We start from the raw sequence: 72,089 nt of genomic DNA, 5'->3' as shown, positions 1-72,089 counted from the left end.
AAAGGCGTTTTCTGCGTTATATATATATATATATATATATATATATATATATATATATATATATATATATATATATATATATATATATATAAGGACAGACCCCTGCACGGTATGTACCACCGGCAGGGCAGATAGAGGAGGTGGCTGATATCCAGAAATCCTACCAGTGGCTGGACAAAGCTGGACTGAAATACAGCACAGAGGCACTAATCATGGCAGCACAAGAACAAGCTCTGAGCACAAGATCCATAGAGGCTGGGGTCTGTCACACCAGGCAAGACCCCAGGTGCAGGCTGTGTAAAGATGCCCCAGAGACAATCCAGCACATAACAGCAGGGTGCAAGATGCTAGCAGGCAAAGCATACATGGAACGCCATAACCAAATGGCCGGCATAGTGTACAGGAACATCTGTGCCGAGTATAACCTGGAAGTCCCAAGGTCAAAATGGGAGATGCCCCCAAGGGTGGTGGAGAATGACCGAGCTAAGATCCTGTGGGACTTCCAGATACAGACGGACAAAATGGTGGTGGCTAACCAACCGGACATAGTGGTGGTAGACAAACAGAAGAAGACGGCCGTAGTGATCGATGTAGCGGTTCCGAATGACAGCAATATCAGGAAGAAGGAACACGAGAAGCTGGAGAAATACCAAGGGCTCAGAGAAGAGCTCGAGAGGATGTGGAGGGTGAAGGTAACGGTGGTCCCCGTGGTAATCGGAGCACTAGGTGCGGTGACTCCCAAGCTAGGCGAGTGGCTCCAGCAGATCCCGGGAACAACATCGGAGATCTCTGTCCAGAAGAGCGCAGTCCTGGGAACAGCTAAGATACTGCGCAGGACCCTCAAGCTCCCAGGCCTCTGGTAGAGGACCCGAGCTTGAAGGATAAACCGCCCGCAGGGGCGTGCTGGGTGTGTGTTTTTTTTATATATATATATATATATATATATATATATATATATGAGAGGGCATAACATAAACAGTGAGGCTGGAGGAATCAACGCTAACACTTTTCACTCGATAAAAGTTAGCATGAAGGTATGGAAGCCCGTTTCCGCCACTAAAAAAAAAAAAAAAGATCCATAACTCGAAATTTCGAGTTATTAACTCAAAAGTTTGAGAAAATAACTCGAAATTTCGAGTTAGCGCTGCCAATAAAAAATCTACGTGGCTGATGTCATTTACTTGTTACCCAGAAGGATATGGAGCAAAGGGGTGCGCACTCAAAACTGGATCGTGTAGTGAGCTACTGTATAACAACAAATGGCGCCAGGTTCTTCAGTTTTGAATGCCTTCCTACAAATGATAACTGGATAAACAACACTGGGATAAAAGGTATACAAAAACAGTGTGACAGCGATTGTTACATACAAAGTTGAATAGAATGCAACGTGAGGGTTAACCAAAGGTACCTATAAGGTCTCTGTTACACGCTAATGACACCTGTTATGTCTGATGAAACAGACGTTTTGCTGAAAGCATGCGTAATAAGTGTACAACACTGTATAAAACAAAATCACAAATCACCCAAAGCAGGGAATATGACTGACAACTATATAAATAAGGAACAAAACCAATAAAACTGTAACCAGATAACAGAAAATGTGGGATTGACTGTATTGTGATGCTGATTGTAGTTACAGTGCAAATGGACACTTAAAAATGCAGTTCCCACTTCTCCACCATAGTCAGAGCTCATAATGTAGGTAGGCACAGATACTTTGATGATAATATGGTGGCTTTATAATAGGTAATTTTAATTTACATCCTTCCTTACAGCATGGGAGACTTGACTGAGTTCTTGAAACAAAGAGAAGTCTCTGAGGAAATTATACAGACCTTGGAGAATGAGAAGGTACTTAATTCCAACAAGATACTGGTTGAAATGCAACTTTTCCTCATTGTTCTTAAGTTAAAAATAGGATTGTATTTTCAAGGCTGGTTGTTTTAATAAATTAAATTATTTTTCCATCTTTAGATTGATGCCAGTGTCATAAGTCTAATGACAGATGAGGAGCTGAAGACTTATTTGCCATCATACGGTGATCGTCTAGCAGTACAGGGAGTGCAGAATTATTAGGCAAATGAGTATTTTGTTCACATCATCCTTTTCATGCATGTTGTCTTACTCCAAGCTGTATAGGCTCGAAAGCCTACTACCAATTAAGCATATTAGGTGATGTGCAACTCTGTAATGAGAAGGGGTGTGGTCTAATGACATCAACACCCTATATCAGGTGTGCATATTTATTAGGCAACTTCCTTTCCTTTGGCAAAATGGGTCAAAAGAAGGACTTGACAGACACAGGAAAGTCAAAAACCCTCTAGCAGATCATTACATGAAGGAACCTTTAAAAAAAAAAAAAAAAAAAACAAGCGCGTCCATGCTCACAGGTGTACACACAGGTGATCACACCCACAAACTACACCCTTTTTGGCTCCTACCTCAAAGCACACTGTGTTCTGTTGATCTTATGTGCTGCACAATAATGTTTAATATTTAGTATTTACTGTCATATTCCCATATATCATTGTGATGTTGTTTATTCTATTACTCTTGTTCTCTTCTGCTTGTTTTCTTTTTTCTTTCTCAGCAGGTGATCCAGGTGATCGATATATGCATTTTTTTTTCTGCTCATTCTGTTGGTTTTTGTTTTTTGCCCTTCTCCCCTGTCCCTCTTCTCAGCTGTTTCTCTTTCCCTCTTTCTTTCTCCCCTTCTTTCCCCCAGTCAAGTCTGTCCCGTATTCAGTAAGTGAAAATAAAACAATAAAAGGGGAATCAAATGGACCATTACGGCAAGGCTGGGATGGTCAATTTGGTAAAGTAAATCCGTTGGGCATCTTTCTTTGCCTTTAGACAACAATTCTGATGGCAAAAGAGCCAAACGGGACAGGTAAGAGAAGAAAAAAAAAATAGTGAGATATCTTGCAGAGGGATGCAGCAGTCTCAAAATTGCAAAACTTCTGAAGCGTGATCATCGAACAATCAAGCGTTTCATTCAAAATAGTCAACAGGGTCGTAAGAAGCGTGTGGAAAAACCAAGGCGCAAAATAACTGCCCATGAACTGAGAAAAGTCAAGCGTGCAGCTGCCAAGATGCCACTTGCCACCAGTTTGGCCATATTTCAGAGCTGCAACATCACTGGAATGCCCAAAAGCACAAGGTGTGCAATACTCAGAGACATGGCCAAGGTAAGAAAGGCTGAAAGACGACCACCACTGAACAAGACACACAAGCTGAAACGTCAAGACTGGGCCAAGAAATATCTCAAGACTGATTTTTCTAAGGTTTTATGGACTGATGAAATGAGAGTGAGTCTTGATGGGCCAGATGGATGGGCCCGTGGCTGGATTGGTAAAGGGCAGAGAGCTCCAGTCCGACTCAGACGCCAGCAAGGTGGAGGTGGAGTACTGGTTTGGGCTGGTATCATCAAAGATGAGCTTGTGGGGCCTTTTCGGGTTGAGGATGGAGTCAAGCTCAACTCCCAGCCCTATTGCCAGTTTCTGGAAGACACCTTCTTCAAGCAGTGGTACAGGAAGAAGTCTGCATCCTTCATGAAAAACATGATTTTCATGCAGGACAATGCTCCATCACACGCGTCCAAGTACTCCACAGCATGGCTGGCAAGAAAGGGTATAAAAGAAGAAAAACTAATGACATGGCCACCTTGTTCACCTGATCTGAACCCCATTGAGAACCTGTGGTCCATCATCAAATGTGAGATTTACAATGAGGGAAAACAGTACACCTCTCTGAACAGTGTCTGGGAGGCTGTGGTTGCTGCTGCACGCAATGTTGATGGTGAACAGATCAAAACACTGACAGAATCCATGGATGGCAGGCTTTTGAGTGTCCTTGCAAAGAAAGGTGGCTATATTGGTCGCTGATTTGTTTTTGTTTTGTTTTTGAATGTCAGAAATGTATATTTGTGAATGTGGAGATGTTATATTGGTTTCACTGGTAAAAATAAATAACTGAAATGGGTATATATTTGTTTTTTGTTAAGTTTCCTAATAATTATGCACAGTAATAGTCACCTGCACACACAGATATCCCCCTAAAATAGCTAAAACTAAAAACAAACTAAAAACTAGGGATGGGTATCGTTTAGGTTTTATCCGATACCGGTGCCAAATCGGTACTTTTGAAACGGTGCCGGTGCTCAAACGGTGCTCAAACGGTGCTTAAAGAATGGAGAACACAAAATTGGTCCAAAAACCTCTCATGTTCAGCTGTTTTTTGTAAAAATATAACAATGTTAGCCTTTTCTGCAGCTATGGGGCATATATGGTATCACTCTTGGCTGGAAGCAGTGCTTAAACAATGGAAAAAAAACACAAACTTTGTCCTAAACCTCTCATGTTGAACTGTTTTCCACTTTTTCTTTGGTCATTTTAGCCTTTTTAGCCAGGGTGAAGGGAGTATCTGCCATCAAACAAGAGGACAGCCGCTAGGGCTGGGCGATATGACCCAAAATTCATATCTCGATATTTTTTTGCTGGATGGCGATATAAGATATATATCTCGATTTTTGTTTTTTAAAGCCATAAGTTAAGAACAAAAAGAGAGTTCCTAGTCACACTGTGTCCCAGATGTCACACGGGCACTTTTATTTACATACAGCGTAGATGTACATGAAGAAATTACTCAAAAATAAATTATCAGCATTTATTAAATAATCATGGTCCATAAATAAAAGAAAACAATGATGTTTTTGTGCATAACAAAAAGCTCACAATTGTGCAGTCAAAATGTAAACTAATAGACGCTGAGCATAATAACTAAGAGACAGATTTCACAGCTGCACCACGTCTCTGAACAGGTGCCGTTTGTGGTCCTTATACACACACAGTACGTATCACTCCGCGAGGCTCCTCCTCGGTAGCCGTAATCCTCCGACAATCCATCAAGCCGTGCAGCTCTGTAGCTTAGCAAAGTCATATTAAAACATTTTTTTGACAGATTGCTGAGCGCTGTGTACCACATAAAATCGGTTCGCGGTCAGTAAGCACAACCAGAATTCATACATAAGGCGCACTGTCGATTTTTGAGAAAATGAAAGGATTTTAGGCCGTGCAGCCCCTCCGGGATGCATGTCTTTAGCGCGGTTAGCTCGCTAGCGCGGTTAGCTCGCTAACACGTTGACGCCGTCCAGCCCCACGCACGGTAACTCGCTAACGGAGATTTTCCGCTTTCGTCTTGTCATTGCCTGCAGGTGAAGCTATGGGGGAGGGGGAGTTGTGTTCAGTGAAGGAGAGGCGAGGCAGAGTAACGTTGCGTAGAGACAAAAGTGGACGAAAGAGAGGCAAACCTGCGGCTCCACAAGTATAATTATAACGTAACATAGACTATATCGATATAAACGATATTGTCACATCTTATATATCGATATTTTAAAAAAACTCGATATATCGCCCAGCCCTAACAGCCGCATGTAGCTATGATGATGTTTGCTAGTTCACCTTACATGCATTAATGTAATAACGTGGTTAGCCTACTCAACGTAAATTAGCTACTCACGCAGAGAAGAACGGCTGCTGCTGTAGCAATGGGAATTGCATTTACCTGTGTGTTCCACCCGGGGTCTTGAGAGTGTAACACCGGAAGGTGAGAACCGGAGACTCATGACTGTTTATTAAGAGTTTAATAAAAGTTTACCTCGGAGGAGGGAAAGTTCAACCGAGCATCTTGTGAAGTTTATAGAGAGAACAAGATGAAACATGGTGGCAGCGGGGTCTAGAGTGATCCACACCGCGCTTTGAAGACAACAGATTGAGCGGACGGTATCGACGCGTCCAGCTAGGCTAGTTAGCCTCGGAGGTGCTAACGGCTCAGGACAGCAAGTGAGACGCTGACGAGAAGAGCGCAGCGGCGTCTACGATGGATGGATTGAAGCCACCCGCACAGTGGAGTATGGATTCAGTGAACCTGTCTAAAGCGTGGAAAACATGGAAAGAAGAGTTTACACTCTACACGGAACTAGCTCTGCCGGATGCTGAGGAAAAGGCGAGAGTGAAGCTGTTTTACTATCTGATCGGGGAACGGGGCAGGGAGCTCTGTGGAACGCTGATCGGAGCTGAGGCAAGAGTAACAGTAAGTGAGCTGATGAGAAAAATCGATGAACACTGTAATCCCAAAGTTAATGAGACTGTCGAGAGATACAGATTTTTTGCACGCAATCAGGCTCCTGGAGAAAATATTGATAAATATGTTACGGACCTGAGAATGCTGGCGAGCACCTGCAACTTTGGACAATTAAAAGACTCACTGATCAGAGACAGGATCGTCTGTGGCACGAACAGCTCCGGTTGGAGGGAAAGGTTGCTCAGAGAAGAGAACCTCACATTAGACAGATGTCTAGATATTTGTAGAGCAATGGAGATTTCAAGAGAATACAACAAAACAATAGCGGGACAGGCTATAGAGGAACTGCATGCAGTAAAACAAAAAGAGAGAAAAAGACTGGATAAAGAGATATCATGCAGATTTTGTGGAAGAGCACATGAAAGACTCAAATCAAAATGCCCAGCATATGGAAAAAAATGCAAAAAATGTGGCAAAGAAAATCATTTTGCTATAGCATGCAGGAGTAAAAGCGGACAGAGTGAAAATGGAAAAAAGATCCACACAGTGACGGAGCAGGACTCGGATTCCTGTGAGGACATAATGACTGTCACAGCTATGACACAGACTGCAGTAGAAGTGAACCAGATCAAAGAATCAGACATGAAAAAACGAGAACAGCTGTTTGCAGGCATGATGATTGGCAACAGCCTGGTCAAGTTTCAAGTTGACTGTGGTGCAACCTGCAACGTTATTCCCATCAACTTGTTGAACCCGAACATCAAAATGGAGCACACAGACAAGGTTCTTGTGATGTACAATAAGTCAAAGCTGTGTCCATTAGGAAAGTGTAAGGTCAAGCTGACAAACCCAAGAAACAACAAAAAGTACAGAGTCGAGTTCCAAGTGGTAGAGGAGGATTGTAAAACACCTCTACTTGGGAGAACAGCTAGTGAAGCGATGAAGCTAATACAAGTTAAATATGATAACATCTGTGCTTTGGACAGCTCAGTGACAACAGCTCCATCAGAGAACAACGCATGGTTGTTGGAAGAGATAAAGACTGAGTTTCAGGATGTGTTTACAGGAGATGGATGTTTGCAAGGTGAATATGAGCTGGAAATCGACACAACAGTGCAGCCCGTCAAACTGCCAAAACGCAGAGTCCCAGTGTCGATGATGAAACCACTGAAAGAGGAACTGATGAGCCTTGCAGACAGACAAATAATAGCACCAGTGGAAGGTAGTACTGATTGGATCAGTGGGATGGTGACAGTGCAGAAGCCAAATGGCAAACCCAGGATATGTATTGACCCAAGACCGCTTAACAAAGCTTTGAAGCGTAGTCACTTCCCGTTACCGACAATAGATGACATATTGCCAGATGTGTCAAAAGCGAAAGTTTTCACAGTTTGTGATGTGAAACATGGCTTTTGGCATGTGAAGCTTACAGAAGAGTCAAGCCATCTCACGACATTCGCAACACCATTTGGTCGCTTTCGTTGGCTGAGAATGCCGATGGGGATCAGCCCAGCGCCAGAGGTCTTTCAGCGCAAACTGATGCAAGCGTTAGAGAACCTGCCAGGCACATACATCATTGCTGATGACATCCTGATCACTGGAAAAGGAGAGACGACTGAGTTGGCAGAAATGGATCATGACAGAAACCTGAGACTTTTCCTGGAACGCTGCAGAGAGAGAAACATCAAATTAAATGTGGAAAAACTCAAGCTTAGAAGACAGGAAGTACCATACATCGGACATCTACTCACAGCAGAGGGGCTGAGCGCTGACCCAGAGAAGGTACGGGCCATCACAGAGATGCCAGCACCAACTGACATAAAAGGGGTGCAGAGACTAGTTGGAATGGTCAACTATTTATCAAAGTTTTACAAGCATCTGTCAGACGACTGTGAGCCTCTCAGACAACTGACGCACAGAGATAGCCTATGGGAGTGGACAGACGTGCAGGAAGATGCATTTAAAAGACTGAAAGAAAAACTAACACAAGTCCCAGTTTTGAAATATTACAGCCCTGAAGAAGAGCTGACGCTGCAGTGTGATGCCAGCGAGACAGGACTGGGAGCAGCTCTGACTCAACATGGAAAACCAGTGGCATTTGCAAGTCGTGCATTGACGCTCACTGAACGAGGTTATGCACAAATTGAAAAGGAATGCTTAGCTATTGTGTTTGGGATGGAGAAATTCCACCAATATACATATGGTCGTCTTGTGAGAGTGCAATCAGACCACAAGCCACTCGAGAACATTATTAAAAAGCCACTGTTACATGCACCTAAGAGACTGCAAAGGATGCTATTAAGGCTGCAAAAATATGATATAACCATAACATATGTTCCAGGCCGGGACATGCTACTTGCTGATACGCTGAGTAGGGCCTACCTGCAGGATAGCATCAAAAGCCAGACAGAGTTGGAGACAGAATGTGTCAACATGGTGGACTATGTACCTGTTTCAACAGAAAGCATGGACAGAATACGGGCAGGGACGAGAACCGACCACACACTACAAACGCTGATAAAAGCAATACAAAAGGGGTGGCCAGCCTGTAAGAAAGATGTACCTGTTGAAATAACCCAGTTCCAATCTTTGCAGGATGAACTGAGCACACAGGATGGATTGGTCTTCAAGGGAGAGAGAGTGGTGATTCCAGAAGCACTGCAGGCAGATATAACCCAGCGAATTCACTCAACACACATCGGCACAGAAGGGTGCCTCAGGAGAGCTAGAGACTGCGTCTACTGGCACAGTATGAACGACCACATCAAAAAGTACATCGATCGCTACATGTGACATATGTCGGTCTGTGGATGCAAAACAACAGAAAGAGACACTAAAACCACACGAGCCGACCACTAGACCATGGACCAAAGTGGGGACAGATTTATTCAACTTTGAGGGTAGGGACTACCTAATAACTGTTGACTATTACTCCAACTTTTGGGAGATAGATTATCTACCTGATACCAAGTCGAGTACTGTGATTAGGAAACTAAAGGCTCATTTCGCACGTCAGGGAATCCCAAATATTGTTTTTTCTGACAACGGGCCCCAGTACAGCTCAACAGAGTTTGCCAACTTCAGCCGGAAATGGGAATTTCGACACCATACCTCATCACCTGGCTATCCGCAGAGCAACGGCAAAGCTGAGTCTGCCGTTAAAACTGCCAAACGACTCGTGAAAAAGGCGAAATTGGCTGGACAGGATCCATATTTGGCCTTATTGGACCACAGAAACACCCCAACACAAGGTTTAACTACCAGCCCTGCACAGAGACTGTTAAGCAGGAGGACGAGGACACTTCTCCCAATAGGAGACAGATTGTTGCAACCCACAGTGACTGACAACAAGTTAGCACTGATGAAAAACAGAGAGAGACAAACAAAGTACTACAACAAGACAGCGAAGGACATGGACACATTAAACCCAGGGGACTTGGTGCGAGTCCAACCTTTTGAACCACACAACTTATGGACCAAGGCTAGAGTGTGTAACACTCTGGGAAACAGATCCTATGATGTGGAGTTGGACAACGGCAGAGTCCTCAGAAGGAATCGTCGCCATCTGAGGCGAGCTACGGAGGTCAAAAAAGACATGTCAGCACATCTCCAGCTTGAGGGACAGAACATTACTGTGCCAACACAGAGCAAAGAGAACACACAAAACAGCACTACCAGGTCAGGACGGGTAGTACAACAACCTGGATATTTGAAGGACTATGTATGCAATTAAGGGGTAATCTGTGAGTTATACGCTGTGATTTGTTTACTTGTCAGAGGAAAGACAAAAGAAAAAAAAAAAAAAAATCTGTGACGACATTTGAGTTATATGTTGTGATTTGTTTACTGGTTAGAGAACAGAGCAGAACATCTGTGATACTATTTTGAGTTATGGCTTTGTGATCTGTTTACTTGTTTGGAAGAAAAAAAAATAAAAGAAAAAAAATAAGGAAATGAGAAACAAAACAGAAAAAATGAATAAAAGTAATACTAAAGGAAAATAGAAAGAAAGCTAAAAAAGTAAGTGGAAGAAAGAATTTTTATTTTTGAAGAAAATTGTGTCCAACAAAGAAATGTCATGTCTAAGTTTTGTTCCAGTTGTAAACTGAGTTCTCAATTTATGAATAGTTCATTGTCTTTGTAAAAGAAAAGGGATGTAGCAATGGGAATTGCATTTACCTGTGTGTTCCACCCGGGGTCTTGAGAGTGTAACACCGGAAGGTGAGAACCGGAGACTCATGACTGTTTATTAAGAGTTTAATAAAAGTTTACCTCGGAGGAGGGAAAGTTCAACCGAGCATCTTGTGAAGTTTATAGAGAGAACAAGATGAAACAGCTGCCACCATCATCCATCATCATTTCTGCTACACTGGCAGGGCTAGGGGCCAGGACTCTCCTCTTCGTGTTTTTGGGGGATGTTGCATAACAGGCAACCCACCCGCAGTAGATGTGCTCGGTGTGAGGTCTCGCAGCAAGCTATCAAATACAGCGCATTTCTAGGCTTTTAAAAAAACCGCTATGCGTCGCCAGGTGTTTCATCGGATTTGAGGTGTTACCTCCTTTGACAGTATCACAGTATCAGCTTAAAACACTTGTTGCAGGCTGCTGAGTTTGCATATTTTGCTGTGAAGTACAGCCACACTTTTGACCGCTTCGCCTTGGACATTTTTAATCTGTAGCTCTGCTCTAACAGAACGTACGTACCTGGCCCCGCCTACTATCCTCGGAAACGTAAAATGATTGGCTAGAATCTAAAGTGTATCACAGCTCAGGAAAAAAAAGCACCGAAATAAAGCACCGAAATGTGCGCTGCTTTTCGGTCTGGTTACTACCGTTTATGTCAGAACCGGTGCCATCATGGCACCGGACACCGGTACCCATCCCTACTAAAAACTACTTCCAAAAACATTCAGCTTTGATATTAATGAGTTTTTTGGGTTCATTGAGAACATGGTTGTTGTTCAATAATACAATTATCCCTCAAAAATACAACTTGCCTAATAATTCTGCACTCCCTGTATTTGGATTTTGCAGGAGCAGCAGCCGCAAGTCAGCGCTTTTTGAACGGCTGAAATCCAAACTGTCCAAAAGAAAATTATCTGAAGAGGATGGCAGTAGCACAAGGCAAGAAGAACATTCCCAAACAACCCAAAAAAGAAATGCTCTGAAGAGAAATAGAAAAATAGAAATAGGATGGATGCATCATGATGAAGACACTGAGGTTTTCAAGCAGGTTAGAGCTAGACAAGGAGGAGGAACAAGAAAAATAGACATTTGCAAGGATGCCAAGAAAAGGGACATATTACAGGTTGCAACAGGCCTGTTCTTTCCAGATGGAGGAAACATTCGGGGGCCCTTAACCGATTTCTACTGTGATCTGAAAGATTATCAAGAGATGATAGTCGATGATGCATTGACAGTAGGAGAACTTTATCATGTCACAAAACTTAATATCCTCAGGTTCTACCTCACCACAAAGAAAAAACAAAATGACAGCCTTCAGAGCTTCAACCCAGGTTTGCATCCATCTTCAGAAATTGAAGCGAGTCCTCAAAACCAAACCTCTTCTTTTACTGTCACTACAGTCCAAACATCTGCTCCATTTGAAACAATCAGCCATGATGTGACATACAAGCGCTAACACTTCTCACAGCAGTGACATTATTTTTGTTGGCCCCTTTTCTGACAGTGAGCCAATAAATTCGGATGACACCCTGATTTTTTCTCCACAACCTGGTCCATCCAGTGAGAGAGTGAGGAGAGTAGTGGTGGTCCACAGAGGGCAGGTAATGTCAGAGCTCATTTCACATTTTAGTGATAAGGACCTTGAAGATCTCAACATCAAAATCCAGGTCTTACTGCCTGATGGAACACCTGAAATGGCCCAGGACGATGGGGGAGTTGTGAGAGATTGTCTTTCAGAATTCTGGAAATAATTCTATGACCAGTGCACCACTGGAAATGTTTACAAAGTGCCTTTCTTAAGGCATGATTTTGGGCAACCGGAGTGGGAGAGTGTGGGCAGAATCATTGCATTTGGATGGGTTAGAGAGACATATCTGCCTGTGAAAATTGCACCTGCCATTCTGGAACAAGCTGCCTTTGGATATGTAAAGAGTGATATTGTGGAGAATTTCCTTAAGTTCATTTCATTTCATTTCATTTATTTGTTCATTTTCAGGCACAACAAATACCTATATTGAACATAAAATGCACAAAACAAAAAACAAAAATTGCCTGAAAAAGGAGTGAGACGAAGAAAACTTATTAAATCCCACCCCTATACTCACTCATCAACAAAAAAAACAAACTTCCCGCAGCTACGCCCATCATTGCATACAGACCCATCAACAGCCCCGGGCACATACAAGCATCTAAACGGCAGCTCGCAAACAACAATTAGAGCCTTCATAACTGAATACAGAATATATAAATTATAAATTGCATTACCCTAGGTAACAGGCAGTAATAACTACAAGTAACAAACACACATACATATACATACATATATATCTGCACACACATGTACATATATGTACATACATACGCACACTTTTTTTTTTTTGAATCCATACCAGCAATGGTAAGAGAACAGACATTACAGAGCACACTAAAAGCATCATTGAGTATACTGTGACCAGACCAACTGTTTGTAGAGAAATTTAAATCTATGAATATTTTTGCATTGTTTCAATTGTAAACTCAGACTGTTCCAGATTTTCACACCACATACAGACACACAAAAACCTTTACGGGTTGTTCGAATTCTGGGTAATTTGAATTCTCCAAAGCCTCTCACATTATAAACCTTTTCTCGAATTTCAAATCTAGTTTGTAAATTTGCCGGTAAAAGTTTAGTAAAAGCTTTATACAAAATTATGGATGTATTGTAATTAACCAGATCCTGGAATTTAAGTAACTTTGCCTGAAGAAAGAATTTGTGAGTATGATCTAGATAACCAGCCTTGTGAATAATACGCAGTGCTCGTTTCTGTACTGTGACTAATGGATTAGTTGTATTTTTATATGTGTTTCCCCACACTTCCACACAATATGTAAGATATGGAAGAACCAGAGTACAGTACAGAGTACGAAGTGCATCTTTATCAAGGTATGGTTTCACTTTGTTCAAAACTGCGAGGCTTCTGGAAATTTTGGTTTTTATGTGTCTGACGTGGGGTTTCCATGAAATTTTGTTATCAATTACGACTCCCAAAAATTTGTTTTCACTCACATTATCAATTGGTACACCTTCAATGATAATTGGTAATTCTACATTATATTTTAAATTACCAAAAAACATTGCTTTAGTTTTATTTATATTTAATGATAATTTATTTATGTCCATCCATTTTTTTTTAATTAATTTTAGCTCCCTGTTTACGGTCATTACAAGATCAGCATAATCATCGCTACTGAAAAATATGTTGGTGTCATCTGCGAACAGTATGAGTTTAAGTACTTGAGAAACATCAAAAATATCATTTATGTATACATTGAAAAGTTTTGGTCCCAACACTGACCCTTGGGGAACACCACATGTAATACCAAGTTTCTCTGAATGGTAATGCCCTATGCTAACATATTGTTCCCGACCCGTTAGGTAACTTTTTAACCAGTTACCAGCTTTCCCTCGAATACCATATCTTTCCAATTTATCCAATAATATTGAGTGATTGATTGTGTCGAAGGCCTTTTTGAGATCAACAAAAATACCAACTGCATATTTATTTTTATCCAGTGTATCAGTAATTTCTTCTACTGCCTCAATTATCGCCATTGAAGTGGTTCTTTGCGTTCTGAAACCATACTGACCAACATTTATTATTTGATGTTTTTCAAGGAATTTTTCTAATCTTGAATTAAAAAGTTTTTCTAGAATTTTTGAGAATTGAGGCAGTAGAGAAATAGGCCTATAATTGGTAAAACTGTGTTTGTCATTACTTTTATATAGTGGTATTACTTTCGCAATTTTCATTTTTTTTGGAAAACAACCGGACTGAAATGATAAATTACAGATATATGTTAAGGGACTAGCAATATTCAGAATAACCTGTTTAACTACAGACATATTTATGTCATGATAATCCATTGAAGACTTACTTTTACATTTTAATGTGATATTTATTACTTCTTGCTCATTTGTAGCTGAGAGGAACAGTGAAAAGGGATTTGATTTTATATTACTGATATATAAATATTACTTCTTGCTCATTTGTAGCTGAGAGGAACAGTGAAAAGGGATTTGATTTTATATTACTGATATTTTCATTTTTATGACACGGGATGTCTGCTGCTAGTTCAGGGCCAACATTTATGAAGAATTTATTGAACCCATCGACAATATTACTCATGTTGTGATTTTCACCATTTGCATCAGTAAAATATTCAGGATATGATGTTCCAGAAGATCCTTGTTTAATTAAGTTGTTTAACACATCCCAAGTTCCTTTTATATTGTTTTTATTTTCATATAATCTTCTTCTATAATAAAGTTGTTTGCTCGTTCTTATAATATCAGTCAATTTATTTCTATATGCTTTATATCTTTGTTCCACTTCTTTTGTTTTTACTTTGATGAACTGTTTATACAGATTGTTTTTCTTTTTGCAAGCATTAATAATTCCTTTTGTGAGCCAAGGACTTTTTATCTTTTTTTTCTTTGTCATGTGTTCGTTTACAGGACAATGTTTATTGTACCACATAGTAAAAATATCTAGGAAATTATCATAAGCCTTGTCCACATCTGACTCTTCATACACCGAACTCCAATCTTGTTGTGCTAAATCGAAATTGAAGGCATGAATTGCTTTTTCATTTATTGTTCGCTTTGCTATCATGATCTTGGTATCTATTTTTTTTAAATCACAGTCACACAAAGTAAAAACTGGTAAGTGGTCAGTTATATCACAGACAAGCAGGCCACTATTAATTTGGAAATCCATGACATTAGTAAAAATGTTGTCAATAATAGTGGCGCTATGTGAAGTTATTCTGCTTGGCTTTGTTATTGTTGGATATAGTGATAAGCTGTACATCGTGTCAGTAAAGTCATCAATGGCTTTTAACCTTGTTGGATTTAGCAAATCAATATTAAAATCACCACAGATAAATAGTAATTTTTGGTTCACCGAAGCAAACGTTTTTTCTATCCATTCATTAAAAGTGTCAATACTTGAACTGGGTGTCCGATATATGCAACTTATTATAACATTTCTCTTTTTGTCATTCATAATCTCAATAGTCAAACATTCCAAAATTCCATCAATAGCCATAGACATAGTTGTTACAACATTATAGTTTATAGAGTTATGAACATATATAGCAACCCCGCCACCCGCCTTATTTAATCTATTCATGTATTTTAAATCATATCCATTCAAACAAAAATCTATTCCTTTATCGACATTGAACCAAGTTTCAGTGATGGCTATAACACTAAAGGGGCGAGAAAATTGTTGTAAATAGTCCTTAATGAAATCAAAATTAGAGTACATACTTCTGTTGTTAAAGTGAATTAATGAGAGCTTCCCGTCTAGGTTAATTTCTTTTTCATATTGTTCCTGAGTGAAATAATTACAATTTTTAACAAAAGTAGAGAGAAAGTTACTTTCAGAATCTATTTCTGGATCTATTATATTATGCTCCTTATATTCACAATCTAGATCAATTACTTTCTGTTGAAGAATTGATTTCAACGTGTCCATGTCATTTCCTGGTGTAATTGATACATTGGTGTCAGTTATACTTGTCCAGATCCTCCATGTTCCTCACTATCAGTACTTTTGCCTCTTCTGGTGTCCCGTTTAGCTTAATGAAAATCTTACAATTTGTTACCCATGTATATTGTATTTTACCGTTCTTCTTCAGTTGCCTTGCCTTCCTCGCGATGTCTGCGTTTTTTCGTGTCAGATGCTCATTAATGAAAACGTCCGTGCCTTTCAGTTTGCGTCCTTGTTTCAGCAGTGCGACCTTGTTCTTCCGATTGACAAATCTCATAATGACGGCCGGCGGTCTGTCACTCCTCCTGGGCAGTGAGTGACATGCTTCTATGTGCTCCAGGTCCATCTCTATCCCCTTGCTTTGGAGGAAGGACGCCACCTGTTGCTCCACCGAGCGGGTCTCCTCGTTGCTGGGCTCCCCGACGTTCCCGGCCACCGCTGATGACCACGTCGTTCGTACGGGTGTACTGCTCCAGCTCATCCACCCGCCGCTCGAGATCCATGATCCGTCTGTCCTTCTCGGCATTTTGGAGGCGTAGCTGTTTTACCTCCTCCAGAAGCCCCAGAAGCAGCTCCTGCTGCGCCCTGACTGCGGCCACGTCTCCGCACAGCGCTCCGAGGGAGGTTTTAATGTCCTCAACCTCCTCTGGTGTTGGGCCTTTCTTGGGTGGCATACTGAAGCGAGAGCACGAGGCGGCCACCACGAGGGACCCGGAAGCGGAATTTCTGATGATGGCGCCTGGCTAGGCCTGCTGGCTGATGGTGGAGCCTGGCTGGGCCTGCTGGCTGATGGTGGAGCCTGGCTGTGGCCTGCTGGCTGATGGTGGAGCCTGGCTGTGGCCTGCTGGCTGATGGTGGAGCCTGGCTGTGGCCTGCTGGCTGATGGTGGATCCTGGCTGTGGCCTGCTGGCTGATGGAGGAGCCTGGCTGTGGCCTGCTGACTGATGGAGGAGCCTGGCTGGGCCTGCTGGCTGATGGAGGAGCCTGGCTGTGGCCTGCTGGCTGATGGTGGAGCCTGGCTGTGGCCTGCTGGCTGATGGTGGAGCCTGGCTGTGGCCTGCTGGCTGGGCCTGCTGGCTGATGGTGGAGCCTGGCTGTGGCCTGCTGGCTGGGCCTGCTGGCTGGGCCTGCTGGCTGATGGTGGAGCCTGGCTGTGGCCTGCTGGCTGGGCCTGCTGGCTGATGGTGGATCTTGGCTGTGGCCTGCTGGCTGATGGTGGAGCCTGGCTGTGGCCTGCAGAGCTATGGAGATGGTGGTGTCGATGGCACAAACAAAAGGCAGATGTCGCTGGATCAAATTTCCCCGGACAAGACACCATGAGTTCATGCCTGACTCTGAGCGTACAGTGTTAGAGGCATGGCGATCAGACTTTAGCACCGTGGACCAAGAAGAACTTATAGACATACTTGATAACCACAGCTGCAGAAAGATACCAACAGCCTGCAATGCCACTGAAGTCCTATTGGAGCTTGCACACAAAACACTTGTCCAAGAGCCTGCCTACAGTGGGGCAAAAAAGTATTTAGTCAGCCACCGATTGTGCAAGTTCCCCCACTTAAAATTATGACAGAGGTCAGTAATTTGCACCAGAGGTACACTTCAACTGTGAGAGACAGAATGTGAAAAAAAAAATCCATGAATCCACATGGTAGGATTTGTAAAGAATTTATTCATAAATCAGGGTGGAAAATAAGTATTTGGTCACCTCAAACAAGGAAAATCTCTGGCTCTCACAGACCTGTAACCTGACCTGTAAGTATTTGGCCAATAACAAAAATACAACTCAATACTTTGTAACATAACCTTTGTTGGCAATAACAGAGGTCAAACATTTACTATAGGTCTTTACCAGGTTTGCACACACAGTAGCTGGTATTTTGGCCCATTCCTCCATGCAGATCTTCTCGAGAGCAGTGATGTTTTGGGGCTGTCGCCGAGCAACACGGACTTTCAACTCCCGCCACAGATTTTCTATGGGGTTGAGGTCTGGAGACTGGCTAGGCCACTCCAGGACTTTCAAATGCTTCTTACGGAGCCACTCCTTTGTTGCCCGGGCGGTGTGTTTTGGATCATTGTCATGCTGGAAGACCCAGCCTCGTTTCATCTTCAAAGTTCTCACTGATGGAAGGAGGTTTTGGCTCACAATACATGGCCCCATTCATTCTGTCCTTAACACGGATCAGTCATCTTGTCCCCTTGGCAGAAAAACAGCCCCATAGCATGATGTTTCCACCCCCATGCTTCAGAGTAGGTATGGTGTTCTTGGGATGCAACTCAGTATTCTTCTTCCTCCAAACACGACGAGTTGAGTTTATACCAAAAAGTTCTACTTTGGTTTCATCTGACCACATGACATTCTCCCAATCCTCTGCTGTATCATCCATGTGCTCTCTGGCAAACTTCAGACGGGCCTGGACATGCACTGGCTTCAGCAGCGGAACACGTCTGGCACTGCGGGATTTGATTCCCTGCCGTTGTAGTGTGTTACTGATGGTGACCTTTGTTACTTTGGTCCCAGCTCTCTGCAGGTCATTCACCAGGTCCCCCCGTGTGGTTCTGGGATCTTTGCTCACCGTTCTCATGATCATTTTGACCCCACGGGATGAGATCTTGCGTGGAGCCCCCAGATCGAAGGAGATTATCAGTGGTCTTGTATGTCTTCCATTTTCTGATGATTGCTCCCACAGTTGATTTTTTCACACCAAGCTGCTTGCCTATTGTAGATTCACTCGTCCCACTCTGGTGCAGGTCTACAATACTTTTCCTGGTGTCCTTCGTAAGCTCTTTGGTCTTGGCCATGGCGGCGTTTGGAGTCTGACTGTTTGCGGCTGTGGACAGGTGTCTTTTATACAGATAATGAGTTCAAACAGGTGCCATTCATACAGGTAACGAGTGGGGGACAGAAAAGCTTCTTACAGAAGACTTACAGGTCTGTGAGAGCCAGAGATTTTCCTTGTTTGAGGTGACCAAATACTTATTTTCCACCCTAATTTATGAATAAATTCTTTACAAATCCTACCATGTGAATTCATGGATTTTTTTTTCACATTCTGTCTCTCACAGTTGAAGTGTACCTCTGGTGCAAATTACTGACCTCTGTCATCATTTTAGGTGGGGGAACTTGCACAATCGGTGGCTGACTAAATACTTTTTTGCCCCACTGTATGTCTTTGTGCTCCCCTTTTCCCTGTTAATGCCCTATCGGCCCCCCTGGCTAAACTTTGCTAGATCCGCCCCTGCACAGTTACCAGCGTCAGCTACGTAAAAACAGATCCTGGTGTAGAACGTAATATTAAATAAATTCTAACAACAGCTTATCAAGCTTAAACGTGCTGCTGTTGTTTATCCACTGGTTTCCTCTTTTTGGTGCAAAGTGGGACAAAAACAAACAAGAGAGACGGACTCGCGACAGAAAAGCCGATCAGCTGATCATTAAGCAGTTTCCTGATTGAAGTAGCAGCAAGAAGAGGCAGTCGCCCCATATATCGTTTGTTAAGCTTAACGCAGGAATGCTTTACAAACATTCAGAGATGGACTTACACACTTGCTTTACTTCTCTCGGGATAACTTTGTCGGAGATGAATTGCTGCGTTGCTAGCGAAGCTCCAAATGCTATCCAGACCACCGACAGGTCCCGCATGCCACAGCCGCTCTATCACGTGATGCATACTGCTCCGACGTGCTAACGTTGTGAGGCGAGTTACGGCGTGTTGCAAGTTTTGTGAGGTGCTTTCGTGATATTTAATGGATCGGATTACATTTTTTATTTTTCTCCGATATCCGATCCAGTAATTTCGGTCAGTATCCCACCGATACCGATACGTAATATGATAAATATGATAAATGACCAGAATTGTAATATTTCTGACTGAGGCAAAACTTTCCAGATTCCAATCAAATTGAATCGGATCCTGTATCGAATCAAAAATGATTCTACAAATCAGTGACGATGCAGCCGTACTCAGCCCCCTAAACATTTTCCCTTTCCAGTTCACAATCAATCCTACCCCTAGGTCAAAAATATGTATAGGACAATTGGCCTAATCTAATATTTTGTATGAACCTGTCCAGCTGTCCAGTGATTGAATGACAAGTAGATGGAGGCAGGACTTCACAGCAGGGGCATACTCCATAATGTGGTGTGCATTATCATATGTATAATATATATATTTCTCACTTATTGTATTTACCAACATCAAGGAGTTATGAGCAAAGGAAGGCCACACCATAGTGCATGTTTAAATAGGGAAAGTTTATTGATCAAAATGTATTACGCAAATACACATTACATTTTTTTTCAGCCCCCCAATCGAGAAAACAAAACCAATTACATGTTCAAAGCAACGGAACGGTGGCCCAATATCAGAGAGAACTCCACTCTTGAGTGAGCAGTGATAATTGAGCAGTCCGTTTTATTTTGCAGATTCAAGCTGCTCTTCAAAATTTTCGCCACCGGATGTCACCGGAGAGGACTGTGTTGAAAAGCTTCGAGTAATGAACCGTTTTTCAATACAAGCTTCAGTGTTTCAGAAAGCTTCATTTGGCCATCACTAATAATAATTAACAAAACTTCAAACAAACATATGACAAACTGACCTGCTGAAATGACACACGGGGGAACTTAAATACTGGTTTAGCTAAACCAAATGACACACATGGGGGAAAACAAAATGGCTATAAGTAACTAATACAAAACAATTAAACAAACATGAAACACCCCCCAGGCAATGAAGCATGTGGTGCAATCCAATTAGGCTGTCAGTGGTACTTCAGGTCTCCCAGCCCTTTGCCACACCTTTTGCCAGACAGGAGGAGAAGCCAACCCCCAGGTAACTCAAACAAAGAAAGATGTATTAATATAACATAAAACAGAACTTTGACCTTGCAAGGTTCATATGTGTGCACGCCATATAAACATTGGAAGGTGTGATGGAAAAATAAATACATTTAATAAAGAAACAATATTGAACAATAAGTAGAATATTTTAAAGTAGTGACTGTAAATTAAATTAAGTGAATCAACGGGTGGTGAGGTGTGGAGCTTACCATGTGTGGCATGCCATCACACCTGATAAAGTGTGTTTCTGCCAAATGATGATGTTTGTGGTGAAAGTCAGTATTGTTTTTTACTAACTGTTCTGAAGACGTAGCAGGACGTGTCATTTGCAGGCCTGGCCACAAGAGGGTGGTCACAAACTTGGCTTAGTGCAGACAAACCAGTTATAACCAGTTCAGCCATATACTTCTTCTGGGTTAGGTTGATCAGGTTTAATGCTTATGTCCATGTGTGTTCACCGAGGGAGCTGTAAGGTACAATGTAGCATTGTACCTTACCAGAATATGTTAGTGTGCCTCAGTGAATTACACTTTTCCCACTCAAGTCCTGTGGAGTCATCTGAATAGGAAGAACATGATCCAGGCAGTCAACACCTATGCCGCACCATGACATTTACTACTGTCAGATAATGGAAGTGGCTGATATTGAAAAATACTACAAATTGCTGGATAAAGCTGGACTGAAAGACAACACAGAGGTACTAAGCTGGAAGCACAGAAACAAGCTCTAAGCACAAGATCCATAGAAGCTGGGCTCTTTCATACCAGGCAAGACCCCAGGTGCAGACTGTGCAAATATAGCTCTGAGACGATCCAGCACATAACAGCAGGGTGCAAGATGCTAGCACGCAGGGCATGCATGGAACGCCATAACCTTGTGGCCAGCATAGTATACAGAAACAATTAGGGCATGCATGGAACGCATAGAGGCTGAGTATGGCCTGGAAGTCAAAGGGTCAAAGGATACACTGAGAATGACCGAGCTAAGATCCAGTGGGGCTTCCAGACAAACTAGCGATGGCCAAACTACTGGAATAGTAGTGTTGGGCAAGCAGAGGAAGTCAGCTAGATGTAACATTAGCAAGTGATAGCAACATCAGGAAGAAGAAACATCAGAAACTCAAGAAAATTCAAGAGCTGAGAGAGGAGCTAGAGAAGATATGGAGGGTGAAGGTAACAGAGCCCCCCGCCCAGGAGAAATAAAGATACTGCACAGGCCCCTCAAGCTCCAAGGCCTCTGGTAGAGGACAAATGCATGAAGGATAAGAGACCATCTGAAGGGGTGAGTGGGGAATTATACATACATACACACACACACACACACACACACACACACTTATTTCTCACTAATTCCCTAGATCTAGATTACTAAACTAGTAATCTGGCATACTGGGTGCCCGATGCCTGATGGACTGACACACGTGTGGGCTGATGGGTATATATATAATGTTTTAAATATAATTTGATATAGGGGCAGCATGGTGGCACGGTAATTAGCACTGTTGCCTCACAGCCTGAGTTCAATTCCCCCATCAGGCCAGGGTCTTTCTGTGTGGAGTTTGGATGTTCTCACGGTGTTTGTGTGGCTTCTCCCAGGTACTCCCACACTCCAAAGACATGCAGTTAGTGTAGATGGGTTAATTGGAAACACTAAATTGCCCACAGGTGTGAATGTGGTAGTGAATGTGAGTGCGACTGGTTGTCTCCTGTTTATATGTTAGCTCTGTGACAGACTGGCAACCTGTCCAGGGTGTACCCTGCCTCTTGCCCTAAGACAGCTGGGATAGGCTCCAGCGCCCCCCACGGCCCTAAAAAGGATAAGTGGAAATGAATGGATGGATAATTTTATATAATTATATAGGCTATGTGCCAGCTTGAAGGGCTGTTGTGCACCAGCACTGACAGCAACCCGTTCTTTACTTTTCATTAGTAATGCTGAATTGCCCAACCAAATCACTTAAAGCAACCAGCCCCATCCCTACCGTTCTTTTCAGAGAGAAAAAAATAAAGTAAAAATAGATACAGCAAAGTCCTCACTGTTGGTAGCATCAACTATAGAGAAGTGCATGATAAGGGACAGCAGAAAACAACCCACAAGCACAGGTGCATATTAGATTTATCAAAGTAGTAGTAGTAAAAAGAACTTCGCACCACCTTAAGGTAAGGGTAAATTTAGTTTTATTTCCAAAATATATATAAGTTCAGTGGTTCTTCCTATTACAAAAATATAAATGACAATAAAATCAGTTTTGCAAGGCTGCTTTTCTAATAACTGAAAGAAAACACAACATAACGTACCTATACCTACCTAACTGTTAATGAAAAGTATTTATTTTTTCCGAGCAAACATTTGGAATTTCTTTATTAGTACTGCTAACTTAACAGGTCAGGCTTAGTAGATTACAGATAGATTAAAAACATTAAGAATAATGTACAAACCTTCATTTTTATTTTAAGGTTTTGATTAAAAGCATTTGCTAAAAGCAAAACAGTAAATAAGCACAAAAGGGTATTAGCGCAAGTATACTGACACACATGGCCTACATATTACACAAGGGAATACTTACTTCTGAATAGTTTTGTAAGATCTATGAAATAATGTAGCATTAGAATAAAACCTACATGTAGTATGCAGAGGCTGGGTAGAGCAAATAGGGACTGAGTTTACGATCTTCTGATGGAAAGGTGCTGTTCTCATGAGCCTGACGACGGTAGTACCTGCGGAGAGCAGGGCTGCCAGGGTGGCATTGTCTCACATGGAGGAAGTACTCATCAGGCCGGCTTGATGTATAACCACAATCCTCACATACAAAGATCTTGGAGCGTCTCTGGCGGTAAGCATACTGCTGATGTACGCCATGAATCTTTCTCATATGCGACTCCAGAGAGCAACGCTGTGTGAAAGCTTTCTCACACAGCTCACACTTGTAGGGACGGATACCTGTAGCAGTGAGAGACAAAAGACAGTTTCTCCTTTAAGCTTTCCACCAAGGCTGACATTGTCAGAGAGCTCATGTAATGACTGAACGCAGATTTTCCATTTATTTAAATTTTTTGTTGTTGATTTCCGTTAATGCCAGTCACTTTAAAGTTACTGTAAATCCCACAAAGGAATTCTTGGAGATTTCAACCAATTGTAAAAAGCTTGGAAAGAAAGTGACTGGACTTCTTAAAGTTTTTTTTAAGACGTTTCATCTGTCATCCACAAAGCTTCTTTAGGTTTAAAACCAAATGATGGAGACTCCCAGGTATTTAAACCCTAGCGCAGGGGTGGGGAACTCCAGGCCTCAAGGGCCGGTGTCCTGCAGGTTTTAGATGTGTCCTTGAACCAACACAGCTAATTTAAATGGATGAGAGGTGAACGGTCTTTAAAAATCTTGAAGATGTCCAGTCACTTTTCTTTCCAAGCTTCTTAGATTACCATGAACTGGATGACTAAGAACCTACATTTCAATCAAGTGCAACTAATGATACACAGCAAACCCATTAATCCCTTAATTATATTATCAATAACATATATAATAAAATGTACTCCCTTGTAATAAAATTGATTGTGATTCTTTTAACCCTTCTTTGGCCCTGGGACCATTTTTGGTCCCTTTAGTTTTTCAGTTACAAGCCATTTGCACTGTGTTGAATGGAATATAGCCAAATTCTCTAAAAAAAAGTTTGGCATAATTTCATTTCAAAATTCAAGTCTGACTTCCTTAAATTAGCTTCAGTGGCTAAGCTAACAATACACATCCTCTTAGAGCCCTAGGGACCATTTTTGGCCCATTGACTTCCATTATAAATGCTATTTTTCACTGCAGAATTATTACCGTTAATGTCTTGGTGATTACTTATGTCTCCGTCTCGTTTTGGTCTATGAGCCTTAGAGTTGTAATTTTTTTATTTGTCCACCGGGTGGCGCCCTTGCTCCACATTTGATCCCTGCTGGAAAACAGCGGGCTGCTTGGACAGACCTGCGGGAAACGAAGCCTCATTTCCGGCGTGCAGCAGCGGCTTCGCCTGCTGATCGGGCGGGACCATTTTTCGGTCCCTAGGACCGTTAGAGGGTGCTTTTTTTTTTTTTTAGTCAACAGGAAATGACGTATTTGTTGTCACGTGGTATCGGACGTGTGGGCTGGAAAAAGCAGTCCCCGGTGATCGTGCCCCGGTGATCGTCGCGACTTATTTCGGCCTAGAGGAGGAGCATTTGCCGCCTGGAGACCATTTTCTGGTCCTGAAAAAAATAAATAAAAGGCGATCGAAATGACTGTTGGTGCCAATCTTTAGTCCATCTAAAGGCCTAATTATAATAACAATTGAATATTACCTCAAATGTTTTTTTTGGAAAATATTCAAGTTTTATGTTTTTTGGGGCAAAAAAGCAGTGCGCTCATGTGACGAAACCGGGATATAAAGGGTTAAAATCCGCGAAATGTAATTAAAACTTGACATGAATATTTCAAGGAGAAGTAGGTCTAAAAGATTGGCTAATTTAAAGTGGAATAAAATATTAATATATAAATTTTTTATAGCACTTTTTTGGGCGTGGTCGATTAGGACCGATAGTGTGCATTTTATGAAATGCGCTCCTGCAAAAAAAATAAAAGGCGATCGAAATGACTGTTGGTGCCAATCTTTGGTCCATCTAAAGGCCTAATTATAATAACAAACAAATATTACTTCAAATGTTTTTTTTGGAAAATATTTAGTTTTTTGTTTTTTGGGGCTAAAAAAACAGGGCGCTCATATAATAAAACTGGGATTTAAAGGGTTAAAACAATGAAAATATAATTAAAACTTTATATGAATATTTCAGGGAGAAGTAGTTTTAAAAGACTGACCAATTTAAAGTGGAAAAAAATATGAATATATAATCTTTTTATTGCACTTTTGGGGCGGGACCATTTTTGGTCCCCAGGGCTCTAAAGGGATGCATTTTTAAGGGTCAGCGAAGGGTTTTAATTTGATAAAGATTAGTGGATTCAACAAAATACATTTAGAACATTCCTAACCTGTGTGTGTTCGCATATGTCTCTTTAGGTCGAAGGTATCATTGAATCCTTTGCCACAGAACCGACAAGGATGCCTCTTCACCAAGCTGTGGCACTTCAAGTGGCGGGTTAACATGCGTTGTAGAGGGAAGATCTTGTGGCACACTGAGCAAACAAAGTCACCTGAGACAGGGGAAGTACGGGGACGTGGCTGATGGGAAGAGAACTACTGAATAAATATGACAAAACTTCACTGTAACAATCATCTTTGCTCTGTTTAGCTTACAAGTAACAAACAGGATTACAAATTGCTAATACATGGTACAGTGTACCAAGACACCAGTACACCTTCCATGCAAATAGTTCCTTTATAAGCCATTAAATCATAACGAGTGGGTACGGAGTTCTTGAATTGATCCTATATATACACATTTTATCTGTGCAGATAAAATATTGCAGCCCCAATAATTAGTCTAGTGCATCACCCCTAGCTTTTTCCATCTTTCAGCAAGCATGGCATAAAAAAGCAGTTTTTTTAAAAATAGATATATTTTCTTAAATAGAGCTAAATTAATCTCACTGTATAATATTAGCCTTAAAAGTTTAATAATATTATCAAGAATGCATCAAGAATTTTATTTTTATCCTTTCCACAGCAGTTCAAAAGCAGATATGTACAATGCAATCAACAGACCTATATGAATAATGAATTTCTTGGCCACTAAAGGGAGTACAAATGTCGGTCTACTGAACTCAAACTTGATTGCACAGAAGACCAGTGAATAAGAAATGGATAGTTTTACAATTTGATTTGCATAATATGGCACCTTTTTCTTGATAGATTATGTTCACAGTATGAGCATCTATGAAAGCAGATGAAATTGCCAGCCATGTGTCCGTGTTCAGTAGTTAGGGTGTACTGAGAATAGCTCTAGTAAAAATCACAAAGTCAGCTATTCTATTAATTGTCACAAATGCTTAACAGATTTTCTGTTAACAAAATAAATGGGAAGTTCAAAAGGGTCCTGTGTTTGAGTTTCTTTTCCCCTTTTTTAGTGGTTATGACCTCATAGGGCAGTATTTTTCTCACATGTAAAGTAGTTCTGTCCCTCTCCAACATATCTGGCTATGTGTATATTTCTGGACTTACCTACTGCCTTAGAGTTGTATGAAAAATATGATTTTTAATCTTAATAACTAATTTAAAGAACTTGAAATAAATGGTTGTTTTTTAGTTAAATGGAAAATGTATCAGACGTGTTACATAAACTTGGAGCATTCCACATTATAGGTCAAATAATGAGCACATCTAAAATGACCTGAAAGTCCTCTACCAGAGGCCTGAGAGCTTCAGGATACTGCACAGTATCTTATCTATTTGCATGATTGGACAGGGAACTCAAATGTCATTCCTTGAATCTGCTGGAGCCACTTGCCCAGTTTGAGGGTCACCACTCCGATTACCACTGTTGCCTATATATATGGAAAAATGAATTCTGCTGTCTACCAAAACATCCTGACGGAGAATGTCTGGTCATCTGTTCATGACCTCAAGCTGAAGCCCCCTTAGGTTCCTGACCTGAGATTCTGTGGCATGACCTTAATAAGGTGGTTCATGCTCAAAAACCCTCTAATACAGTGGTTTCCAAACTTTTTTTGCTAGGCCCCCTTTGTTTTACAAGAAAAATGTTCGCGCCCCCCACCATGTGCCTTTTTTCACGTCACGCTGTGTGACACATTATTGTTTACATGAGATGAATTGCAGAATGGCGGATAGAGACAAAATACTGTTAATCTTACCATCTTCAGGTTTTACACGCTTGCATATACACACGTAGTTACTGTCCCTCCATTTAGAAAGGCAGAGGCGTCACAGTGTAATTATTTTACGTGTAGTTGTTTTTTTCCTGTGTAATATTCAACATTGCTATTAATACATTTTTCAAAAAATGCCTCTCTGTGCAAAATGGGTTCAAAAACATAAACAACTGTGGGATCCTGTTTGTCTGTGGTTTGGACAAGGGGAACAAATTGTGGCAGGATCAGCCTGATGTTATTTGTATCTCACTGTAACTTTAATGTATAAAGAACTAACATCTCCAAAATGTCAGGAATAGTTAGTCATTACAAGAAGTGTTTGTGAACTAAAAATCAAGAATGTGGGATTCTGTTTGTCCGTGATTTGGAGAGCCCAGCGCGTGCTCTCAACGCAGGGAAAACCAAGGCAGGGTAGACCTACCTTGGCACTTGTGTAGGTGAAACCAAAAGGAAGATATGCTTCACCATATTTTCTAGTCTTTGACTTGGAAGGATATTGGTTTGGAAACATATTTGGTGTTTTGGAGGAAGGAAGGTTCAGAGTTTAAGTAGTCATCATCATGGGCTCATCCGATTAGAATGAGAATAAGCAGTCAATCATTTACAGGTTTTGTCATTTTATTGAATTATGGTTAAAGGAAGGAAAGACACACATGGACGGCTATCTCTCAGCTGCCGCCCCATGTGGGAGTGAAGAAAGAGTGAGGGGTAGGTGAGTGCAGTCCTTATATAACGAGTGACAGGTGAGCGCAATTAAGGCCAAGCACCACACCCAATCAAAGGTGAGGAAAAGAAACAAGGTGCATCTGGTGAAGTGAATGTGCTAAAAGGTGAGCCTTTACAACATTTGGCGATGCTTCATATCCTGCTTTGCGTTTGTGTGTGTATATTATGAACTCAATCAATCAAAAAAAAAAATGTAGTTATGGTTGTATTGAACTGAACTGATTTCCCAAGCACAGTGCATCTACCCCCCCCCCCCCCCCCCCAAACATACAAAGTTGTGATGAAAGCCACATATATATATCAAGTGGAAGAGAAAAAAATTACCCAGAGAATGTAATATAGGATATTACCCTTTCACTGATTACTGATTGAATTCACTACCATCTCATGCTTTTGAACTGTAAGCTCCAACAAACACCTCTGTTAACTCTATGTCTTACATCACAAAAAATGTGAGTCTGATGATGCATATATTCCAAAGGCAGTCGTCTGTGGTCCTGCCTAAGGTCATGTCCTAAGAATCCTTGCCCAAATTTCTAACCTCCTACTAGTCCACCACTAGTCCAACAGTCACATGATGCTAATAACTATGCACTAAACACTGGGTTAGTTGTTCACATTAAAGGAGTGATATTGTATTTTGGCAAGAAAACCTTTCTCACCTTTGCTCTGCTGACCAGTGCCATTGTACTGGGATGGTAGGAGCCCCGGAGCATCACAGTAGACCAGTCCGGCCTGGTATCAGCTCTTGGTCCTCCCAGTCCTGCTAAAGGTACTGGCACTATAATTCCTCTTGTTGCATCACGTCCTGAGGGGATTACTGGCTGAGGCATGGCGGCAGGCTCTTGGGTGCCAGGACTGCAGGATATCTGTTTTTCAATATTTTCACTCACTATGTAGTTAGATAGATAGACAGATAGGTAGATTACATGACTAAATTACGACATTGAAGTAAATTACTGTGATACAGACTAATTGTTACGGCTTTAACATTTTGACAGCAGAAATTAAACTTGAAGCCACTTGAAATTCATACCTTGTGGATTTTCTTCTTTCCACTCATGTTGTTCTGATTCTTTCCACTGCCATGCTCCACATGGCCCACGTTTCTTTTTCACAAGGAAAGACCTTGGCATCCTTTAAATCTGTCACTTCTTGGTTTTCTTCTATTTCCTGACCTCTCTCTTATTTAAACGTTGCCCCCTGATCCTGTCACAGTGCTAAGAGATTTAATTTGCTAATGTCCAGTGTTCTGCTCTTACAAGTGCAACCATCTCCTTTGACAGTCAGCAAGTAGAGTGTCCTAGTAAAATCACAGCACTCATTTTCATAACACTCTCTGGAAAGGATGGTGAATGTTTTAGCTCTGGTAAAGGATGGGCGGTTGGAGCGTCACTCTTAGCAGGAGTACACCTGTGCTGATTGTGCGTGTGTGCCATTTTAACTGGTCCTCCACCAGTTTTGCATGTCAGGTAGTGAGAATCCGGGGAGCTTCACATTCAAGTGGCCCTTGGCATGCAAATTTTTGGATCTGGACCAAGCCCTGGCCCCAGACAAAGGGCATGGCCTAAGTAACAGGAGCAAGCACAGTGGAGCCACAGCCTTAACTGCTAGGTAAATCAGCCCTTTCTCTTTTTTATGGCTTTTCTGTTGCAGTTGTTTGAAGGAATTATAGAGCTTCTTTGAACGCATACAAAGGACATTCATACTCAATAAAAAAGATGGCAAGCACTTGCAGTCTATTGACTGAATTGTTTACATAATTGCATATATGATGGCACCTTTTGTGTTGTCCCCTGGTACTTGCACAGTGAATATAGGAATAATTTACACCCTCTGTAGCACTGAACAGAAAAGCATTATATGGAAATATATGACAGTGAAAAAAGTATCCAGTATCCAGAAGTCTGTTAGATACTGATTAGGCAACATGAACATATAGAAAAGATTTTCCCTCAGTCTTGTGAGAACTGTAACAACAATTAATTTTGCTGATTTACAATCCCCCTTTGCTGCAGATAAACAAATGGACCCAAATTATGCCAGAACCACTAGAAGGTAAAGAAGCAAACTGCCCACTCTTGTCCAATTGTCTGCAGTTGGTGTATGTTTAACAGGAAAATGAACTGCATGTATCTTATTTCACTGGGCGTGCATAACAAATTCAAACAGTCTGAGTGTAAGTCAGAGTCTAAACCTCATCATGCAAATCTCAGTAGAGGTCACTCCAAGACCATCAGGAGGATCATGTAGTATAAACTGTACAGTAGTACAAACACAGATCTGCTCTACCTATCTGCTACATTTATGTGCTGTAAGTCCCATATTTTAACTGCTTACTAAGCATTTATATTGTAGATATTGGTCATTGAATATGAGGGTTCAGAAAGTGATGAATGTAATGCAAATCTGGAAAACACAACTGCAAAGTCTGTATTTATTTCACTTTATAAAGGAGGATAAGCATATATTGTCCTACTTTACTCAAGATATTAATTTGTGTAAGTAAAATATCTTCAGACAGACTAATTGAATTCAGATTTTGATAATAAATCTTTTGCTGTGTAATGTTAGTGTTTGTATTGTTAGTGTATTGTTGTATTGTTAGTGTTTCCTAAATGTGCTTTAAGGCTATTGACTATACTGTGAGGTTCCCTTCTGAAGCTGCACTCTAACTGTATGCAAAGCACATGCCTGTGTGCAGCAGCATGAAAATTAAATGGTAACAAGGCAGCTCCACATTATTTTGCAGTAAACAAAAAACTGTCCGTTTGAATAATATCTAATACCTATCACTCTGTCTACTCACTGACGTGTCAGTATAGTACAGAGTGAAAGAAAAAGCCACAGATTAAGATATTCAAACACAGCCTTCCTCAGAGGATAGTCACTGTTGCAAGTTTTGACAAATGCATATTAAACTTGAAAACATTTGAAGATTAAAAAAGGTAACCTTCATGTCAGTAACAAGAGGAGACTTGATAGCTTTCTTTCTTTCTTTACATTTAGGTGAACGGCTTGTCTGAACTTGAACATGAATGTAAAAGAGACTGAGTTTAGCTGTTCATGTGTGTCATGGTTAGCCACGCCCTTGTTTTCTTTTTCAGTTGGATGTAAAAGTGTGCTTGTGCATTTGTCTGTTGATTGATAGCAACTAATCTTTAGTAACTGAAACCACAATTTAGAGTTAGGAACATTTTATCAGCTGACATTAATGCATTGTATGAGGTACAAGGCTGCATAATTACTTCCCCAGGCTTTATATTACCTTTCACTGTATATGTATTGTGTCATAAGAGCTTTTTTAGTTTAGCCATTCAGTTAGTTTTGGACAGTTTCTCATATAGTGCTGCATATTGTATATACTCTCTCTCTCTCTCTCGATCGCTCCAACAAACATATCGATTCAAACTGACAATAACTGAGCTACAGTTCATTTGTCATTTGTTTGTCACTGTGAAATTTATATTTTACAACAATTTCATTCATTTGCAAATTTTTTAAATGTAAAAAAAAAAAAGCTGTAACAATGTTTAAAAATCATACATTGTCTTTTCTGGTTATGTTATGACATCTTACCTTAAGAAAATGAAACATCTTGCATTCCTCTTTAATCAAAATTTGAGTCAAATCACAAATATCGATCCATATGATTATGTCAAGGCCTAGCGCTGTCTAGTCTTCCTGCTTGAGACTCTTTCATGGATGTCTGCCACTATGATGGTCCCTGGATCTTGTTCAGGGAGGTTATTGTGGTCTGCTCTTAGATCCACTAACCACTGAGCAATGTTTCATCCTTTTCCCATATTCTCTTCCAGTATTGCTCTTTCTCCAGCCTTGGCAGGGCTGTTCTAATTTCTAAGGCCACAGATACGGACTGCTTATTGTACTTCTTAAGCATCCCTTTCTTCATCACATCTTTTAACAGCTCTGGCAGTTAGTTGGCTGTCCTTTGTTCTGCCTTTATCTTGGCCTCTAGTTTCCTTCACCATAGAGGGTACTGCTTCTTGTGGCTGTTATCTTTTCAGTTGGTTGGTTTCAGTAACAGTAGCCGTAAGGATTGGACATAAATACTGCATTCACATCTTCTAGTTACTGCTGAAATCTCAATTTACAAAGAACCCAGAGTGGCGAACAAGTAAGATCAAATTTAATTGCTGACTATATTATGATTTTTAAAAGACAAATTAGTTGATTTAAGAAATTTTAAATGACTGTGTTTGGTAAGAGGGTCTGCAAATCAGGGATTATTTCTGTAAACACACTTGGTTTTGGCCTTGGTGTTGATCACCTAGTGCAGTGGTGTCCAAACCCAGTCCTCGAGAGCCGGTGTCCTGCAGGTTTTAGATGTGTCCTTGACAGTGTTGGGTAAGTTACTTTAAATGAGTAACTTAGTTACATTACTACTTACTTCTATCAAAAGTAACTCAGTTACTTCAAGTTACTCATTACTTTCAAAGTAACTAGTTACTAGGAAAAGTAACTTTGGTTTTACTCTGAATTCTCTTGTTAATGTGTTGCTTCTGTAACTGGATACCCAGCAAGACTGCCAGTCTTCTAGCTTGCTTACTTGCCACAAGTGCACTGTGCCACCTACTAATAGAAAGGAAAAAATAATGTGCATATTTCCACGAGAGAAATTCCACACCTGGACTGTCGTTGACCGCTGCCATGATTCGAGCCTACATCACAGCGTCATGTGCGCTTTTTACATCCAACACAAAAACTGCAGTCGTGGTGCTTTCGATTGTACTCAGAACTCGGAAATTCTGCCTTCCGAATAGGAAGATGTAGGTAACACCAGACTGCAGATGAGCTGCATACAGGGCTGGACTGGGACAAAAAAATCGGCCCAGGCAGTTTGACTAGAGAGCAGCCCGCCATTATAGGAAAAAGCCTTTGAATGAAAACAATCGCTGTTGTGACAGTGATGTACACTGTTCTGATGGTATATATGCATCAATCTATCAATCGTTTGTTGTAAGACTCAGATAATTATTTTTTAAAAGCTAGATATTTTAAATGAGAATAAGAAAGAAAAGTACTTCTTTGTGCCCCCCTCTCCCTGTTAATGCCCTACCTGGCCCCCTGGCAAAACTTTGCTAGGTCCGACCCTGCACAGTTACCAGCTGTCAGCTACGTAAAAAAATTATTATGGTGTTATTTGTCTCTCAGAAACGGTTTATAACTTCCCTTCAACTCATTCAAGTCACCTAAAAAGTAAACCTGTTTCTCCATCACCTGTTGAGCTCTGATGACTCAGTAAGAACATCTCCTGGTTTCATCTTCATGTTTCCCTCTCACCAGATAACCAAACCGATATCATGACCAGCAGCTTTTACGGCTGTGGCTCCAGCAAACATCAGCTGATACTGGAAGGTAATATTAAATAAATTCTAACAGCTGATCAAGCTTAAACGTGCTGCTGTTGTTTAACGCGACCTCCGCTGGTTTCTTGTTTCTGGCACAAAGTGGGCGATAAACAAACAAGAGAGACGGGAGTTGCGACAGAAAAGCCGATCAGCTGGTCATTGATCAGTTTCATGATTGAAGTAGAAACAGTTAGTTTCTCTTTGTGTTTTTCTACCCCTGTATTTAAGTTCCCTCACCCTTTGTGTTCCATGCTGCGTGTCTTATGTTATCAAGTTTGTATTATCGTGTCTGTCACATTAACCTAACCCAGGTTTTATGGACTGCCTGCCTGCAGACTTAAAGAACTTTGCTACAGCCACTATCTCCTCTGCCTCACCATCATCGTCAGAGCAGCAGCTGCCCAGTGTGCAGGCTGAATCACCCCAGCCTGTCATGGTCCTGGGCCATGTTGGCCCAGTATTCTTAGTTTTTGTGTGTTTTGTATTTTGTTCCCTATTTATGCCTTGGTTCCTAGGTTATTCAGTTAAGATGTTCCTTATTTGGTTACCTCCTGTGTGCCCTTGTGTATCTGTGAGCCCTCGCCTTTCCTTGTGTTTTATTCCATGTTTTCCCCAGCCCATTATGCCTGTGTTCTCCCCGTGCTCTCTCTCCTCCTGTCTGAACCTCTGTGTACTTCCTGTTTTACTTTACAGTCTCTCGTCAGTATGCGTCATGCTGTGTTCACTCCTGCCCTGTCTCGTTATGATTATCTGTGTCAGCTGTGTTCCCTGTGTGCTCCCACTTCCCTCGTTAGCCCTCTGTGTATTTATGTGTATGTCTCCATCAGTTCAGTGTCGCGTGGTCAATGTCTCCTCCCCGAACCTCTGTGTCTTTCTGTGTTCCCTCGGTCTTCTGTTAGTATTCCCAGTTTAGTTCTGTTTCGTTTTAAGGCCTGCAATAAAGCAGTGATTTTGAGTTCAGTTCCTGTCTCCGTGAGTTTTGCGTTTGGGTCCTCATCTGCCTCCACACAGCCAGTTCATGACACAGCCCTGCGGTGATGCAGCTCTTTCTTCGCCGGCTACGGGAGTACGAGTCGGCTTATCCAGTCTCTCACCTGTGTCCATGCCTGTGTCACCACTGCAGCAGACAAGTGCTGCATTTTCTTCACCTCAACCGGTGGCTGCTTCCAGCACTACATTCATCTCAGCCGTAGCGGCACCGGCCTCCACAACCACGGCTTCCAGGAGGAGGCGGCGTCCAAGTCGTCACCACGGCTCACAGCAGCATGAGTTGGGAGATTATATTCTGAATCCACGTGTGTTTTTTAAGGAGAACAAACACTGCCTTAAAGGTTCATGGGCATGTTTATGAAATGACTGAAAAATCACCAGCCAAGTCTTCCACGGAACATCTTATCCCTCTGCACAATTACCTAGCATCCTTGTGTATTGATCATGCTACGCCCCCCGAACTAATAAACTGTGGACTTTTGTGCAGTCACCCTCCAGGTCGACCCCCTGATCCGCCTGACTGCGGACTCCTATGCCCTTGTGTTTGGACTGAGTGCTTCGGATTCCTTGTTTTTTGTGGTTTTGTTTCAGTTCTGAAACATGAATCAGTTCTGATGGACACGCATGGCCAGCTGTGCAGAAACCTCTGGAAGAGACTGAGCAGGGCCAGCAGGTGTGGAAACCTCTTGCTGTTGTTGAAGCTCAGGTTGAGGACTGGGCTTTGTGTCCCTTGGAACTGGAACAGGTGGTGGAATTGGCCGAACCCTAGTCGTCCCCACCCGAGGAACAGATACAGGTGCGGGGACTGGTTGGGTCCTGGCTACCTACCCTCAGCCGTGGTGCAGGGACAGGTGCAGGAGGAAACGTACACCACGCATTTTAGTCACATGATGCAGTCATGTGACCAATTCAACTAAGATGGCAGACGGCACTGTATAGCTATTGTTTTGTTTGCTCTCAATTTTGACTGCCCTATTAAAGATTAATATCAGCTTTTACATGCTCTAGATAGCTCGCTTGCTTTTGCAACTTTCACTCTTGTGTTACTTGCAGCAACAACTCCACCTCATTGTCAGTCCATTTAAAAAACTCTGTGCTTTTCCTCGACAAAGTTTCAAATAGCTGGAAAGTAAATAAACAGCAGACAGAAATGACGCAGGTTCACCCGAGGAACAGGAACAGGTGAAGAGGGAGGCAGGGTCCGAGCCACCCTGTGAGCAGGAACTGGCTGACAGAGAGGTGTTGTTATAGTGACAGCAATGTCACAGGTGTGAATGTCCTAAATAGGAGCCTGAGATGGCAGAACAGTTTTTTGGGATTCAGGCTGATAAAAAACAGTCTTAAGTTTTGACAGGCTATCGGTGTGTTGAAGAGTCACTGGATTATTAGCAGAAGAAACAGGAGTCTTTTTGTGATGAGCAGGATTAAAAAAACTCAGTTTCACTCAACACCGGTGAGTGCTCCGACTGCTCCAAATGATAAAAGCGGCAGTGGTGTAAGACTCGTCTCCTGTTGGCTTTGATGTATCTTCATGGCACAGGTCTTATTCTGTCATGGTCCTATTGAGGGGATGGAGAAGAGAAGACCCAAACAGGTTAATTGAGGATGTGGACAGTGTTTTTTGTGAAGACAGAACAAACGCAGCATGGGACTGACTGAATGACTGGCTGGGACACAGCGGGATTGACATTGAGGGTTTAAATACAGCCCCCAACAGGGAACTAAGATCAACAGTCCACAGCCTATGCAGGTGGCCTTGAGGAATAGGGCAGAGAGTCAGTTCGTTCTCGTTATCATATCTCCTGGAAGAATGTTGTTGTTTTCCTCGGCGTCAACCTTCACGCAGCTGGCGCCATCGGGGGTGGGGGTATAGCCGCATTAGAGATGGAGGTAACTGGTTTAGGTCGAACGAACTGCATCCATTTTACACTCGTTCTAATGTCCATCACTGGTCTCCAGGTGTATCTCTCCTTTAAGAGCCATGAGCACCTCCAAGATCTTTCCCATATTTCGTTCTGTAAGAACAGTCTGAGCACTCACTGCTCGTCCCACAGTTTCGATCAGAGTGGCTAGCCTTGTGGGGTTTTGAATAGCAGTCACTGCTTTATTCAATTTCCGATAAGCCAGGGCCAAGCCAGCTCCAAACAGCAAGAACCCTGTTATCATGGTTCCGAATAAGTAGATGTCTTCAATGTCCTCGATGACGCTACCACCCTTCCATCGTGTATCCAGCAGGGAACGTCCTTCCGGGACACTCGGGCTCTCCCGAACCCAGGCTTCTGGTCGAGAATAGCGTGTCATTTGCATTAAGGGACCAGTTTATCAAATCCATAGTTCTTCTTTAGTTTTAGAGAACAAGAGCCAGAATGAGAGGCTCTCTCAGGGTTAGAGTCAGACAAGACAACGACATAGAAGCAGCAGCAGGGAAGCTAAGGGAAGGAGAGGGTGAAAGATGCGTCTGCCTACTCCAAGAGCCAGAAGAGAAGGGGGAGTTCAACTCCAGTGTGTGTGGGATGTGATGCTCCTCAGCCTCACCAGCTGTTGCCTATACGTCAGGAAGCTGGTGACCCACTGACAGGTGTTGGCAAGGATAGTGAACTGAAGAAGGTAATTGACGAAAGAGGTAAGTGACGGAAGTGACGGACAAGGTAAGCGACGCTGTCGTCAAAAAGACTTCGCCCGGCAGATTCCCCCGGCACAACATCGCCAGCCGGCAAAGATATTGTCGACATACTGGAGTCAATCGACCAACGATTGTCCAGTTTCAATGCAAGGCTGTCCTTGGTGGAGATTCTTCACCGCGAATTTAAATCCTTGCGAGAATCCCTGGAGTTCAGCCGGCAGCAGGTGGAAATGCTCGCTGCTGAAAATGCCATGCTAAGGGAGTCGGTGAAATGTCTCACAGACAATGTTACCCAGCTAAATAGAGAAAATAAAAAAATAAAAGAAACAGTTATTGATCTACAAGCTTGTGGCATGCGTGATAATTTCGTATTTTCTGGTATTCCAGAAGCTGCTGGAGAAGACGCGGAGACTATGGTAAAAAGCTTAATCAAAACCCACTTGAAGCTGCCGGAGAACACGGTGAAGAACATCGCCTTTGATAGGGTGCATCGCATCGGCCCCATGCAGGGCTGCGACCGGGAGACCACGTCCTATTGTGGCCAAATTCGGCCACTTCAAACAAAAGGAACAGGTGAAAAGCAGGGAATTAAAAGGAACGGACTTCAGCGTGAATGACCAGTTCCCCAAAGAGATCCTGGAACGATGCAGGGTCCTCTTCCCAATCCAACGCGGCTTCACCCAGAAGGGCTCCTGCGCTGTCATTGCTGTGGACCGGCTGTACGTGGACGGACAGCTTCATCGCGACCCCAATATCACTCCGTGGCTGTATTAATTTCACACCAGATAAGAATCCGCTACACCTTTTTCATATCCACTCACACTAACTTGCATTAAGTTAAACATCTGTTTAACTTAATGCCAAGGTGTGAGCCAAGGTGTGAAACTGGGCGTGGGTCCCAATCACGCCCAGTTTCACACCTTGGCTCAGGCGATTAGAGGATCATCAGGGGGTCCTTTTGTCCCTCTGTGGGGGGTTACTCCCACTAGGTTTATATCTGGGACTCTCCACCATTTGACCTTAGAACTGAAGAAGCTTCTCGGATGAGAGGTGAAACGTCTTCAAGCAACTTAAAGAAGTCCAGACGCTTTTCTTTGCAAGCTCCTTTGACTGCGATGACCTGGATGACTGAGAACCTTCACAGACACATTGTTGGAAATCAAAGAAAAGGGCAGACTTCCATCAAATATGAATTCTGCAAACATTAATCTCCTGCTAAAACCAGGCAAAGACCCTGTATATCCCTCAAGCTGTCGTCCAATATCCCTTATAAATGTAGACCTTAATATAATCTGCAAAGCTCTCTCAAAGAGACTAGAGAAAATAACCCCCCTCTTAATTCATCCTGACCAAACTGGTTTCATAAAAGGTAGGCACTCATCAACAAATACACGTAGATTACTTAATTTGATAGACTACTCACACAGTAAAAACCTTGAAACTACAATATTTTCTTTAGATGCAGAAAAAGTATTTGACAGAGTTAACTGGAAATTTCTATTTGCAACTTTACACAAATTTGGTTTTGGATCCTCTTTCATTAACTGGTTAAAAATATTATATAATTCCCCAACAGCTTGTGTCAAAACAAATGACCAAACATTCTCCAGCTTATGTCTCCTGAGGGGCACCAGGCAGGGATGCCCACTCCCCCCTTCACTGTTTGCAATTTTTATTGAACCACTAGCAGCAGCAATTAGACAGAATTCAGTAATTAAGGGCATAAAATGCAAGAACGTGGAACATAAAATCAGCCTTTATGCGGATGATGTGTTACTTTTTCTCCAAAACTCACAAACCAATATCTCTGGGGTGATTGAATTGATAAACTCTTTTGCAAGAATATCAGATTACTCAATTAACTGGTCAAAATCTACAGTCCTTCCGATTAATTGCTCCTTCCATAATTTTTCTTCTACACCACTGCAATTGGGAAATATAAAATATTTAGGTATTAATGTTTCTCCCAAGCTTGCAGATCTAACAAAATTAAACCATATCCCACTTTTAAAGAAGGTAGAAGGCGATCTGGCTAGATGGAAATGTTTACTCATATCACTCATGGGAAGGGTTGTTGCTATAAAAATGATGGTCTTACCAAAAATAAATTATTTATTCTCAATGATCCCAACTAAACCGCCACAAGATTGGTTCAGATCTCTAGATTCATACATGTCCAAATTCCTTTGGAAAGATAAACCCCCACGTATAAGCTTAAAAACACTACAAAAGACCAAGGATAAAGGAGGATTAGAACTACCTAACTTTCAGCAGTCAAAGGAGCTTGCAAAGAAAAGCGTCTGGACTTCTTTAAGTTGCTTGAAGACGTTTCACCTCTCATCCGAGAAGCTTCTTCAGTTCTAAGGTCAAATGGTGGGGAGTCCCAGATTTAAACCTAGTGGGAGTATCCTCCCAAACAGGGACAAAAGGACCCCCTGGTGATCCTCTAATCGTCTGAGCCAAGGTGTGAAACTGGGTGTGCACAGAAAAGAAGATCAGACACCAGCGAGGGAGGATAAGAAGGACAGACGCAACAACATTGTCATCCCCTATGTAGCCAGTGTATCAAAAAAACTCAGTTGAGTTTTCTCCAAGCATGACATCCCAGTGCATTTCAGACCCAGCAACACGCTCAGACAAAAACTGGTTCACCCGAAAGACAAAACTCCAAAACACAGACTTAACAATGTGGTGTATGCTGTACAGTGCAGCAAGGAATGCTCAGACCTCTACATTGGAGAGACCAAACAGCCACTTCACAAGCGCATGGCACAACATAGAAGAGCCACCTCCACAGGACAAGACTCACCAGTCCATCTGCATCTTAAGGATAAAGGACACTCTTTCGAGGATGCCAATGTTCACATTTTGGACAGAGAGGACAGATGGTTTGAAAGAGGAGTGAAAGAAGCCATCTATGTCCACTGTGAGCGACCATCTTTGAACAGAGGCGGTGGATTACGACACCAACTGTCTGCCATCTATAATCCAGTTTTGAGTTCCCTCCCCAGACGCCTTAATGCCCACTCACATCCTGGGCCATCTGACCTCAGGAATTCGCATGATAAGGTGGGGCCAGGTCTCACAATGAGCTCACCTGAAACCCTGGCTGATTGGGACCCACACCCAGTTTCACACCCTGGCTCAGGCAATTAGAGGATCATCAGGGGGTCTTTTTGTCCCTCTTTGGGGTCATACTCCCACTAGGTTTAAATCTGGGATTCCCCACCATTTGACCTTAGAACTGAAGAAGCTTCTCGGATGAGAGGTGAAACATCTTCAAGCAACTTAAAGAAGTCCAGACGCTTTTCTTTGCAAGCTCCTTTGACTACAATGACCTGGATGACTGAGAACCTTCACAGACCTAACCTTCAGCACTACTTCTTAGCCAACAGGCTTCAGTTTATCTCAGGATGGCTAAAACATATCTTCTTAGATGAACCTTGGCTAGATGTAGAACAAGCACTTTGCAATAATCTAGAGATTTCAGATCTACCATTTATCAGCTCAAGTCTTCATTAATCCCATGCAAACGTACACCTATCTGGAACAACCCTGACATATTACAAAACAATATGATAAACTTTTCAGATTGGAGTGGTAAAGGAATCAAATATTTAGAACATATATTAGAAGGAACAGAATGTATTTCATTTGACAGACTAGTTACACAATATGGGATCAACAAGAAAAGATTTTTAGAATATCAACAAATTAAATCCATAGTAAAGAATTTTTTTAAACCAGGTTAAAGTTGAACTACAAACACCACCAAGTGTGGTTCAATTTCTTAGTCTTAAAACCCCCAAATTACTTTCCAAAATATACAGAATGCTTTCTAAAACAGATGAATCAATATCACTTCCTATTGCAAAATGGGAAGCGGATTTATCAGTTAACTGAGACCAAAACTTCTGGTCTCATATCTGCTTAAAGACCTTTGATCTAATTAGAAATCCCAGTCTTCAATTAATTCAATACAAAATACTACATAGAGTGCACTATACAGGTCATCGGATGTCAAGATGGGTTTTACGTCTACCAACAACTACTCACACTGCCAAACCAATTCACTGGACAATTATATCCACGCTTTCTGGTTCTGTCCACCAGTTCAGAATTTTTGGCGCAAGATATGTGAAGACTTATCAAAGTGTCTGAAATGTAACATTCCAACTTCCTCTTTAGTGTGTTTGTTGGGCAGCTTAGATAATGTCACTACAGAAAAGAATATACAGTATCCCATATGGTTTTCACTGCCCTATGCATAGCCAAGAAAACAGTCCTCATGAACTGGAAAAATAAAAATAATCTGTGGGGAGGGTCTGTGCTGACGGACGTGGGTTACTGACCTGGTAGTCTGGCTGCCCCTGGGTGGGTTCGGGACTGGCGAGATGTTCTGGGGGCGCTTCGTCTCTGGGCTGGGGCTCTGGCTGGGCCTCGGGGGCTTGGGTCCTGGTTGGTGTGTTGCCGGGGTTGTGGGCGGGTGGGTGTATGGGGGCCCAGTCCTGGTGCAGGGTGCCACCGGTGCATCGAGCCACCTGGGGGGCTCTTCAACTGGTGGGGGAGGTTGTTACATCTTGCAGGAGCTCTCCTCTCTTCAGGAACTCACTCTGCAGGAGGGGGAGATACAGGAGAGGTGGAGGAAGATCTGGGCGTCTATTGTCTTGTGTAGTCTGGATGATGAGTGGCTGACGGGGTGGGTGCAGTTTTCTCTGAGGTGGGGTCGGGCGGGCTGTCCCGGGCTCTGTGGGGCCGGGCGGCGCTGCTGTACTGGGCCCCGGTCTAGATGGGCCTGGGCCCCCTTTCCCTGGCGGGTTGCAGAGTATGGGGGTGCCTACTGGGGTCAGCGGGGGAGCTGGCCCCAGGGAGGGGTCACTTGCCCCTCCCTTCCTTCCCTCCCCATCTCCAGCTGCCTCCCTCTTCCCGCTCCACCACAATCACCCAGACATGCAATTCAATTCAATTCAATTCAATTCAATTTTATTTATATAGCGCCAAATCACAACAAAAGTCGCCTCAAGGCGCTTCATAGATACAGAGAAAAACCCAACAATCATATGACCCCCTATGAGCAAGCACTTTGGCGACAGTGGGAAGGAAAAACTCCCTTTTAACAGGAAGAAACCTCCGGCAGAACCAGGCTCAGGGAGGGGCGGCCATCTGCTGCGACCGGTTGGGGTGAGAGAAGGAAGACAGGATAAAGACATGCTGTGGAAGAGAGACAGAGGTTAATAACAGATATGATTCAATGCAGAGAGGTCTATTAATACATAGTGAGTGAGAAAGGTGACTGGAAAGGAAAAACTCAATGCATCATGGGAATCCCCCGGCAGCCTACATCTATTGCAGCATAACAAAGGGAGGATTCAGGGTCACCTGGTCCAGCCCTAACTATATGCTTTAGAAAAAAGGAAAGTTTTAAGCCTAATCTTAAAAGTAGAGATAGTGTCTGTCTCCCGAATCCAAACTGGAAGCTGGTTCCACAGAAGAGGGGCCTGAAAACTGAAGGCTCTCCCTCCCATTCTACTTTTAAATACTCTAGGAACAACAAGTAGGCCTGCAGAGCGAGAGCGGAGCGCTCTAATAGGGTGATATGGTACTACAAGGTCATTAAGATAAGATGGGGCCTGATTATTTAAGACCTTGTATGTGAGGAGCAGGATTTTGAATTCAATTCTGGATTTAACAGGAAGCCAATGAAGGGAAGCCAAAACAGGAGAAATATGCTCTCTCTTTCTAGTCCCTGTCAGGACTCTTGCTGCAGCATTTTGGATTAGCTGAAGGCTTTTCAGTGAGTTTTTTGGACATCCTGATAATAATGAATTACAGTAGTCCAGCCTGGAAGTAATAAATGCATGAACTAGTTTTTCAGCGTCACTCTGAGACAGGATATTTCTAATTTTAGAGATGTTGCGCAAATGGAAGAAAGCAGTCTTACATATTTGTTTAATATGTGCGTTGAAGGACATGTCCTGGTCAAAAATGACTCCAAGGTTCCTCACAGCGTTACTGGAGGCCAAGGTAATGCCATCCAGAGTAAGAATCTGATTAGATACCATATTTCTAAGATTTTCAGGGCCGAGTACAATAACCTCAGTTTTATCTGAATTAAGAAGCAGAAAGTTAGCGGCCATCCAGGTCTTTATGTCTTTAAGACATTCCTGCAGTTTAACTAATTGGTGTGTGTTATCTGGCTTCATGGACAGATAGAGCTGGGTGTCATCTGCATAGCAGTGAAAATGTATGCTATGTCTTCTAATGATGCTGCCTAAGGGAAGCATGTATAATGTAAACAGAATTGGTCCTAGCACTGAACCCTGTGGAACTCCATAATTAACCTCAGCGTGTGAAGAGGACTCTCCATTTACATGCACGAATTGGAGTCTATTAGATAGATATGATACAAACCACTGCAGTGCAGTACCTGTAATACCTACAGCATGTTCTAATCGCTCTAATAGGATTTTATGATCAACAGTATCGAACGCTGCACTGAGGTCTAGCAGGACAAGCACAGAGATGAGTCCACTGTCAGAGGCCATAAGAAGATCATTTGTAACCTTCACTAAAGCTGTTTCTGTGCTGTGCTGAGCTCTGAAACCTGACTGAAACTCTTCAAATAAACCATTCCTCTGCAGATGATCTGTTAGCTGTTTGACAACTACTCTTTCAAGGATTTTTGATATGAAAGGAAGGTTGGAGATTGGCCTATAATTAGCTAAGACTGCTGGGTCTAGAGATGGCTTTTTGAGTAAAGGTTTAACTACAGCCAGCTTGAAGGCCTGTGGTACATAGCCGATTATTAGAGATAGGTTGATCATATTTAAGATCGAAGAATTAATTAATGGCAGGACTTCTTTGAGCAGTTTTGTAGGAATGGGGTCTAAAAGACACGTTGATGGTTTGGAGGAAGTAATTATTGAAGTTAACTCAGAAAGATCAATTGGAGAAAAAGAGTCTAACTTAATATCAATGGTACTAAGAGTAGCTGTAGATAATATTACATCTGTGGGATGATTATTGGTAATTTTTTCTCTAATGATAAAAATTTTATTTGTGAAGAAGTTCATGAAGTCATTACTAGTTAACGTTAAAGGGATTGTTGGCTCAACAGAGCTCTGACTTTTTGTCAGCCTGGCTACAGTGCTGAAGAGAAACCTAGGGTTGTTCTTATTTTCTTCAATCAGTGATGAATAGTAAGATGTTCTGGCTTTGCGGAGGGCTTTCTTATAAAGCAGCAAACTATTTCTCCAGGCTAAATGATGATCCTCTAGATTTGTGACACGCCATTTCCTCTCCAGATTACGAGTCATCTGCTTTAGGGTACGTGTTTCAGAATTATACCACGGAGTCAGGTACTTCTGATTAGAGACCTTAGTTTTCACAGGAGCTACAGTATCCAGAGTCGTACGTAGTGAGGAGGTGAAATTATTAACAAGATAATCGACCTCTGTTGGGGTAGCGTTCAGATAGCTACTCTGCTCTGTGTTGGTACAGGGCATTGAAGATGATAACAGTGGGTGGATTATATTCTTAAACTTAGTTACAGTGCTTTCAGAAAGACATCTACTTTGATAAAGTCTACTCTTCACCGCTGTGTAATCAATTATTGTAAAAGTAAATGTTATCAGGAAATGATCAGACAGGAGAGGGTTTTCAGGAAACACTGTTAAATGTTCAGGTTCGATGCCATATGTTAGAACAAGATCTAGAGTGTGATTAAAGTGGTGGGTGGGTTCTTTTACATTTTGAGAGAAACCAATTGAGTCTAATAACAGATTAAATGCCATGTTGAGGCTGTCATTTTTAGCATCTACATGGATGTTAAAATCACCCACAATAATTATTTTATCTGAGCTCAGAACTAAATTAGATATAAAGTCTGAGAAATCAGACAGAAACTCTGTGTAAGGCCCAGGTGGACGATAGATGATAACAAGTAAGACTGGTTTCTGAGTTTCACAGCTGGGGTGGACAATGTTAAGCATCAGGCTTTCAAATGAATTAAAAGTCTGTCTTGGTCTTTCATTAATTAATAGGCTGGTGTGAAAAATTGCTGCCACACCGCCCCCTCGGCCTGTGCTTCGAGATTTCTGGTAGTTAGAATGGCTCGGGGGTGTTGATTCATTTAAACTAACATAATCATCCTGCTGCAACCAGGTTTCTGTAAGGCAGAGTAAATCAATTTGTTGATCAATTATTAAGTCATGTACTAACAGAGACTTGGAGGAGAGAGACCTAATATTTAATAATCCACATTTCACTGTTTTACTCTTTGGTTCAGATGTGGATACTGTATTGTTCTTTCTTTGTGATTGTTTATGTTTAAGTTGTTTGTTGCTGGTTTTTAGTTTGTTTTTTGTCTTTTTGGAAGCTGACACAGTCTCTATGGAGATGGGTTTTTGGGGGGTAGCAGGAGGAGAGAAGCTGCAGAGAAGCGTGTAAGACTGCAACTCTGCTTCCTGGTCCCAACTCTGGATAGTCATATTTTGGGGGGTTTAATAAATTTGTCCATATTTCTAGAAATGAGAGCTGCTCCATCCAAAGTGGGATGGATGCCATCTCTCCTAACAAGACCAGGTTTCCTCCAGAAGGTTTGCCAATTATCTATGAAGCCCACATCGTTTCTGGGACCCACATCGTTTCTGGGACGTTGCAGGGCCTTGCGGTAAAGATGTGTCACCAGGGTGCAGGGGAGGCATCCCCCTCTGTCCCCTACTGGCTGCCTGTGCCTCAATTTTATCTCACAACTTAGACATTCACATTACTCACACTCTCATAACACATACATATAGGATCTTGGGGGTGGGCACGCTACACGGAATCCAAAAGCCCATCAGGGTGTACACCTCACCCCTGGCGTCGTTGCCCACCTCTCAATTTTAAATACACGTAGACATTGAGGGCTAGCAGGAGGGGCTATGCGCTTAGGAGGGGCGATCATGGCTGAAGAGTTGGAAGTTCCCCTTGTAATCGGAAGGTTGCCGGTTCGAGCCCCGGCTCGGACAGTCTCGGTCGTTGTGTCCTTGGGCAAGACACTTCACCTACCGCCTACTGGTGTTGGCCAGAAGGGCCGATGGCGCGATATGGCAGCCTCGCTTCTGTCAGTCTGCCCAGGGCAGCTGTGGCTACAACTGTAGCTTCCCTCCACCAGTGTGTGAATGTGTGTGTGAATGGGTGGATGACTGGGTGTGTAAAAGTGTGTAAAGCGCTTTGGGGTCCCTAGGGGGGACTAGTAAAAGCGCTATACAAATACAGGCCATTTATCATTTACCTGCTACTCTCTGGCAGGTAGCTCCATGCCCTCCTGGGTTTTAAAGGCACCTTAGAACACACATGCATCAACACTACATATGAGCGGGCGGAGGGAGGTTTGGAGTCTTCACACACCCCCGTTCTCTGCGGCCTGCTGGAGCGGGGGGGGCTACCCTGCCCAGATACACCTGCATCCACACACCCACACACACCCACACACACATACCTGCAAGCAGGGAGAACGAGGGACAGCAACACCATCAGCAAAACACATCTAATATAATACAAGTCCATAACTACTCAGGAACTCTGGGTCACTCAGATCCAGGTGTGCGATGTATGTGGGAAGACAGTTAAATACTATGGAAACACAACAAACCTTGTTACAAAAAAAAGTCGATAGCTGGCTCTCACTCAATGGGAATTAGTTCTTCTGATTCACTATATAGCCCATGGTTTTGCGAATGTCATATCACTAATGGCAGTCCTGTTCGTGTATTAATCACCAGGGGATGCCACATAAAAAGAGATGATGTGTGCCATGTCAGGGGTTAAAAATGGAATGGTATTGTGGTTTTTTCTTTTGTTTTTGCCACAACATGGGAATGACTGCAGTTGTCCATAAGTTGTGCATGTGGTACTTCAGCATCTAGCAGGCCTATTGAAGAGGAGGGAGCATAGAGAGGGTGACTTTTTTTAAGTGGCAGGTAATTTCAAATGCAATGTTTCTATCAGCTAAAAAAACATCATTAAACATACAAACTGTTTGCGTGCAGTTTGTCACAGTGTGATGCTAGCTAAAGGTCCAGCTGCTGTATTTCACAGAGAGAAAAGAAAGAGGATTAAATTTACTCAGAGATGGATAAACAAAAAGACAGGACAGGAGAGGAAGAGGAGAGTTTAGATTTAAAGGTAAGGACTGCTCAGTGGTACTTGATAAACTGGAAATTTAAAGCTAATGTAGCGCCTCTACTCAGGACCAGTACACTCTCACTTCAAATAGAGACCCTAGACATCTTACTAGGTTCAGAATGAGGTTTTGTTTTGGAGACTCACAAAAGGAGTTGGCTTGGAAGTGAATAACTGGGACCTTTGTCTCAGTACCATTTATTAGGGGTGGGGGAAAAATCGATACTGTGTAGTATCGTGATAGTTTGTTTGCTAATAATGTATCGATACAGGGACAGCAGAAATCGATATTTTGTTACAAAAAAGGTTTTTGTGCTCAGAGCATGTTGATCCTTTTTCTGAGCAAGAATCCTGACATTCCTTCACTGTCCAAATGTGTTTAACTTGTTTTTTGGCAGCAATAAACATGACAGTTTACTTCTTTTAATTTAAGACATGTTTTATTTTAATTAAGTTTAAAACTTTTTTATTTAATGTAAAATTATATTTTGTTTTAATTTACTTTCAAATTCTTCAGTTGCTGAATGGGCTGCATAGTTTTCATAAATTGCATAGTTCAGAATAGCTATAATTGTACCAGATGGTTGCATTCAGTTAAGTTGGGACTAAACTGTAATACAAACCGTTCAGTTTGTCAACAATAAAACTGACTGAAATGAGAGAAAGACTGAGTGTGAGACTTTGATATTAGATAAAATGAATATTGATAAAGTTTACCTTTATGTACAGAATCTGAATATCGCAAAATATTTTTAAAAATTGCAATAATATCGTATCGTGTGTTAAGTATTGTGATAATATCGTATCGTGGGATGTATGGTGATTCCCACCTCTACCATTTATATACATATACAACACAATAACCCAAATTGCACACTAATAGTGCATTTTAAAGGTGAATACATGTAAAACAAAACAAAATAAAGACATTCAAATGGAAGATTTATACTGAACTGTATCAGAGCTCTTTGGAATGAATGAAACAGATTAAAGTGTTTCCGTTGTGAAGTTTGAATTGTCCAGTCTGAATTGTCCTTTAAAGTCGTTGAAAACCCAAACAGGTGTACTGTAGGGGAATTGTCAGTGTGCAAACCCTATTATCCGGGTAGGAAAAGTAGTGCATAGGGCTTATCTGAAATCCAGGGTTGCTTGAATCAGTTTCTCAGGCAAATCCCACAATCCGATCGCATGGCTGGCCACACCATTTCAAGATCATCCAGGATCTCAGTTGGGCTGTTCTCACCGTCAGTGGTTCTCCAGAATCCTTCTAGTAGTTCAAAAAACCAATCTGCACAAACAGTGCAGAACAATCAATTTCTTTTCCCATTTTGTCTTCTTAACATGAGCTCATTAACTTCTTTTCCAAATGCATTAATCACAAATGGCATTCCCTTTAGCTTTACCAAGTTACAAGAGTTACAGTAACTTGTTTGTACCAGTATCAACAATTTTATCAAAATTATATCACAACAAAGAACATCAGCAGCTTAAAAAGTAATGTAAACAGTCATAGCAATGAAAGTGACATCCATCCTTAAGGCTTACAAGCAAATGTAACTTAATTCAGTGCAAATACTATTAAACTTGAAATATGCTCATATCTATTCAGACATAACCATTCTAATATAAACAGAGCTAGTGCTTCTACTTGAATACCTCCCCGATCGGAATATGGCTTCGGTGGGGTGGGGGTGTGTTAGGTTTTGTATTGTTGATTGTCATTTATGCTTAGAAATATTTAACCATATATGCCTAGAGGTGTATAATCAATTGTGTAGTGATAGGATGTGTGATCTTTAGCAGGCTACAAAGGCTTGGTGTGTATTCCACACTGGAATGCACACCTACATCCTGGGAGCATGGGAAGAGGTCGTACCTTGTTTTATTGTTTTATGGTAGGATAAACGTAGCTATATCTGTTTTAGTCTAAATGCCTTTTGTTTAGATGAACTGCTGGACTTCCAGACCAGCAGGTTTAGGGAAGTCTTTATGGGGTCACACTCTGACCCCCCCCCCCCCCCCCCCACCCCACCCCACACACACACACACACACACACACACAGTATTCTTTGTTCACATGTATACCTATGTAGGATGTTATATGTTAATGACCCTGTGCATATTCATGTAACCACAATAAAAGGAGTGCTATGGGGAACCTGGCTGAGAGTCTGATGGAGGTCAAGTGGTGGGACGACACTTGGCTCCAGGCAGGTCTCCCTCATGCATGAGTAACACAAAGAACTTTGCCTACTTGGTGTTCAATGCTTTTGCTGTGTTTTTAAATTGTCTCGTTCCAGCGGTGGGCCTGTGCTAGACAGACCCAACAGGGTGGCTAACAGCTATTAGCAGCTAGCATCGCATCTAGCATTGGCGTCGTTTAGCTCAAAGCACACAACACTTATAACCAGTGTTGGGAAGTAACGGAATACATGTACCGCCGTTATGTATTTAAAATACAAAATATGAGTAACTGTATTCCGTTACAGTTACTGTTTAAAAAGGTGGTATTCAGAATACAGTTACTTTGTTGAAATCAATGGATTACACTGCGGTACTTTCCTGTTTCATTTTGTCGCGGGTCAGGACTGTTTGGGTTTTGTTTGACAGCTACGTTCTGTTGTTCCAGGCGGCAGCGTTACGGTTGCCATGGTTACAGGGCGACGCTCTCTCTCTCTGCGACTGTGCGTTTCCTGGGTGAGAGAGCGCCTTTTCGTTGTTGATGTTGTTGTGCTAAGCTAACAGGCAGAATGCTACAAGCATAGCTCTAAAGAATGTAGCATCATGGGCAGTGTAGTCCGTGTTGCAGGGAGAATGGACTGCCATACACGTTATGGGTCTGAGCGCGAGGAGAGAGAAAAAGGGGAGTGGAAAGGTACGAGTTGTCATCGAGGAAAAACGGGAGCTGGAAGCATGTAAATATAATAATAACCACTTCAGCCAAGAAGAGTGTCTGACGAGCCTAGTTGTAAGTAAGCTATTAAGACTCGACTGTACACCGTGTTCGTGTTTTCCTCCAAAAACAATAAGTTCCGTTGGAGCAGCCTTTCAACGCCTCTCTCTGTCTCTCGCAAGAAAAGTTGACCCACACAACAAAGTAAAGCTATTTTTCGGCTACAAGCCGACAGGGACCCCGCCGTATTAATCAGAGGTCCCTTTACTACAGTTCGGAGTCGCGGACCTTCAGTAATAGTAATAAATCACACAGCAATAGTACATTCACGTTGTTGTAAAAAGCATGATAATATATTAAGTAATCCAAAGTATTCAGAATACGTTACTGTCATTGAGTAACGTAACGGAATACGTTACAGAATACATTTTGGAGCATGTATTCTGTATTCTGTAATAGAATACATTTTAAAAGTAACCTTCCCAACACTGCTTATAACACACTGTAAAAAACAACAGGAGAAGTGAAACAACACGCCAGATTCTCATAGCTCCCGATTGGTTTTTGTTCAAAGGTTTCTGAGCTGAATCGGCTAGTGAAATACATTATCTAACTTAACAGGTAGCTAACAAAAGCACGTGACTCACCGGGATTTTCAGACACAAATAACTTGACAGACGTTATTCCCTTTGTGGTAAGAGTTCGGGGCCTAATAAAAGAGTACCTTATTAACATTTATACATAAAACAATCTGGTCTCATTAACCGGGTTGCAGTATTGCATACCAAGATACTTTTTCCATGTGCTCCGACACATACTTGACCGCCATCAAAGGGAAGATCTCACAGGAAGAGACAGGTAATACTTCCGGCGCACTAGACGCAAGGTCGTCAGAACACAAAACTGCATCACAGTACCCCCTTGTGACAATAACAGGCTATAGCCTTAGATTACAAAAAGGGATTTTGCAGCCCTGTATTTTACATGGGTTACACTAACATGTAACTCCTCATGTTTTTAAATCAGATATTGGGTCTGTACACGTGACATTATGTTTTTCGTGTTGTTAAATGTGCTGCAAAACAAACTGAGGTAGACTAACTGCTATTTAAAGGCTAAATGAGAATACTCTGCAGGTTAGAGAAGGATAAACAAGTTGGTTTGCTGTACTATGATGGATTTAAAATAAAGAACAGTGTATGTGCCTCACTGGCTGTGGTTTCATGGTCAGAGTAAGGTTACATTAAGTGTAGCAGAAATTCATATGAATTTTAGCTGATGATACTTAGATCCACTGACTGAATTCCACCTTCATATCTTGTTGAATTCAGTTGTGTACATTCACAAAGAGCAGCAGGTCAGCTGATCACAGCATGTACCCTAAAGAAAATCTACTGGAGCTCTCAACAGAAATTATTGTGAGTTATGATTTTTTTCCCCACACTGAGCCATTATAACCAACTTTGGGGGTTCCCCCACCTGCCAACCCCACTTTAACCCTGTTTAGAGCCCACTTTTTCTGTTTAGAGGCAAAGTCATATATATATATATATATATTGTTCACTCAGGACAAATTGCCTTGGGAAACAAAATCAAAGTAAAATTGCTCCCAGCAACACAACTTTTTTTTTTCTCATAATGTTCTATGGCTCCGTTCCTCTTCACCATCTACACTTCTCCCACATCTCTACCCAGTGCTTTCTGCAGAAGTTCTCTGATGACGCTGCAATAGTCGGCCTCATCACTGATGGGGATGACAAGGAGTACAGAGGACTGACCCAAGACTTTGTGGACTGGTGCCAGCTGAACTACCTCTAGATCAACACCAGTAAAACCAAGGAGCTGGTGGTAGACTTTCGCAGGCACAAACATCCTCCACTGCAACCACTGAACATCCAAGGTATGGACATTGAGGCTGTGGACAGTTACAGGTACCTTGGTGTTCATCTGAACAACAAACTGCACTGGATTCATAATTTAGAAGCCTACTACAGGAAAGGGCAAAGCAGACTGTACCTGCTGCGGAGACTCAGGTCGTTTGGAGTAGAGGGCCCACTCCTGAAAACCTTCTATGACTCTGTGGTGGCCTCAGCTATCTTTTACGGTGTGGTCTGCTGTGGTGGCAACATCTCTGCCGGGGACAGGAAGAGCCTGAACAGGCTGTTCCACAGGGTCAGCTCGATTCTAGGATGCCCTCTGGACCCAGTGGAGGTGGTGAGTGACAGGAGAATGGTGGCTAAGCTGTCATCCCTGATGGACAACATCTCCCACCGCATGCAGGAGACTCTGACAGCACTGAGCAGCTCATTCAGTGGCAGGCTGCGGCACCCACGGTGTGGGACGGAGAGATTTCGCAGGTCTTTCCTCCCCACTGCTGTCAGACTCCACAACAAAGACTCCAACTGATCAAACACACACATCCACACATGTGCAATAACTCTAAGTGCAGTACTCTTTTTCTGACAAAGTTGTATTTTTACTCAGTTGTATAAAGCATTTGTACTCTATTTTTTATCCTACTGTATATTTTATTCTACTGTATATAGTATTTTATTCTATTCTGTACAGTTGGGTACAGTATTTTATTCTTATTGTATTCTAATTTTTGCTATATAACTTTGCACTGTCCACTTCCTGCTGTGACAAAACAAATTTCCCACGTGTGGGACTAAAGGTTTTCCTATCTTATAGTCTGATGTTGTAGTCTTCACACTTCTTTTCTAGTCTGCTTAAGGCCTCAGTCACACTTGAGTTAAAATAGGACAGCAACCTCCATGCAAGGACAACTGGTGGTTGGGGGGGGGGGGGGGGGGATTGCATTTGCTGTCTGGGACCGATTGCATGTTTTCTGCACACTACATTAAAAACCCAAAGGAATGCAAGCATTTGCCCACATGGGACAGTAATGTTATCTATCTTAGTAAGAAAAGACTTTCTCTTTCCAACCAAACAATACCTAATTGTACTGTGATTAACATTAACATTTAGCATGCTGACTGAAGTCTCAGATGTAGTTCTTGGGCTTTTTGCAATTTCTCTGTCCTGGAACAATCTTTCTGAACACCTGAGATCAGCTAAAACCGAATAAATACACCTAAACATAGTTATACATCTGAGTAAATTATTTTCTGCTAACCTCTTCATAGGTCTTCTCTCTGTTAGTATCATATTTTCACTCTTAATATGTTCATTTTACCAGAGTTCACAGGGATACTCTGTAACCCTGAGTGTTTGCATTTTTGAGTGTTTGCACTCTTTAATAGTGCTAAAAAGCTGAATCCATGGGTAACGAAAAAGACAAGTTATAATTTTTGACCCAGCACAGGGTTTAAAATGCTATTATTTGTAATAGCTTATCAATAAAGCAAGTCTAAAACCTCTTTTAACATTTTTTTTATTTTAATTTCTAGTGGATTGCAGAGACATTATAAGAATGAGGAACTGCAAAGTGATCATGAAAAGTAAGAGGAAATGAACAACATTCAAATACGACTAGAGATGGCTATTAAAGGAACAAAGCTTGTCACTGACGAGGTGTTGGTTTCATACATATGTATGTGCATACAAATGCATAACTATTTAAAGTCAACACACATGCGAACATGCTAAAACACTGAAGCTGTGCGAATACATATTTAAAAGCAAACTTCAATATTTCAGTAGATGAGGGTTGAAAGTTTGGCAAAGTGCTGTATAAAGCACCAAAACACAAACAGCAACAACACTAATGATAATAGTTAATAGAAGGTAAGAATACACCACTCTTATTCTGCAACAAGAGGATAGTAAAGCAAGATCTGAAGCAGTCACAATTGTTGTAATGAAGACTGAGGGATTACTCATTAGATTTTAATTTGTAGGTTGAAGCCTAAACTTGTTGCTGTTACTTTACTATGACTTTTATTTTTACTACCTACCTATAATACAATGAATACAAACATAACAGTATTGCACAAACGTAATTACAGAAATTTTTGTTAAACCACACATGTGCTCTTTATCTGAAATAGTAATAATAATTATGTCAAGAGGACTCACTCTAATTAAAAACAACAGCTTGATAGAAAAGAAAAAGCAGACAGAAATCAGAGCTATACCGCAGGGAGACAGAAAATGGGGGAGGTGTGAAAATATGAATTTGAAAGAGCGAGTTGAGACGAGAACAGGAAGAAAGAAAAAAACTGTCTAGGAAATGACAATACAAAGGCAGAAGTGCAAATGCTTGCTGCTAAAAAAGTCACAGAGCGAGAGAGCAACTCAAATGTGCAATCAGGGATGACAGTAGGTTCTACAGACACGATTCATTTTGAAGTGAAGAAATATTGTTAAAAAACAAGTGAAACGCTGGATATTGACCAAAGCTGAAATATGGGGTGAGTCATTTTCTTACATTAGTTATATTAATAAAATTTTTTAAACTGAGGAAAGAAACATATGTTCATTCTAATTTTGAATGACTCGTGTAAGAATGTGTAAAACAACACCGACTCTCATAGTGCTCTCTATATTTTACCGAAAAGATATTTAGTTCTGACTACATTTCCTGTTGTCTGCAAGTGTCTGAAGCTTATAACAGGTGCTTCAATTATTATAGTTATTGCGCATAGACTAAACATGTATCTGCATTTCCTTTTTTATGATAATGTTATTTAATCCAAGAAAGCATTCTGGGGAACCAAAACCTTTTGAGAACTTGGTGCATATGACAGGTGAAATACAGTCCATATTAGGCATTGTACTGATCACAGGAAGTGGTCAAAACATGAAAACCTTTGTGACAGGAAGTAAAGCTTTCCCACAGGCTACAGACATTGCAAGTAGCAGACTGAAAACAAGTCAGTGTCATAATGACTTGTAGAGAGATGTAGTCTTTTTATTATTTCATTAATTTTTGTATACAAACATTCAAACCACACAGGATAAATACATAAAGGTATAAATGTATAATTGTTTTAATGAAATAATCATCAAAAATACAAACACATATTTGCCCCATTACTTTACAGTGTACAAATTTAGGGTTCTGAACCTCTGTAAAGCTATGAAGCATTACTTACTTTTCAAATGTGCTAAACAGATTGACTAACTAGAGGAATTAATTTGATTTTATATACAAAATTTGAACAGTTTAGAAATAGAAAAGAAAGTCCACCCTGTATGTATTTTATAGAATTTGAAAAGTTCTATGTGTCAGGACATAATAAATAAAAAGTATATAAAAGAATATGATTATTTTTTAAAAAAAAGGTCTTTGCTAGGTTCTAAAATAATTTTAATATAATCTGGATGTGGAGTTATATAGGTCACATCACACAATTATAACATATTTATTTAACAAAAACCCAAATTTAGTGTGTTTGTGCTTATATAGTATGTTTGGGATTTGCCAAATATTGCATGGTTCAGTTCCCAAATAGCCAAACTCTAGTGTGGTCTGTCTGGAAAACATTGTTCCAGAAAGCTTGTGGTTTATTCCGATAAAACTTTGCAAATATTAAATGTTCTTTAGCAAGAAGAAACTGTCTCCTGGCAGCTCTTCCAAACAAGCAACAATGGTCTTTTTATGGATAGAAACAGTGAAGAGTGACAGGAAAGCAGCGGGAGAGACAGAGAAAGAAATGAGGCAAAGGGCCGCAGGTTGTGTTAAAACCCGCACCGGCCGCTCCCAGCCATACGGCATGTGGTCACCTGCTCATCCCAGTGAGCTAAACCAGCACCCAGTCGGTCTATGCTTCAAGCTTGGGTCCTCTACCAGGAGTCCTGGGAGCTTGAGGGTCCTCAAAAGTATCTTTGCTGTTCCTAGGACTGTGGTCTTGTGGACAGAGATCTCAGATGTCATTCCTGGGATCTGCTGGAGCCACTTGCCCAGTTTGGGGGTCAGTACCCCGAGGCACCATTGCTGCCTTCACCTTCACATCACCTCATGCTCCTCTCCTAGCCCTTGGTATTTCTTGAGCTTCTCGTGTTCCTTATTCCCAATGTTGCCATCTTCTTCTGTTTGTCCACTAAGTCAGGGCTGACTTGGCATAGATGTTTCTGTACACTGTTCCAGCCACTTGATTATAGCGTTCCATGTATCCCCTGCCTGCTAGCATCTTACACCTTTCTGTTACGTGCTGGATCCCAGCCTCTATTGATCGTGTGACTTAGACTTCTCTGCATTTAATCATACTTGTTATTAATATCTGGCTCTCTCCTACAGCATGTCATTTGTCCTGTCTTCTTTCTCTCACCCGAAATGGTCACAGTATATGGCCACCCCTCCCTTAGCCTGGCTCTGAAGGAGGTTTCTTTTTGTTGAAAGGGAGTCTTTCCTTCTCACGGTCACCAAAGTGCTTGCTCATTGGGGGTCACATGATTGTTAGGTTTTTATCTGTATGCACTATTGTAGGGTCTAACTTACAATATAAAGCACCTTGAGGTGACTGCTGTTGTGATTTGATGCTGTATAAATAAAATTGAATTCAAGTCAATTGAACTGAATTGTGTTTAAAGTTTGTTCCCATACTGACATAATTAGTGCCTCTGTGGTGTCTTTTAGTCATTGTCCTGTCATTGGTAAGATTTTTCAATAACAGGTGCCTATCCTTCCATTGTGGTCCCTCCTCTAGCACTTCTTGTGTCTCGGGTTTCTGGTGCACTAAGCACGCGATCATTATAGCCAGCTTCTTGATGTACTTATGGATCTTTGTTGTTTCATTCAGAATAATGGTTCTGATACTTACTACTACTCGGCGTCCTTTCTTCCACTTAGCGTACAATCTGAGGATGCTGGACTGGTGATACCCTCTAAGCATGATAAGGAGCATTATTGTCTTGACTCAGTGGATTTTATCTCATCCTTTATTTAGTGGAGCTTATTATCTCAACAGGGCACTGATGTTGCATATACCTACAAACATTTGTGAAAGAATGGGTTGGTCTAAGGGGCTCAGTGAATTCCAACATGGTACTGTTCAGAGCACTATGTTGGAGTACCAAGCAGAGTTGAGATTCTGAGGCCACAAAAGTGGAAGCCTTCTGTCACCTGGCTACTTCTAGAAATTCTGTACATAAAAATTATTAACAGAATTGGTGAAAAGGGGTAGCCCTGGCGAAGACACGCACCAGGAATGAGTCTGTCAATGTCTGTTGGCAATGCATACATTGCTCCTGCAACAGTTGTACAGAGACTGAATGGCAACGCCTGAAGCACCCCCCAGTAGGACACTCCAAAGGACACAGTCGAATGCCTTCTCCAAGTTCCCCATACACATGTAGATGAATTGGACACACTCAAATATTCTTCCAAGGATAAAGAGCTAGTCCAGTGTTCCATGAACAGGATCTGCATTGTTTGTCAGTTAGGTTTGACTAATGGACAAACTCTTTTTCAGCAACCTGGCATACATCTTCTCAGGGAGGCTCGTATTCATAAAAAAGCATTTTGTAAATTATTTATCATAACCTTGGTTTTACTTGGCCTATTAACACAATTTAAAAACTAACCTATAGTTTATACACACTCTTAAAACAAACAAAAAAAGAAATAGACTCCACATGGCTGCATATTACTGCTATGTCATCTTAAATCAGTCATGTGATTTGGACACGCTCATCAACTCCAGGGGATTAATGACCTCAGTGACCTTGTTTTCAGTGATGGGAAAGTTGTCTCCCTCGTCCCTAGAGTCTACTTTCTCTACAGAAGTCGAGAAGGAGGTATTCTTTCCGCTACCCGATTATATCCTCTGTTTTTGCTTCAGCTACCGCCCGAGACATGTTCTGCTTGGCATGCTAGTACCCATCAGCTGCCTCAAAAGTTCCAAAGGTTAACTAAACCTGATAGGACTCCTCATCTCTGGTGTCCACTAGGGATGGGTACCGGTATCCGGTGCCATTATGACATAAACGGTAGTAACCAGACCGAAAAGCAGCGCACATTTCGGTGCTTTATTTCGGTGCTTTTTTTCCCCTGAGATGTCATACACTTTGGATTCCAGCCAATCATTTTACCTTTGCAAGCGCAGTAGGTACGTACGTACGTATGTTCTTTTAGAGCAGAGCTACAGATTAAAAACGCCCAAGGCGAAGCGGTCAAAAGTCTGGCTGTACTTCACAGCAAAAGATGCAAACTCAACAGCCTGCAACAAGTGCTTTAAGGTGATACTAAGGTGATGCAAAGGAGGTAACACCTCGAATCTGATGAAAAACCTGGCGACGCATAGCATTTTTTTAAAAGCCGTATTTGATAGCTTGCTGCGAGACCTCACATCGAGCACATCTACTGCGGGTGTGGTGCCTGTTATCGGTCCCGGAGTTAGCAACACCCCCCAAAAACCCGAAGAGGAGAGTCCTGGCCCCTAGCCCTGCCAGTGTAGCAGAAATGATGACGGATGATGATGGCAGCAGCAGCCATTCTTCTCTGGGTCAGTAGCTTAATGTTGTTCGTGTGTAATTTACGTTGAGTAGGCTAACCACGTTATTAAATTAATGCACGTAAGGTGAACTAGCAAACACCGTCGTAGTTACATGCGGCTGTCTTCTTGTTTGATGGCAGATACTCCCTTCACCCTGGCCAAAAAAGCTAAAATGACCAAAGAAAAAGTTGGAAACAGCTAAACATGAGAGGTTTTTGGACAAAGTTGGTGTTTTTTTTCCCCCATTGATTAAGCACTGCTTCCAGCCAAGAGTGATACCATAAATCCCCTATAGCTGCAGAAAAGGCTAACATTGTTGTCTTTTTTACAAAAAAAACAGCTAAACATGAGAGGTTTTAGGACAAAGTTTGTGTTCTTCATTCTTTAAGCACCAGTTTGAGCACCGTTTAAGCACGGGCACCGTTTCAAAAGTACCGGTTTGGTACTGGTATCGGATAAAGCCTAAACGATACCCATCCCTAGTGTCTACCATCTGGTTCATCTGGTTACTGCCATAACAGGGGCCAACCACCTTGCAGCATCTACTTGCAGCTGCCTCAGCAGTCTAGGTGCAGATTCTTTCTCCAGCCACAGAATGCTGTTGTATTTCTGCCGGAGGTGAGAGTTGAAGATCTCCTGGATCAGGGGCCAGCACACCCTCACTGTACGTTTAGGTGTGGCACATGTGTCAGGCATCCTCTTGCCACCTGATTTAATTAGCCACCAGGTGAATGGTAAATGGCCTGCATTTGTATAGCGCTTTTCTAGTCCTTAAGGACCCCATAGCTTTACACTACATTCAGTCATTCATCCATTCACACACACAAGGCTGCCGGACACAGGCGCCACCGGGCCCTCTGACCACCAGTAGGCAAACATGGGGTTAGTATCTTGCCCAAGGATATTTGGCATGCAGCCAGGAGGCAGCCTGGGATCGAACCACCAACCTTCTGATTAGTGGCTGACCTGCTCTGTCACCTGAGCTACAGCCACCCATAAGGTGGTTGACAGCTCAGCTTCTCTCTTCATCCAAGTGTCCAGCTCAAAGGTCGTAGATCAGATGATATGATTACAATATTGATCGCTGATCTGTGACCTAGGATGTCCTGGTGCCACTTACACTTATGGATACCCTTAACATGGTGTTGGTCATGGACAAACTGTGGTTTGCACAAAACTCCAATGATGAAACACTACTCAGGTTCAGATCAGGCAGATAGTTCCTTGAAGTACTCAATGACCATAAGAAGGCTGGGTACTCTGAACTGTTGCTTGGCGTGTAACTCCCTCCACCATGGGTTACACGAGTCCAGTCATAAAATTTCCTCATTAATAAATGTAACTCTTAGTGGAATTACAAACAAATTGGAAGCGATTGGGAACAACAGCAATTTAGCCATGAAGTGGTAGGCTGCATAAAGTCATAGTGAGGGATCTCAAACTTTCTGCGATTTCATCGCTACACACCTCCGAACTTCATGTGACCTTCAGATTAGCTCAAGAATAGTGTGTTTCATTTAATGGGTTCATTTAATGCTTCATTTACTGGGTTTCCTTGGTAGAGCAACTGCATCCAAGCCTTACATCACCAAGCGTAATGCAGAGCATTGGATGCATCACCAACACTCTATAGATGTCGAAACGCGTTCTGTGGAGTGACAAATCATGCTTTTCCATCAGCAATCCAATGGATGAGTCTGGGTTTGGCAGTTGCCAGGACAGTAATACTTGTCTGACTGCATTGTGCCAAGTGTAAAGTTTGGTGCAGGGGTATTATGATGTGGCCTTGCTTTTCTGGAGCTCAGCCTGGGCTTCTAGCTCCAGTGAAAGGAACTCTTAAAACTTCAGCATTCCAAGATATCCATAAAGACATTGATGAGCAAGTTTGGTGTGGAAGAACATGACTGGCCTGCACCTGAGCCCTACCTCAACCCAACTGAACACAAATGCACTTCTGAAAGAATTATCAAAATTTCCTGTAAACTCACTCCTAAATCTTATGGAAAGCCTTCCCGGAAGAGTTCGTGTTATAGAAGAATGTTCATGTTTCTTTTATCTGTACACTTACACCATTTTAGTATTTTGTTCTTGCACTGCATCTGGTCATCTTTTTTTTCCTAATCATTCCCTCAAACAGTGAGTCCAGTATCTGTCAGGTGAGGGCAACAGTCATGCTGTATGATGACAACAGCAAGCGCTGGGTGCCAGCAGGATCTGACAGTACATCTATAAGCCGTGTCCAGATCTATCACAACCCTTCAGCAAACACCTTCAGAGTAGTGGGACGCAAACTGCAGGCTGACCAGCAGGTACAAGAAAAGCATACACACGAAACCAGACAATTGCCTTCTCATGTTCTGATTGGACAGACACTAACACACACACACACACACACACACACACACACACACGCACACACACACACACACACACACACACATATATATCACCCTGGGATTTTGCAAGTTCAGGGTGATCAATTTATTCACAAATACACTGTTCAAAAATCATACAATGTGATTACCGCATTTTTCTTTTCAGATTCTTTTCAGATATATATATATATATATATATATATATATATATATATATATATATATATATATATATATGTATATGTATGTATGTATGTATGTATATACACTTTGAGACACACAGTGTATTCTGTTCACCTTGCACAGACTTAATAATTAACAGATGAATACCCACAACATGTGTTGGTTTATTCCATGCATACTACAATCTACTGTGGACCAAGCATCAGCAATATGATCTCACATATAATTATATATTTAAACAAATTTACTTCTGGCCTGACTAACTTTATATTTAATTTACATTTATTATCCTTCGCTTCCTGTTTTCATCAGGTGGTGATCAATTGTCCCATTATCAAAGGAATGAAGTATAATCAAGCCACACCAAATTTCCATCAGTGGCGTGATCACAAGCAGGTGTGGGGGCTAAATTTTGGCAGTAAAGAAGATGCTACTCTGTTTGCCAACACCATGACGCATGCTTTAGATACTGTCAGTGCCCCGGCAGTTGCAGGTAACCACACCAGTGCAAGAAGACATGTTAGATCCAGATCGTGCAGTATTCCTGTCTGTCAGATTTGGTGAAGACTGAGGACCCTTAATGCAGACTCTTAGACAGGCAGGTTCCAGTGAATATAATCCTTTATTGAAGGTAAACCAAAAGCCATAAGAACACACGGAAATGCCTGGAAAACCCTGGGAGCTAGGAAACAAAGATGTAACACAAGGAACAGGATGCACAGTAAACAAGAAACAGGTTGATGCGAAAAAAAAGCTATGGGGAGATGAAGGCCAAAAACACACAAGGTAATTAGGGAAGATGGGAAACATTAGGGAACATAGCTATTACTGATAAGAAAAACGGGAATAGCAAAACAGTAACTGATACAAAAGGCACATGGGAAAAGGCTAAAACAAGGAGCATAGCAATGTCTTTATATTCTGACAATAATCTGTAAGTGTGGTATGGTGGTGGGGTGGGGATAATATGTGAGTGACACAGAGTGGAAAAAAGATATAAGAGATATAAGTATGTAAAAAAAAGTGTGTTGCTAATCTCTCTAAGATTAGAAATCACAAAATCAAAACAAATAGTACAACATGAATTGCATAAAGAAATGTATTAGGCACACTGAAAACTAATAAGCCTAAAAACCAGTGTACTGTCCTATAAATAAATGTTAGTTAATACAATTATTTTTGATTATTAGGCATTTATTCCAACTACTTTTTGGAGTTGGACTATAACTCTGTTTAGATACTTATACAGAAAAACATTTCTATGCCTGAATTAAAACAATTCTTCAAAAAAGTGAGATAAAATTTCTTCAAACCATTGTAAAAGATTCCCTGCCAGTTATCAAAAGGGCTCAATAGCATTTTTTAATTGTTATTAGCCACCAAGTGGCATTTGAGACTCAATGTGGTAACTCAGTTCACACTGGCAGTAAATACAAATAACTGAATTTGCATGAATGTGTTATCATCTCGTTGGCTTTGAGAGCCCTAATATAAGCATACATGCATATTTTATATTATCTATGTAATATATTAATTTTAAATAATTTTAATGCTTTTTCTTAGGCCCAGCTCAGAACGGCCCCACTGCACAGCAGCTGGAACAACAGAGAAGGTACCGTTCATTCTTAATTATACTAAGGCTAATATCTATTTTATGTCATTGGTTTTTAGGTTTTGTTTCTGCTTTTAATTAACATTTTCAGCAGTTATTACAGACTAATAAAGACTACAATGCAAATGCAGAGATATGTTGTTTACAGCAGATAGTCCACATATCTATTTTCTCCTTGATACAAGTCATGAGTTCATCAGTCTGCAGGCACTAGTATACTCTGCACTGGTTGCTTGCTCTGCACAGTCACTTCTATTTATGCTCACCATTAAGACGTAAATAGCAGCTGCATTATTTTCCTGAACAACAGTTTTCTCTGCTTAGACAATAGCACCACATCAGCGCTGATACAGAAAGCAAAGTCATTGCCAAGTATTTTTCAATAAAGTCTCATGTTATCAAAATGTTTCCACTCCCTCTGTAGAATTTATGAAACTCTGACCTTCTGATATATCACTAGAATTGCAGAATAAACTAACATGGCTGTACACTTGACTGTCAAAACCTAGCTGTGGCGGCAGCAGTGCAATGCACCAGGTTACAGAAGCTGAGGCTACGTCCACACTAATGCGTTTTTGTTTGAAAACGCATCACCTTCTCTCCGTTTTGGCCTCCCGTCCACACTGAGATGGCATTTTCCCCAAGGAAAAATGCCATATTTTTGAAAACGCTCTCGAAAACGCATACATTTCAAAATGGAGCTGTCCCATCGCAGTGTGGACACTTGAAAACGCAGACTTGACAGATGTTGGTCATATGATGCATGTTGTTGGATTAGTTGAAGGGCTTAAAGCATCAAGGAAGGGTTAATGAGGAATATGAGTGAGGTTTGTAGGCGGCTGCTGGTGGCTGCAAGCACATCATCTCTCAGATCTCCAGCTAAGCACGTTTCCAGGGAGGGAGCAGGGGAAAGAGGGCAGTCTGGCAGCGCGCTAATTATCCCACTGCAAGCGAGCTAGTTGGAACACAAGTGCACAGTCAGCAGGCACTAATTAGGGTTTCTCTTATGTGGATGTGACATTATTTTTGGAGCACACAGCCTAAAAGCAAAGATGTTTACACCTTGCTTATCTCACCCACCTCCTAGACCTCTTCTGGAGGACACCAAAGTGTCTCCCAGCCAGCCAAAAGTAATGATCTCATGGCTGGCTTGTATGTTCTGGGTTTGCCCTGGCGTCTTCTTCTAGTTTGGCATGCCCAAAATACCTCAGCTAGGAAGCACCTTGTAGGTGTCCTTGTTACATTCTTGAACCACCTCAACTGGTTCCTTTCATGATGGGGGAGTAGCAACTCTACCTTGTGCCCTTGCTGAATGACTGAGCTCCTCAATCTATCTTGAATGCTTCTGCAGTGGTCCTATGGACAGACTACGCTTTTTCTGCTGATAAAGACCTCCTCCCAAACTACACCAAAGTGATGAGTTAGATGACAAAAATAAAATGTCCTTTTTTCCACTATCTACAATGAAAAGTATAAAATATGAGAAATATGAGAAAATAAACTACAAAGTTGCTTTTATTAAAGTAAAGAAAATCACAAAGTTACATGAGAAATTTAACAAGGTAAATCAAACCTGCAACTCAATGGGGGGAAAAAAACAAAACAAAAAAAAAAACATACTGCAAGGGAGGACACAACTTTGAGGGATAACATGACAAAGAACAAATGGAGAAAATACATACCCACCAGGGAAAACAGCTGGATGGAATTAGACTAATGAGACAGGGGCAAACAAAACTAAACACAGCACAAGACACAAGGGACTATCAAAATAAAATAGGAAGTAATACACTGAGACCCAGGACTAAGACATGAACTTAAGGGGAAATAAACAAACATGGAGACATGACTGACTGGGGTGACAGAAAGGGAACACAAAAACAATGATAACTGAAGAAAACATAACCAAATGAGGAAGAGAGACTAGAAACAAAGGAAATATAACATGATGAAAAAAGAAACTAGAATCATGAACCAGAAATATAGATACTACGCTATCTATAAATATAAAACATAAACAGAAGACTGTAGAGCTCAAACACAAAACGCATCTTTACCTAGAATGCACCTAAAGACCTATAGATTAGGAGAGCAAAACTATAATACAAAGATAATAAAAAATGAGTCAAACCCAAAAATCTTTTTTTTAAAAAACCATAGCACTTGGACTGATGGAAAGGAGAGTTTCTTTGGTCCAGCCCACTTAACATCAAAGTGGTTTGTATGTAGCCCACAACGTAAAAATGAATTTGACCCCCCTGGTCTACATATTGTAGCTGTTTGCTGTAAATAAGGGCAATGTCACAAACAACTGTTCTGTGGCACACTCTCCTTGTGCTGTGGCTGGTCCTTCACTCACCCATAGAGAAAACTGAAACTATAACGCCTGAAACCAGGTGTTAAACAAATGAAAATTGTCTTCTGTAACCACCACTTCACTTTCATGCTTTTATATTTTTTGGGGCTTCTACTAAAATTTGTGGTGAACTCTGCTGTCACTGCCTTACCATGATCCACTTTTCAAACAGTCAGCCAGTTAGTCACACCTATCCATAGTGTTTTTGGAAGACTGCACGAGAGTTGTTTGCGTATGTTGAAAACCCCTCTCCATAGGTTTGGCATAGGCAAAAAGGTACGCAAATGGACACATTCACTGTATCGTAAATTAAACATAAAAGAAAGTTCAGACACACTCCAGGCAAAGCTTATTTGAAAATCACTATAGACCTTCATGTGACTTTCAGATTAGCTCATGAACAGTGCATAGAAAGCTTCATTTAATTGGTTTCTTTGGCCAATCAGCTGCATCCAAGCCTTACATCACCAAGCGTAATGCAGAACATTGGATGCATCACACCACCACTTCACTCTAGGGAAATGGAAACAATATCAAAAGTGACCCACCGTTGACAATTTGGGCTTCTCCATCTAGTAATCTGGTGGGTGAGTCTGGGTTTGGCAGTTGGCAGGAGAATGGTACTTGTCTGACAGCACTGTGCCAAGGATAAATATTTGGTGGTGGATGGATTATGATGTGGCAACCTTTTTTCAGGAGTAGGCCCTGGCTTCTTACTTCCACTGAAAGGAACTCTTAATGCTTCCGACATGTCAGACATTTTGGACTATATCATGCTCTCAGCTTTGTGGGAACAGTTTGGAGATGCCCCCTTTCTGTTGCAACATGACGCACCAGTGCACAAAGCAAGGTCTATAAAGACATTAATGAGCAAGTTTGGTGTGGTAGAACATGACTGGCCTATACAGAGCAACAATCTTAACCCAACAGAACACTTTTGAGATGAGTTAGAGCAGAGACTGTGAGTCAAGCCCCCTCATCAAAGATCAGTGATGAGGGGGTACCCCAGCTGGGTAGCTTGGGGAGCCCCTCTGTAAGAAGGCCAGATACTCTAACCTGCTGCTCGACACGTAAGCACAGCCAACAGTCAGGACCTGTATCGTTTACTCGAGAGTTGGTTCTGTACTACTCCATCAGATCTGCTTAACTCTATGTTTCTTGACTGTAGTTTAAAACCACAAACTCTTGGGACCAATCTGGACTCTTTGCATCTCAGATTTAATCAAAGGGGAATTTTATAGTATATAATTTCCTGGATTCTCTTTCATACTCCCTTACCACTTGAAAAGTGTTCCTCCCATCCATGTCCATAACAAACAACTACAATTGAAAAGAGGTGGTTGCTTTCAACACCAGCTATGAGGAACTGATATTGTAGTTCTCAGGCACTTCAACTGCAACTTACACCTTGCCTCAGTTGACCTTAATAGGTCACATGATAGGGTGGGTCTCACAGAGGTTTCACCCTTGTCCCCTTCTGATGGTAATGGCCTATGCCTTTTTTGACTCACATGATCTGTATTAGGTCAACAACCACCTCCAGAGGGGACACCACTACTTGTTAAATACCTGGAATTCTTTTGTTTGTCTTTTGTTTCTGGAACCCTGGGATGGGAGGTGAAGCATACTCAGAAACTTAAAGAAATCAAGTTCCTTTCTTTTTCTAACCTCTTAAAACTACCACGATTTGCACGACTATGAACCTCCACACACAATATAAAGGATGGATTTTCAGTGAAATATAAACACATGTATTATACCTGTTGAGGTTTTTATACAAACAGCAGCACTTAGCTCTAATTTATCTGTCTATCTTCGTCTAGACTCGAACGTCAGAAGCAGGAACAGCAAGAGAAAGAACGTCTGGAGCGAGAACGCCAGGCCACTGTATCAGCACCTCCTGCCCCTCCTGCCCCTCCTGCCCCACCAGCTACTTCACCTGCCCCACCAGCACCCCCACCACCTCCAGGTCCACCCCCACCTCCTTCTGGGGGATGCCCACCTGCACCTCCACCACCTCCATCTGGAGGTATGGTTCCACCTGCACCTCCACCCCCACCGGTTGCAGGAGGCAGTGGAGGAGGTGGAGGTGGCAGTGGAAATGATCTGGCTGCAGCTCTAGCAGGAGCCAAATTGCGCAAAACAGTAAAGGTATGAGCAAATACATATAAATACAAATACATATATGCATATACATATACGGGGTGGCTGTAGCTCAGGAGGTAGAACAGGTCACCTATTGATTGGAAGTTCAGTGGTTTGAGCCATGGCTCCTCCAGTCTGCATGCCAAGTATTCTTGTACACGATACTAACCCAAAGTTGCTCTCCCATGCGTCCATTGGAGTGTGTTGTTGTATAGAGCACTTTGAGTACTCCGGGAGAGTAGAAAAGTGCTATATCAGTCCATTTATGTATTTGTGTTCTCTAAAACCCTGATGCACACACACATTTTACTATTTGTATTTAGTTTTATGTTTTTCAAAAGGATCTATTCATTGGACCAAACGGCTTTAAACACAGTGATGTGCATTTTTTTGTGTTAAGGATGAGGGAGGTTCAGCAGCCCCAGCCCCGAAACCACAGTCCTCATCTGGTGGAAGTGGAGGAGGTGATCTAATGGGAGAAATGAGTGCCATCCTTGCAAGAAGGCAAGTCATAATCGAGAGATATACATCTTAGAAATACTTGTGATAGTCTGATATGGAGGATCTCATTGTTTGTATTGTAATGGATTTCTTTTTTTAATAGGCGAAAAGCTGCTGATAAGCCAGCTGTAAAAAAGGAAGAATCTCACAATGTAAGCCCCATGCTCTCAAGAAGACCCATAAGATTTTTTTATGGGTCTGTAGTATTTGTAGATTTAATAAGATTTAAATATTGAATTATAACTGTAATTATCTTTATACGTAACTACAGGAGGATTCTGAGTCCTCTGTATCGAAATCCTCAGGTGTAGCGGGTGAGTAATCACAGCTGTGTAGATAAAGAAAGATAAATGCCTCTCTTTACACTACAGCCAGCATTGTACATAGACTTTTTGTGAAAGAAACAAAAACATTTAATTTGAGGATATTAACATGAAATGCAATAATAAATACAACAATTCCCCACCAGAAATCAATCAATCCAAGGAAAAATCTGCCACCATGCCAAGGTAAGAGACTGGTTCAGACTTTCACTTTACAACTGATCCATACATTATATACTAAACAACAACCTATTTTGAGCCATCCACAGCAATTCAGCAATCAACAACTTTCCTAAAACATCTGTGTTCTTTGCAACAGAGCCAAATCCTTAACCACCAATCAAAAAGACTCAAGCCCAAGTTCAAACTCTGCCACTACTCCAGTGTCCAGGTACTAGTCTCCCCCCTGACTCTGCCTACTACATAGGTTCTCTTCTAAGATGATATGCATTCAATGAAGATCTATTCCAATCTGAAAGAGATACTTATTTGTTTGTTGGTGTGTGCGGCATTTCTATTTTCTACTTTGTCTTACTGTCATAAGATTAACTATCAACTGCTTTTATTGTTTCTGCCTGAAACAAAGTGTGTTGCTTCCCCTGGCCAGCTCATGTTTGAGATGAAGATAATGCTTTGTTTTTAACCACATGTTCCCACAGATAACCAGCAGAGCTGTGAGCATGACTGTACAAATAGCTTACTCTGTTGTAATCGCAAAACTGCAAACATTAAGTGAAAGGCACACCAGAGCTACACCCAGCCATAGTTTTATGAACTCATTAATATTTGTCAATGCAAATAATTAGTCTGCTTGTCTATGCACTTATTTAACTTAGATATTAAAACTTACTTTATTATTTTAATATATGTATTATACAGGCATTAAAATTGTTTGTACTTTAATGCAAAGTGACACAAAAGCATATAGGACTTTTATACAACTTTCATATTTGCTGAATATTAACAACAAACATGTCAATTTTTTAAAATCTGTATTATTTTAGGCAAAAGGGATCTTAGCTGACTGCCTGTTACAAGAACAGGCTTGGCCAGCACAGACACCTGATGTCTGACAGAACAATTCATTTCAATTGTATAGCACCATATCACAACAACAGTTGCCTCAAGCATGCCATCTGCATCATCCCCACATAATAATAATAATAATAATAATATAAAAATGTGATATTTTAATAATTAATTTAAAATATTAATATTTTCAGTGTGGTGGCCTCAAACTTGCTTCCATTTAGTTTTAGAGATTTCCACATAAAATTCCAAATTATTAGTGATTATTTGCTTCTGCTTTGAAAAACACATTGAGTGTGACATGCTGCCACTATCCTGCTCAACTGATTCAGTGAGTGTTCCACTTTCTGTAGCATAGCACTCCAAACTAATTTAAAAGAAAGAAACATTATTGGAACACGTACATGAAGATAAAAGTAAGTGTTTGGCCTAAAATATGACCTCTTTGATTGTGTTTGCTTCAGTGTAATAAAGTATCTTTCTTTTGTAGGATGAAGGTGGTGAAGAAGAACTCAGATGGTACAGGAAATGATAGTGATATGGAAAAATTTAAACAGGTTTGTTCCTCCATCTTTATATAAATACACACCAATATCCTACAACTCCTTAGTAAATAGTATAACTTTCTGTGATGACATAAATCTATTTTAGTTCCTTTGAAACAAGAGAAGCTATTCAGTATGTAAAATATGTGTTCTAAGCCTCTGCTTGTTTTTCCCAGGACTTGCATTATAAAGCCATTTCATCTAAAGAACCTTAAATCATAGTTGCAAAGCTTCTAACATTGTTTCCAGATTTGTACTATTGTACACATAACGTTTTAAGGCTCTTTATTAAAACAAAATGTACTTCTTTTATGCAAAACGTCATACTCTGTCTGCATTTGAAGGAAATCCTTGAAGAAATAAAAAAGGAACTCTACAAAGTAAAGGAAGAAATTATCACAGGTGAGTTCTAACGTATATACTATCCATATGTCAGATGAACCTAGAGGAACTATGTCAGAGGAACCTAGGGCATACATGTAGAAACTACTCATATACAGTATGTTGTGATCTTGTGTTATACCAGAATATTGCTCTGTTTTTCTAGCTCTGATGCAGGAGCTACAAAGGTCACAGCTCAAGGATGAAGACTGAAGAACTGATCAAAAGGGAAAAAAATGGATGCTTATCTTGCAGTGCTCACAGTGCTTTACTTGGCGAAATTATTTTATTTTACATTGTTTAATTTGTTTTCATGCAATGGACTTTAAGGTCTGATCAGTCCTAAGACTATGAACATGAACACATTTTCAAATAAAATATTATTATCATTATTTTTCCCCGATGTCTTGCTTAGTTATGGAAATCAGAATTGAATTCCAATTATTTTCTAGGAGTTGTAAATTTTAGTGTTTCATGTAATATTCATCAACAGACATATGAATGACATGCCCAGGCATTTTTATCAGTGGCAGGTAACAGTAATCTGCTCAGACAGGTTGTTGACACTTTTACCATCAAACAATTTCAAGTCCTTGCAAAATTAGTAGTGCACACTACTGGTTTTGTAGCTCCAAGGATATACATTTCAGCACATGTTAACTTACATTCTTGAAAATGGGTTAGAAATTTGACTTTTTAATAGAATAGAATAGAATAGAATAGAATAGAAAAGAATAGAACTTTGGGGAGTTCCATTCCAGGAAATTCCAGCAGCTGTTGTTGAATGTCTAAAATTACACAACATTGCGCAAGTGAAGTTATTTACATGTATGTACATTTCAGGGTATACCAGGAAAAACTCCATATGACCCCACGTAGAACTATGATACCTTTCAGATGTGAAAACATTATTTTTGATATTCTTCCATTGTCATCTGATAAAGTACTCTTTAAAAGTACTCAAAAATAAAGCTTATCTTGTTAAAAAATAATAAAAATTGTGACAAGCAAGCAAATTTTGTGTATGATTTTTCATTAAAACTGGGTAAAAATGGAATTTATAATGTTTTTAATATAATGTAGGTCACATACACTTGATTAAAAAAAATAGAAGTTAATAAAAATTTAAAAAGCTAGGTGGCATTTTATAATATCTACACACTATTAAGCATTAAAGAAGTATTAGTTAAAACTCAATCATAAAGTATTGTTCCTCCTTAGTATGTCATTTATATAGGTGTATACGAATAGTCTTGCTTAGTAAGGCCATATAAAATGTTTAATTTTTTTATGTTTTCTGCTTTATCTTTTCTACTTTATAAATCATGGATTAACCATTAGTAAATAAAGTATTAACCCCTAGTGAGCACTGTCTCTTAAGAGGGTCATTGACCCACTATTAGTCAATAATAATGTGCCTCACCACATGTAAGAAGATGTAAAAAAAAAAAAAAAGGCTGTTGGTCATTATCTGCACAGTCTTGATGCATGCTCAATCATCCAGGTAGTGAAATACCAAAAAGTTGATTCTGTTCATCCTTGCATAGTGTCCAGACGAGCAGAATCAACTTTTTAGGATTATCAGCAGAGGTTTCAGGTGAAACCATTTTGAGACCTTGCCCCACCTTATTATGTGACCCATTGAGCTCACAAGATGTGAATGGGGACTCGGGTGCCTGGGAAGGTACCTTAAAACTGCATTGTAGGTGGCAGCCAGTTGGTGTCATAAGCTGCCCCCTCTGTTCAAAGATGGTCAGTTGCTTTCAGAACTGAAGAAACTTCTCAGGTGAGAGGTGAAACATCTTCAAGGAACTTAAAGAAGTCCAGTCAGTTTCTTTCCAAGCGACTTAGATTGTATTTGTCAATATTGTGTCACACATATGGCGCTAACTTGTGGCAACAGGGAACTATCCAGTAGGTTATAATTATTCAATATAAATGAAATTTTAACTGTTGGTTCCACACATGATATACAGCAGTGTGACATATGGTTAGACAATTGCCACCTAGTGGCCATAGATGGTGTTCAG

At 41.3% G+C, this 72,089-nt stretch overlaps 2 protein-coding genes across 6 annotated transcripts; one reads left to right on the top strand and one right to left on the bottom strand.

The window, feature by feature from the left end:
* Positions 1-22,505: 22,505 nt before the first annotated feature.
* On the bottom strand, positions 22,506-51,226 carry LOC309715807 (putative transcription factor ovo-like protein 3). 5 transcript variants are annotated; one of them, XM_082549251.1, is made up of 7 exons: positions 50,996-51,226; positions 50,858-50,919; positions 46,428-48,605; positions 41,503-41,763; positions 28,828-29,057; positions 25,643-25,832; positions 22,506-23,580 (listed from the first exon to the last, which is right to left on the bottom strand). In XM_082549251.1, exons 4-7 carry the CDS (start codon positions 41,681-41,683, stop codon positions 23,258-23,260), a joined length of 924 nt encoding a protein of 307 aa, XP_082405377.1. In that variant the 5' UTR covers positions 41,684-41,763; positions 46,428-48,605; positions 50,858-50,919; positions 50,996-51,226; the 3' UTR covers positions 22,506-23,257. The 5 variants fall into 5 exon arrangements, 3 of the variants coding, with proteins under 3 accessions (XP_082405377.1, XP_082405378.1, XP_082405379.1); XM_082549252.1 differs by lacking the exons at positions 50,858-50,919; positions 50,996-51,226 and having other exon boundaries at positions 46,428-46,477; positions 46,788-46,804; XM_082549253.1 differs by lacking the exons at positions 41,503-41,763; positions 46,428-48,605; positions 50,858-50,919; positions 50,996-51,226 and adding an exon at positions 29,202-37,214.
* A 3,178-nt stretch (positions 51,227-54,404) lies between these two features.
* On the top strand, positions 54,405-71,075 carry LOC309715134 (vasodilator-stimulated phosphoprotein-like). Its single transcript, XM_082547980.1, has 13 exons — positions 54,405-54,583; positions 60,747-60,918; positions 61,480-61,660; positions 62,731-62,779; positions 66,959-67,286; positions 67,681-67,784; positions 67,885-67,933; positions 68,053-68,095; positions 68,251-68,290; positions 68,424-68,495; positions 69,624-69,690; positions 70,023-70,080; positions 70,226-71,075. Exons 1-13 carry the CDS (start codon positions 54,579-54,581, stop codon positions 70,270-70,272), a joined length of 1,215 nt encoding a protein of 404 aa, XP_082404106.1. The 5' UTR covers positions 54,405-54,578; the 3' UTR covers positions 70,273-71,075.
* Positions 71,076-72,089: the final 1,014 nt, after the last annotated feature.

This window comes from Aulonocara stuartgranti (assembly GCF_965226115.1).
Source record: "Aulonocara stuartgranti genome assembly, chromosome: 10".
Lineage (NCBI taxonomy): Eukaryota > Metazoa > Chordata > Actinopteri > Cichliformes > Cichlidae > Aulonocara > Aulonocara stuartgranti.
This window is presented reverse-complemented; position numbering and strand designations above follow the sequence as displayed.

Excerpts from the sequence above, each read along its gene's own strand:
- LOC309715134 (XM_082547980.1), top strand. Across the intron at positions 68,096-68,250 it reads GAAATCCTCAGGTGTAGCGG|AAATCAATCAATCCAAGGAA; the intron begins GTGAGTAATCAC and ends ATTCCCCACCAG. Across the intron at positions 68,291-68,423 it reads AAATCTGCCACCATGCCAAG|AGCCAAATCCTTAACCACCA; the intron begins GTAAGAGACTGG and ends TCTTTGCAACAG.
- LOC309715807 (XM_082549251.1), bottom strand. The coding sequence starts at position 41,683 with ATGCACCGGTGGCACCCTGCACCAGGACTGGGCCCCCATACACCCACC. Across the intron at positions 29,058-41,502 it reads AGGGGCAGCCAGACTACCAG|TGAGTGAAAATATTGAAAAA; the intron begins GTCAGTAACCCA and ends CTAACTACATAG. Across the intron at positions 23,581-25,642 it reads ACATATGCGAACACACACAG|GTATCCGTCCCTACAAGTGT; the intron begins GTTAGGAATGTT and ends TCACTGCTACAG.